The sequence below is a fragment of the Cupressus sempervirens genome, chromosome 10 (genome assembly GCF_028749045.1).
Source record: "Cupressus sempervirens isolate cs-2001-9-10 chromosome 10, ASM2874904v1, whole genome shotgun sequence".
NCBI lineage: Eukaryota > Viridiplantae > Streptophyta > Pinopsida > Cupressales > Cupressaceae > Cupressus > Cupressus sempervirens.
Genome location: NC_143127.1, coordinates 228,162,742 through 228,234,830, shown reverse-complemented (window position 1 = coordinate 228,234,830; position 72,089 = coordinate 228,162,742). Strand labels below are relative to the sequence as shown.

General features: G+C 33.3%; 1 protein-coding gene and 4 pseudogenes across 2 annotated transcripts; all 5 read left to right on the top strand.

The window, feature by feature from the left end:
- Positions 1-34,628: 34,628 nt before the first annotated feature.
- On the top strand, positions 34,629-35,622 carry LOC149533465 (dirigent protein 23 pseudogene; annotated as a pseudogene). The gene has a single exon (XR_016356799.1). The product of XR_016356799.1 is annotated as a dirigent protein 23 pseudogene (transcript).
- A 3,746-nt stretch (positions 35,623-39,368) lies between these two features.
- LOC149533464 (dirigent protein 23 pseudogene) lies at positions 39,369-39,962 on the top strand (annotated as a pseudogene).
- An 8,309-nt stretch (positions 39,963-48,271) lies between these two features.
- Positions 48,272-48,817, top strand: LOC149533463 (dirigent protein 23 pseudogene; annotated as a pseudogene).
- A 2,068-nt stretch (positions 48,818-50,885) lies between these two features.
- On the top strand, positions 50,886-51,429 carry LOC149533462 (dirigent protein 23-like). The gene has a single exon (XM_089804177.1). It carries the CDS (start codon positions 50,951-50,953, stop codon positions 51,419-51,421), a length of 471 nt encoding a protein of 156 aa, XP_089660303.1. The 5' UTR covers positions 50,886-50,950; the 3' UTR covers positions 51,422-51,429.
- A 16,648-nt stretch (positions 51,430-68,077) lies between these two features.
- LOC149533461 (dirigent protein 23 pseudogene) lies at positions 68,078-68,647 on the top strand (annotated as a pseudogene).
- The last annotated feature ends 3,442 nt before the right edge of the window (positions 68,648-72,089 follow it).

Here is a 72,089-nt window from a genome sequence, read left to right as displayed (position 1 = left end):
TTAATTTATGTCTATAGCTGACTTGTGACTCAACATATATTTAATGTAAGGGATTTAATTTAATTTGTAATGAACTAAGCTAACTTGTGGCTTAGTTGGGTATAAGTAGGGGGTTTGTGGATTCTTTTAGATAGAGTCATCCATCTTGGAGAAGAGGATGTGAACTTTGAAGGGCTAGTGGCCAAGGCTTGAAAACTAGTAGATTGCTTGCAAATGGGCTTGCAAGCACAAGTTAAGATTTCCTTGGGGTTTCCTTCCAGAATGTGCATCTAGACTAGATGAGATTGGGATTATAAGTTGGATCTTGTGGGATCTTGTAGAGCTATTCTTTTAATTGTTTTTAATTTGATCCTAACCCGGAAGGCCTTACAACCGGGCGTATTACATGTAATAAGTTATTTTATGAATCAAGAGTTGCAATTTGGTATCAAATCTTGCATTGTTGTAGCATTGTGGTTGTGTTTCCATTGTGTGTTTATTTTCTTGGGGCTTGGACATATCCTTTGAGAATTCTCCTACCTTGTATTGCATCATATGGTATTAAAGTAAAGGTGTTCCTGAGTGTGTAGACAAATCACCAAAGTTGAGGCAGTTTTCACCAAGACTTGAGTTGAGAGAAGTTTATCTGAGAAGATCTTGATCTGGTGGTGGCTTGTTCTTTTTGGAGTCATAGATTTCTTGGTTATGAGGTGGCATATTGTGGTTCTGACTTAAAATTGTAGAGGACTTGCAGATGGATCAATGGATGCAAAAATGGAAGGTTGATCTTGTTGGAGAAGATTGATCTATTGTTGATTTGTTGTAGAGGGTTAATGAAGATCTTGGGAGATGGATCCAAGAGGATTGGACCCTACCATGGTTGTGAATCTTCATGATGTGTTGGAGAGGAGATTTTCTAAGATATCTTCCTGGTTTGAAGCTAGCTTGGCTGATCGAGTTAAGGATAGGATGAGGAAGGCATTCCATAGGTTTTTGTGAAGATGGGGTCTACCAATCTAGAGGAGAGTTGTATGGCTAGTTAGAAGACTTATCCATGAGAGAATATGAAATAGCAATGTTGAGGTGGGAGAGGTTGGTTTTTGTGATTAGTTGGTGGAGTTTGGTATAGAACCTACAAAGAAACTTGAGGCTATTGCTAAGGATATTCCTAACCTTGTTGATGTTGGGATAGGGGTTGATTTTCATGATCAGTCAGTTGGTTTTTACATGGAGATTGTAGAGAACTTGGTCATGGATAATATGGTTGTTGTTGGTGGTGAGTTGTATGTTTGTAGAGCATCTTGTTCTGAGCAATAATATTCCTAGCGTTGAGAGTTTGTGAGGGCTTACATATTGCTACTGATGTGGAGATTTTTTCTATTTGTGTGGATTCAGTAGTTGTTTTTGTGGATGTGGATTTGCTGATGAAGCATTATGTTTAGTTTTTTCCTAGGAGTGAGCATGTTTATTGGATGGTTGAAACTCTGGTGTTTGACAGATGGATGTAGATGTGGATGATTTGCAGGTTGGTTTTCTTGTCCATGTTGGTGTGGAAACCTTTGGTGAAGATGAAGATGGTTTTGGATTCTTCATTGGGCATCAAAGTGTGGGACACACTTTTCTCTGTACCCCAAAAGTCTGATGCAGGGGCATCTGAGGTTCCTGAAGGTTCAAGCATTTTTATAGAAGGAGTGTTGCTCGGTCGCTACTGACTATGTTGTGGCTAAGGTTCTCAGTCGTTATTGGTTGCTCAACACCTATTATGCTTGGTAGGTGTTGGTTTCCCAAAATGCACTGGGTGCTCAGCATGCATTGGTGCTCGACATTCACTGGAAGATCAACATGCACTGGGAGCTTAGAGTTCTTGTGGTTTGGCTAATGCTTAGCATGGTTTTCTTGACACTCAGTCTATTCTTAGTTCTTGTAGGTGTTGAGTTGTCTATGGGATGAATTTTGGTATTTAATTTTAATTGTTGTCAACTTTGGGTATTTAATTTTTGTTGTAGCCAACTTTTGGCTCAACATATATTTAATTTAAGGGGTTTAATTTTTTTTTAATGAACTAGGCCGACTTGTGTCTTAGTTGGGTATAAGTAGGGGGTTTTTGGAGTCTTTTAGATATAGTGATCCTTATTGGAGAAGAGGATGTGAACTTTGAAGGGCCAATGGCTGAAGCTTGAAAACTAGGAGATTGCTTTGTGGGCTTCCAAGCACAAGTTAAGATGTCCTTGGGGTTTTCTTCTAGAATGTGGATTTGGTCTAGTTGAGATTGGGATTGTAAGTTGGATCTTGTGGGATCTTGAAAAATAGTTTTTGTAAACTTTTTTGTATTTGGACCTAACCGAAAAGGCCTTCCAACCAAGTATATTGCATGTAATCAGTTATTTTATGAATAAAGAGTTGTGATTTGGTATTAGGTCTTGTATTTTTGTTGTATAGTTGTTTTATTTTTGTTGTATGGCTATTTTCTAAGGGCTTGGACATCTCCTTTGGGGATTCTCCTTCCTTGTACTAAATCACCTAGGTATTAAGTTTAGTGTCTAGAATCTTCCCAAGTGGCATAAAATTGCCTATTTAAGAAATGCATGTACATTGTCTAAGATAGTTCTAGGTGATAGTTCATAGCTTTTTCTTGCATATTACTATAGTGAAGATGCCCATGTGGGTTAGTATATTGTAACTCTAAATTCTATAAATCCACATTTATGACAATAATAAGAACCTCATTTTTCCCCCACAAATTTTTGTTATTTTTTTTTTTTTTTGTGTTAAAGGTATTAAGTGGGGCACCCTTCATCACATAAAGGTATAATTTTATTTTTTACTTGTGCCTCTAGTTGCACTGATGGTACTAGTAAACTAGTATATGCAATGATTTTTTGATCACCTATTTTCCTTGGTTCATGTAGACTAGAGTCTGCACTCATTAAACTAGGCACTAAAAGTCTACAACATAAAAGAAATTTCTTTAGGTGTGTCAACAATTTGCTTAAGGCTTAACTTCTTCTCTTTCCAATATGTAGCATTGTCAATGACCAAATTGCCAACACTATAATCTAATTCATCCTTGAAGGGATCTTCTAATGTATTTAATTTGATCTATATTCCATAAATTGAAATGCTTTCATCTTGTTGTGTAATTGTATCATTAATAGGTAAGGTGATGTCTTCATCTTTCTTTTATTTTTTCTTGGACAGACATACATTTGGTTCACTAAGTACTTTTTGTACACTACTTCTATCTCTTTGATCACTTCCTCATATAGACCTCCCATAATTCGAATAGGTCTTCTCTTCTTCCTTAGGTGAAGCTCTAATCTTTTAAATATGTCATGTAACTAATCTTCATTATCTAATATACATAATTTTCTAAATGCATTTTCCCTTATCTTCTTCTCTTTCCATTAGTTCTTTTCTTTCTTGCTTCCAATCTTTCATAAAGTTCATTAGGGATGTTTCCATGAATGTGAATGATTTTTTTCTTGACATCAATCATATATCTAATAAATGCATTCTATAACTATCTCTTTTGACTTAGATCATAGATTTCATTATAAATTTTCAACTATCCCAAATTCCCAGAATGAATGATCATATTATTCATTCCTCCCAATTCAAGTTTCCATCTCTTCTTCTTATTTCCACTAATTATCTCTAGCTGATCTTCGGGCATAGACATATTCCATCTCATCTTAGGTATATCAATATATGGGTATCTTTATTCTCTTCTTGATTCCTCTTCTTACCTTTGTAAACAAATTCTACCTTTGGTTTCTTCTTAAGTATAGGTCTAGCTACCATTTTCTTCATCCTCTTAGATATTTTAGGTGATAGGTGTTTTAATTTCTTGATTTCTTTACTTAATACCACTGGTGGCTTCTCTACAAGAGAGTTCCTTGTAGACCTTCTTGTAGGTGTAGATGGTGCTAATTGTATATGTGTAATTTTCACTTTTACCTCTGATGGTGACTATTCTATTTTAACTATGGATGTTGCTAGTGTTGTAGGGGTACTAGGTGTAGCATTAAGAGAAAGTGGTTTAACAAAATAAGATCTGATTGACCACTAGTTCTCATCTTAAATGATTTCTTCTTAGCTTCTTCAAACTCCTCTCTTGTCATTCCAGAGTCTTTAAGCATCTGATCTACTTTCTTGTCCACTCTTTTCTTGACTTCTTTGCCATATAACTAGCTTATTACTTCTCTATAATTTTATTCATCTATTCCCCATCAAGGGACCTCTTCATCTCTATGTGATTCAAGTAGTAAATTTTCATATCCTTCACTATTTATTTATTAACCTAATAACCCATAGGATCAATATATTTTATTATGGGTTCCACTACCTCAATATATGTAAAATATGTCTCAACCATGAAACAAATATCATCCTTGTACTTTTCTAAAATTGATTCAGGAATCCTTACCATCTTCTTCATCTCTGGTTTAAAATATTTCATCATCTTGGTGATGTTTTATGTGATAGTTTATATAGGGAATTTCCTAAACTAGTGAGTAATTAATTCCATTATGCATTGGTTGGAATTCTATTCATAGGTAGGCATGTTTGGAAGTCTCTTCATAATACGAAAGAAAATTTAGATTACCAAATATTCAAATCTAAATCCAACATACTTATCCTTTTGTATCCTTGAAATATTGTCCAATAATTCTTTCTTTAGAATCTCACAAATGTTAGCTTTTACTTTATCTACTGTCATCTTGTATGCATCATGGATGAATCTAGCTGATATAGAGTTCTCCCTTGAACTATAATTAATCTTATATCCAATAATTTTGTCAATGAGTCTTATATTGGTTTTCTTAATTTTACTTAACATCATTCCTCTATCATCCTAAACTATTTCAATATTCTGATGTGCAAGCTTCTTTACTTTTTTCTCATCAACAAATATAATTCCTTCATTTCTTAAACTAGTCACTTGGTAAATTAGGTCATTGGTGATCATTACTAGCATATCTCTTACCCAAAACATGTTGTCATGAATTCTACTCAAAATAAACATAGTCTACTCAAGTTGTTCAATTTTTTCATAAAACATGCACTTAGTTATGTTCAACTAACAAAAATGTTCATATCCTTGTTTGAATGACAAATTATTGTTTTAAATGTTTCTCATAACATGTATGTCATTGTCTCCAATCTATTCAAATGTACAATGTTTTATATGGACAAACATCTTCTACATGCAAAACCCTATTTAGAATTTGAGAAAATACTCCTGTCGGATCGTCTCCCAAATACACAAAAGGATTTTTCTAAAACTTATATCTAGGTCTTTCTATGACATCACACACAGCTAAAGTTTTCATTGCTATAGTTCAACTCCAAATTTAAAGCAAATGGAAACCTCACAAAATGATTAAATACCTCTTTATTCACAATTAGGGATTCCACTATAAATCCTTTCAAATCACTTCCAAACACTCAAATTTTACTTTTCACTCACTCTTCTAATTCGTTGTGCTCTTCTATTGATCAAATGGTGATCAAATAACTCAATTTCAACCCTTAAATCCTCACACATTTGGATCTTTAGTAATTGTGCAAGTGTGTACTCTCAAAAAGATTATATCCAATCTAGTAAGTTTCAATTCATCTATGACCTCATATATGAACATAAATCTTTCTACAAACATAACCATAGCCTTAATTCATCCTTTCCAAGCTACCATTAACTATGTGTAATATAATTCCTCCATTAAGGGATCCTTTGATTATTTGGTGCAATATCCCATGTTTTAAGATTGTAAAATGATTTTTCAAGTTGATGTAGGGTGTTCTTTATGTGGTACTATTCCCATCTTATTCTCAGATTTCTCTTTTGTCTCTTCAACCCATACTTTAGTATTTGTAGGTGTTCATTCTCTAACAAATGTTTAATCAAGACTTTCTAGTTTCTTTCCTTCTTCTATTATTGTTCATGTTTCTTCTAGGATTATATGCTCTTATGTTTTTTTTATCTCATGTTAGGTGTTCTCATGTTTTTGAAATTGCTTAATCTAAAAACATTTGTTATATGACCCAATTTGTTTGAAATATGACATCTTATAGCTCTATTTACATATCTAGGTCCAAAATAATTAGTCTATAATTTGCAATCTCTAGCAATATGTCCAAAGCTATTTCAATTATAACACATGGCTCCATTTTTTATAATATTAGTTTCTCCCAATAATTTACTAGCTATAGGGTTAGTCCTTTCATGAATGACATTATCAAATCTAGAGGTTTCCTACATTCATTAGCTCCATGACCATAAATAAAGTAATTTTAACATTAACTATTAAAAGGTTTAGAATGCTTAACTATATATTCCTTCTTCATGTGTCCAAGTTTATTACATGCAAAACATCTTCCATTGAATTGTCTTCTTGTATCTTTAGGTTGTTCAAATTGATTAGGCCAAGGGAAAACTTTGATGGGGATAGTACCCACAAAATGACCCACTATTCAAAAATATCTTGTGAAAGATATTGACCCTATTAGGAGTCTATTACATCCATATAGTTTATTTTTCCTTTTTAGAAGACTTGACCATGTTAGGAGTTGTGATTAGAATATAAGGCACAAGATGAGTCCACTGCCCAACCTGTAGGCACCTAAAATTGTCCTAAGACACTATATTAATTAATTTAATATATTTTTTGACATTATGATTAATTATTAATTAATTAATTGTATTTTTTCATATTCTTCTACTTATTTAATTAATTTTACTTAATTAAATAAGTTCACTTCCCTAATGTATTTTGAATTTAATTCAAATACTCCCCTCTAATGTGTTAAATTCATTTAATGCATAGTGACATCATATGTTCCCTATTAAATAAATTCAATTTATTTAAATCTTCCACATGCTTAAGTTTCTTAAACCTAATTAAGATTAATCTAAATTAATCTTAACCCTAATCTTTCCTCCACCAAATTTAATAAATGATTTCTAAAAATTATTTATTCCCCCTTTATCCATCTAGCCCTCAAAATGAATTTTTAATTCATTTATCCTCCATGTCTCCCACTCATCTCATTCTTTAATCGCCCACTCCTCCATGTCTCCAACTCATCTCATTCTTTAATCCCCCACTCCTCCATGTCTCCCACTCACTCATTCTTTATTCCTCCACTATGACATGTCATCCACTCTCCTCATTTCTTTATTCCTCCACTATGACATGTTCCCTATTACCCCTCATTCTTTAATTGAGCCATTATCTCCCTTTCTTTATCATTTCCTTTTCCACCCTTGCATGGATTATGTGTCTCCTATGTGGCTCCTATGTAGATGCCACATAGGTACCACCTCCCCAAGGCCTCTCTCAAACCTATAAATAGAGCCCTCATCTCAAGAATTTTTTCAAAATCTCCTCTTTTGCATTGTTATGATGTCAGTATAGCATTAGATCAATCTCCCTCATTTTGCATTGTTATCATGTTAATTTCATTTCATTTCTAGAGCTCTTAGATATTTTCATTACATTGTTTCTAATCTTTGGTAGATGATGTAGATTCATTTGCTTTGCATTTCTTCACTCTTCTAGCATAGGCTCATTTATATTTTCATACTTTCATTATCATTGGGATTCAATTCATAGTTGTGTTTGGGAGAGCACATCCACATCTCACAATCTAGAGAGCTTATAGATATTTTTATGAATTGTACTAATCTTTGGTGGTTGATTTAGATTTCATTGTTTGCATTGGTGATTTAGCCTACATTCTTGCATTCCATTTTTCATCTCACATCCTCTTGGAATCCTCTTGAGGTTGGCTTACTCATAGCCATTTCCTAAAAGAATTCCTTCACTTATATAGCATAACATTCATATTTATTTCATACCATTATCATTGGGATTCAATCATAGTTGTGTTTGGGAGAGCACATCCACATCCTTGAATCTTGAGCACACCAACAAGGCCTCTTATGGGCACCCTTTGTTGAGTTGCTTTGAGGTTGCATGGGGATTCTATTTCTTGGTTGCATTGCTTTATGAAACTCAAGTATCTTAGTTGTATTTCGTTGTTTGAATCTTGATATGCATGTACAACTAACATTTTTCTTGTTTGAGTGTGTTCCCAACAGGTAGATTTTAACATATACACAACCATGCATATATAACTATATAAAGCTATCTATGGAGATAGATAAAATAACTTTTGATTGTTTGTTTATATCTTCAATATCTGTTAAGCCCTTGTAGTTTCTTTTCACATAAAATTCATACAATTGGTCTACTCTAATATTATCATCAAATTTGCATCTATACAAATCATATAAAGTGTGCATATAAACATTATATCATTACAATACAATGCCACACTTTGCTAAACAAAAAGATAACTCCTTAATACCAAAACATTTAATCAATTCAACCTTGTGTTGTCTTGCATGTTACCAAATCTTCAAGTTCAATTCTGCCACATGTGGGTTAACATCCAGGATCTCATCCCAACCTTGTTAAATAATTATTTTTCAAGACAAAATAATTCCTTAACCAAAATACCAATAATTTGTTGTTTACTTTGTTCTGTCCTATCAAGCCTATTTTTGGTAAACTCTTAATAACACATCCAAAACTTATCATTTCTTTTAGAGGTCTTGCACACATGTTTTCTAGTGCCCATACTACCTTCCTCTAAACTCGCATAATCCACTAGTAAATTTGGACACAATTTTTTACCAATTTTGACCTAGGTTCATTGCTATTTTTCTTATCAAAATTTTGACCAAATTGTAGGTTGGTCAAAATTTTGATGAATGTATTCTTTTGAAATTTCAACCAACCTACAATTTGGTCAAAATCTTGATGAGAAAAATAATGACAAGATGCACATAGAAAATTATACAAGATATATTAACTAGGGAAACCCTTAATCAAAGGGAAAACCCTGATGGGAATGATGACCACAAGATGATGTACTAATATAAATATTTCTTGTTAGAGGATGGATCCTGTTAGGAGACTATTATAACATTTAGTACATAAAGTCTTTGTTAGGAGACTTTGAATCTCTATTAGGAGATTCTAACCCTGTTAGGAGTTGTAGTGCAATGTATGCAAGAAGAGCCCACTGCCAAAATATGCAATTTCACTTACAAGAAGAGCTCACTGCCCAAACAAGTAATTTACTATTAAGTTCATCTTTCATCCATTCTGTCAACTAAACCAATCACTACAAGACCTTGTAGACTAGGTTACAAACCTCAAATCCAAATATCAAACTTCAGATCACTCAATAAAACCTTGGCAATGAAGTTTCCTTCACTTTGGCTCTACTCTGCTCAACTTTGCATTATGTTGTCTCTGCTACTTACAGTCACCTCACATCCCTACTCACGATAAAGGAAAATATCCTTCCTTTATATTGAATCGATAAAAAAACTCCCTAAGTTAGCTATAAGACCTCAATTAATTATTATAGGACCACATTAAGATTATTTTATTTTGCGAGAAAGTGACAGCATGACACGTGCCCTGGTGAGACTATTTAGGAGGTAAAAACAATAGTTGGCAATGGCAGTTAATTTTGTAGGGTCAAGGGCATCTTATGTTACATCATTTTCAAGTTGTGCCTATGCAAAGGAAGGTTAACATGCAAATAAGTATACCATGATCACTTGGCCATAGGGGGTTAAGCATAACTCGTGGTTTGTATAGCAAGTCCATGAAACACCTTGTTTGTTGGGTCACTATGAGTTAAAGATAACCCCAAGTTAGGGTGGTGATTGAACAATAACAAGTTAGTGCATGATTTGATCACATAGTTGCAAGCTTTTGATGATTAGTTGGGAATGAAGTTGTGGAGCTATGACCATGAGCAGGCTGGCATGGTGGTTAACACTTGAGGACTTTGCAAGATGGTGAAAGTAAATAATGTCATTGGTCCATGTGGCTCATCCTAGTTGCTTGACCTAGTGAACTGCTAATTCATGATGATTTGTTGAGCTAGGAATAGGAGAAGTAAGTGTTTTCTGCATGATCTGATCTCCATGATCAATCCCAACCACTACCAAGTTATGACCATGCTAGAAAGTCATGAAAGACATGCTACCTACCTCCTAGTTATCCATTTGAGGGGTTTTTTGTAATAATGGATCCATTTCTTTCATCTTTAGGGTTCCTTCCAATCAGGGGTTTTGATGATTTGCATGCCTCTAAAGCTGTACTAGATTAGATCTATTGTCCAGATTGCATCCGATCACCCTCTGATAGTCTTAAATGTATGATATGAGGTAGTGAAGAAAAATTTGAGTTATGCCTAAACTATAAAGGAAGATTTTGTAATCTTTGTTAGGGTTGATTCTTCTCTAATTCCTTGGCATGTTTTGGCATGCACATTGTAAATTCCCTTTGCCCTGAACTATTCATTGTATTTTTCCTTATTTCTTTCAGCGATTGACATATTGTACAAGATCTATTTGCCTTTCTTCAATGGATTATGGTTGTCTGTCATCTGCATAATTGTATCTCTTTTTGGTCTATGAATGATATAAAGTGAATCTCTTCTTCCTTGTGTGATTTTTCTCATTGTATGATCTGCATGTGATTGCTAGATTAAACAAGTATAAATCTATATATTTTGATGTCATGATAGTTTAATTGTGCATTTATGGGCAGCACCTGGGTTGAACACTCTATTTTGGTGCATCACCTCCCTAGATTAGATTAGGTAGTTTTCTTTTGTGCATTCCTTCTCCCTTTTCCTCTCCAAGTGTAGTTTAGGTGCACCCTAATATCAAAGGAAACTGGACTTCTCTAGAGACTCAACCTCATAGTTCAAGTCCCACAACTTGGAGGCCATTTCCATGTTTCACAAGGTTGCCTTTAGGTAAAAACTTTAGGCAAGGGTGCAAACTTTTGTGACAAATTTTTTTTGGCATGCCTGGTGGGACTCTCTTATTAGTAGATTTCAATTTCACTGGTGTCAAACAAGAATTTCAAGTTGATACTAAGAAGATAGTGCTTCTCTTAGTGTTTCAGGCCTTCAAGAGGCTTATTTTCAAAGTACTTGGTGACTCTACTCCACTTTTACATCCAATTTCAAACCATAGTGGCTATGATTCATGCCCAAAGCTGAAACAAGGGCATCTTCTAGAGGTGAGTTTCAACACATAGAACTTTCATTTTCAAATCCTAGAAGAAAGAAGACTAGAGTATCTTTATCACCAGTTAGGAATGCACCAGTAACACATACACCTATAATATCCATCTCTACTCCTCATGTTGGTAGATCTCAACCTAGAATACCATCTATTCATATCAATAAACCACTTGCTTATATGGCACAACCTAGAGCTCATGCTTTTTCCACCTTTAATGGTGGAAGTCCTCAATTGCTAGCTCAAAGACATGACATACCAGTATCAACTCTTAAGAGTATACTTGACTTTACCGGTTGAGACCTCTACTTTCCCTATTGAGCATATCCAAGAAGTCTCAAATGTTTGTAATATACATGGGATTACTAAAGATAATGTTGTAGTCAAGCTTCTAGCTTCATCCTTGAAAGGAAAAGCATTACTATGGTATAGAGGGTTTCCTAATAAATCTATAACTTATTGAGATGGGTTTAGAGCAGCCCTATGCAAGGATTTTAAGGATAAAAGTGATCACCTATCGCTTTTAGAGAAGCTAACAACTATAAAGAGAGCCCCCCATGAATGTATGACTGATTTTAATTATAGATTTCAAAATACATGGGATAGAAAACCCATTGTGGTAAAGCCTTCCCCTCGTAATGCATTCTTGTATTACATCAAAGCCTTCAACAATGATATTGCTACCACTCTAAAATCTTTGGGAGGGGATACTTTATCAAATTCTTATGAGATTTCTATAAAGGAAGAAAATATTTTGATACAAGGAGGGAAGTTAGGTCTCTGACTCGCTAGGCCTTGTCTGTACTGGCACAAGAATCCTCTCTATGCCATCTACTAGATCCTCCTCTATATCCATCATCACAGTATCCACACCTATGTTCCCCCTTCATCTAACTCCCTTTTATCCTTCTCATCATCCTCTCCCTTATCATCATCCCCATCTTCATCTGACTATCCCCTATCTTGCTCATCATCCTCTCCCCTATCATCATCCCCACCCCCACTATTTCCACCCTCCTTGTCATCATCTCCCTCCTCACTGTCTCTTCTCTCCTCATAATCCTCCCCATCCTCCTCCTCATCATCCCCATCCTCATCATCTCCTCCCTCCCCACATGTCTCCTCCTCACTATCACCCTCCTCATCCTCCTCATCTCTACCCTAATTTGCCTATGGTCTCAACTGTGGTACTAGAACTGCTAGATCTAATAATGGCCTTGGTCAATGCTGAGGAAACCATCAGCCATATGTTGTTGTCATGCCCACATCTATCACATTTGTTTCAGCTACCCACAACTTAGGTTATAGCTCCTCTAACTATGTGTAGGCTACATGTGTCTTGATAGGTTCCCCCCACTCATTAATCTCTACTCTAGATTGAGCAAACAAAGCAAGACCTATAGGAACATCCTTTCTCTCATCAAACTATTGATGCACTCACTCTAGAAAGTACACCTCGATAATTAGGTGCCCAATAATAGTATGTCCAATTAGATAATGCTCTTGTCTACAATAGGGAAGGTGGATCTCATCATCCTCCCACCCTAAGAAATCTTTGTAGGGACCTCCATATAAATTGTGTCATAGTGTCCAACTAATGCCTGAAGAACAAGGTATATCCTAGTGGTCCTTGTGCCAATGTCCCTCTATAGTTGTATGCATATGGCATACCCTCAACCAAATCTCTCTCCACAAGAGGTCTAAATATGACAATGTGCTCATAAGACCAAATCTATAGGAATGTACCTCTTGTGCTGAAAGACAACCTACTTCTATATGCAACCTAGTGAGGATAGTAGTACAACATCCCTAGCATATAGGCCCCCCATGCAAACATAGTCCCCAACATCACCATCCTCTCCAAAACTCTACCCCATCTGATGGGGAATCCATGCCCTCTTCTATCTAGTATCTATAAGCCACCATGACCCATCATATCACTTCTATTAGATGCTCATGTCGTGTCACTAACACCTCCCATCCTATCTTGTAATCTTTGATACCTAGCTTCTCATCTTTGCAACCAAACATCTGGTGTAATGTGGCCTATCACTGAATCATTAACTACTAGCTCACCATGAATTAGAATCTAGAGGATGTGCCATACATCCTCCAAGGTCACAATGGCCTTCCTAGTTAGTAGATGAAAGGAACTAGTTTTTGAATGCCACCTCTCTATCAAAGTTGTCAGCAACCCCCTATTACCTCTAATCTTTGATATGAAGGTAATATGGTAAAGCCCAAGCTCTACTAAGATCTCTCACTCACTGGCAGTCATCCTATGATGCAATGATAGGTTGTATGATCTATGTCCCCTCATCCACAATAGTAGAAGATCCTCTTCCATAATCATACACTATCTGTCAACCTTTTTGTGGTTTTCTAACAAGTCTAGCCTAAGTTTTATGTAAGTTTGATCAAGTTTGACTTAGTTTTTACAAATTTGAGTAGGTTGACCTATGTTTTGACATCTTACTAGGGTTTTGAACATGCATATAAAATTTTGGGTCATTTCAAGTTCATTTACATTATTTTCGACCCTCTACATCACTCCCTATCAACTTTCTAATAGGTTTGACCATGTTTGACTATATTTGACCATGTGTGACTAGGTTGACCTATATTTTGACTTCATATTAGGGTTTTGGGCGTGCACATAAAGTTTCAGGCCATTTCGAGTCCATTTATAATGTTTTCTAGCCTCCAGAGCATCTTAGGGCATAGTTGGGCTTCCCAACAACAATCAGTGAGCACTTGGTCATCCCAAGTACACTCATTGCACATTGGGTGCATTTTGAGTGCACATGAGGCAGTTGGACATCCTAAACTACCCCCAGGGCCCTAATTGGACCTTGTTTGACCCTACATAGCATAGAAATGCATGAAATGATTGAAATACATAGAGGAGCCTCACTGCTGGTCCTACATCTACTCGTTTTTAGTAGATATGCACTCATTCTCTATGATGTTTCTCGCTGGGTAGCATGTTTATATGCCTTTCTCTAAATCTCTTTTCTTCCAAATGAGAGGGTGAAAATGACTTTCAAACCCCTCTCCAAGCCCTTTTATAGCCCTAATGCTACCTAGTTGGACATGCAAGAGGCATTTTCTATGTTGATTGTGATGCTTTTTGTACTATATAACCCATAAATTTTGTGTTTAAGCTTCAAATTGCATCTCTCAGTTGCTATGGATTTTTCTTCTCATTGTCAAAAAATTGACCTATCACATGCATTCTTCGGTCAATTTATCAAGGGGGGGCCCATATATACCATCCCTACTGGGGTAGGCATTTATGGCTTTTTCATCACTTACTCTTTGACACAATGCTCTAAATCACATTGTATCAAAGAGGGGCAAAATGTAGACACTCAAACATGGTCTGTGTCTACCATTTAATCACATTTTCATACTAGCATGTCCAACTTTCTCAATTTACTAATTCTGATCTTTTGGCCAACTTGATTATCATTTGAGCATATTTTGAAAATATTCTTCGTCACACACATCCCCTTTCAAATCAATTGCAAATCATTTTGGAATCGATTTCCATTTTATGTAAACTTTTCCAAACCAATCTAAATCATTTCAACATCATCAAAATAACATCTAGTCAACCCTAAACCATTTCAATATCATCAAAATCCTTTTTAATCAAACCAAAATCATCCCAAATCAACCCAAAATCATCCTAAATCAACCCTAAATGATTTAAAACATGTCAAATATATCAAATCAATCATCACTTATCCAACCCTAGGCATTTTTGTGTCCCTCGGTGCCTTGGCAATTTGTAAAACCTATCAAACCTAATAAATATGACCTTAGCACTGCCATGTCCCTCAATGCTATGTCAAATCTATCATTTTTAACATCTGATCATTGACATTGTCAAGTCCCTTAATGTCAAATCATGGCATTATCAAATCAATTTAATAATATTTGACAATGTTTGTTGATGTTATTATGATCAATCTTATCAATCGATTTCAATCCTGTGGCCTTTAAAATGTCTGTTAAATGTCACATGTCCTTAATCCATGTCATGTGTCCTTGGTATGTTATCGATCCTAATCACTAAATAAAATTTATCATGGCTTTGATCTACCCACCATCATCCTAGTCGATCTGCATAATCATCACATGTCATCAAAAGGATAATATCGCATTTATCTAATCAAATTGGCCAATCATTTACTAATTTATTCTATAGGATTAGATAACCCATAAACTATTCTTATGTCATTTCAACCATTTTCATCTCGCATTACTAATTATTCTTACTAACCCACATTCTCAATTAATTAATATTTATTAATAAATTGATTCATCTTTGCAAATTATGGGAATTCTCAATTTCCTAAGTCCTATTTTCCCACTTCTATTTTCTATTTTACTAATTTCCATTCATGTGGAATTATGAATTTTTAATTCAAATATTCCACATACTCTTGACACATGGACATAATGCATCATAGATCCTCTCTCTAGACTTGGCTAATATGTGTCATATTTGACATATATTATTCCTTATGCATGGCTATAATAAGCCACATTCATCATAGATTCTTGTCTACAAGTGAGTTTAATGTTTCATATGCATGTCATAGATTATCTTCCACATTTAGCCATGTTGACCTTTATGTGTCATAGAATCCTATATGTGGCATATTGTGTCATGTTTTTCATAGATATTCTATGGAATATCATATTAAATTGCACACTTGAATTGCCAAATGTCCACCTCCTCATTCATGTCTCATCTCTTGAATTTTGGCTATAAATTGAGCCATCTTGCAGTCATTTTTGGTCTTCAACCCCTATCCTTATCATCACGCCTAAACCACACTTCTAGTACTCTCAATAGAATTCACTGCATCATTATGTCATTTGCTTTCAATTATGTGTTCACTATAGGCAATTGGAGCTACATCAAAATGGAGAAGAAAGGACATGAGAACTACAATTGAAGAGGGGGTTTCATTTGTTTTATTTCTTTTATTTTCATTGGTTTTCATGGTAGACTATAAGGGTTTAGTATAGGTTGATTGAGTTTTGTGGTTGCTCATAGTATGCTAGGTTGTAACCGATTTTCTAGTCCTACAAGTAGTAATAAAAGACATTTAATAAGTATTGGTCTTTACCCTCATAAGTAATTAGTTCATATAGGAATATTATCTATATCTAATATTAATTTTTTTGGCACTATCAAATCACCAACCACACTCATGCACTAAAAAGAGATCCTAAACATGAATTGGGAAAACAACCAAAATGGAGGGCACTACAACTTCTTTATCATCAATATTCAAATTTAAAAATCAACTATCACAAATTAATGCATTCACTTTCCATATTTGGATGAATTTATAATTTATAATTTTTGAGGTTATTTTCATATTAATTTTATAACTATTTTAAATGAGATAGCTATTGATGTGCATGCAATTATGTATGGATGTTTGATGGGAGAATGTTATGCTACCCCCTAATTTCCAAATATTTTGTAGGTGTAAGAGATGTATGGTAGGTGAACTACATCCTTTAGTCTACAATGATTCAATGTAATTATGTTTATCAATATATCAATTTTATTGGGAAATATGGAACTATAATTGTATTTATCCTATTTCTCAAATTTTGTTTTTGTAATATCTAATTTTAATAAAAATTAGATATATGATATTTTGAAATTTTGATTACATTTATTCATGAAACCTCTTTTGCCTCTTATTTTATCTCCACCTCTACCATTATCTTTAGCTTGTGTCATTTTTTAGTTAACTTGCACGAGGAAAATAAATTTACACTCAATAATTATTTAATGACAAATTGAAAAATAATAAACATTGTAAGGAAATGGAAGGCATTGAGAGAATCATTTCTTAATTCCATAAAAGTACATACAAGAAAGGAACCATGTTTGATGGACACAATGTTACCTAGAGGTTGTAGAATAGAGCCCAACCAGTTGTAGATAGGTAAAGTTTCAAAGTTACAAAGCTTAGTTGATGGAAAATGACAAGAGAAAGAAAATATTGCATAGAAGAGGGAAAACATTCTATTTTAGGGTTGGTCAATTGTGTATATGAACACTATATATATATAAAATAGACACACACATACATATAGATATATATGTATATGTATATGTATATTTATCTATGTATATGTATATGTACATGTAAATGTATATGTGTATGTGTATATGTATAGGTATATATGTTAACATATTTTTGTATATTTAAGTATATATATTATTAGTAAGAAAGTGCAATTTCAATATTGCAATGTACCTAATTGCAGGTGTTTATGCCTATGGACATGTTCACATGTTTTAATTTTATGTTGGGAAAGTGTGGACACTAGATCTCTCCTGTATTTATGAGGTATACATGGCTGCAATTATAGTTATGTATGTATGTAGTAAACATGGCTACATTTATAGTTATGTATTTATCTATGCAATATAGATAGCTATATTCATATGTGTGTGTGTGTGTGTGTACTTATGTATGTATGTATATGTATGTATGTATGTATATATGTATATATGTATGTATGAAGTACAAATGACTACATTTCCATCATTATGTAGTTTTGTGAAATGTACATATAGATATGTATGCATGCAACTATTTTAAGGAAATGGAATGCATTTGAACTATTAAAGTTGTAGCTTCAGTTGGATTGATTCGATATGATATATATTATTGTTATTGGTAATCATCATTTCTTATATATTTTTATCCATGTTAATAATATATATTATTGCATATGATACATATATATTAGTATATCTATTGTTATACATAATATTATTATTCATGTTAATATAATATTATTTAAATGATGATTACACTTGTAGAGACATTTCTCTTCATGAGACATGTCTCCTCCTCTCATATTTATATTAGATCCAAATTTGCATTTAGACATCATCAATAACAATGACTATGATTCTACATTTCCAGAAACAATCCTAGAAATTAACTTGGTATCAAAGTAAGCAAACCCAAGGCCTGTTTGTACTTATATGGAAGCATCAAATTGAAAGAATAAGGGAGACAAAACCTATCAACCAAAAAGATAGTACCACAGAAACATATATTGCACATATATTTCAAGCAATGTATTCAAGGCTCCTCATACACATTAATACGTATTCAACCATGGCATTTACGAAGATTACGAAATGATCAATCATTGGTCAAAATCCCTAAAATATATACAAAAGGAATTGGTGTTTCCATGATTAACAATATATGTCAAAATAAATATTATGGTCTCAAAGACAATCCATCATAAGTAAGTAGACATTAATTGTTTATCATAAAGCATGACTATCCATTCATTTGGGAGTTGGTTGAGTTCAGGTGGAATGTTACCACTGAGGTAATTGTAGGAGAGATCAAGGAATCAAACGGAGGACAGTTTCCCAAGCACATGAGAGATGGTGCCTTCCAAGGTCAAATTGATGGCATCGACAAAGGGAGAATCAGAATGACAGACGATTCCAGTCCAATTGCAGAAGTGGAGAAGGGGAGTCCAGTCGGGCAGAGAGGAGACATTCTTTCAAACAACAACTTTGAATTACAACATCGATTCTTATTGTTAATGATGTGAGATTTTTTTGAGATGATGAGGAAGAACATAAAAGATAAATTATATCTAAAGGCGACCATTCATTATAAGAGGGGTGTCGAACTTATATTAGCAATGAAAATATATAAAGGACAACCTGTCATTGACCCCAAATAAGTGAAAGTAAAGAATGTGACATTGCCATCAAAGACAATGAATGACGAATGTGAAACATATAGAACCATCTAAAAAACAATTACATTGGGACTCGTATAACCAGAGACACGTCGTAAAAATATATGAGATGATACATTGAATGGGGAATGAAATAGTAATCTACAAAGAACATCACAAATAGTACATGTCAACACAAGAATACGTTACTTATAATGCTAATTTCCACCTGCGATGCCATTGGTTGAGAATGAAAGAATGTGGAAAGACTATTTAATAAATTATCTATAGTCTTTCTATGCTACGTGTGAATGATGGGACCCCCTCAATGTAGGTAATTACATGGATACAATGCTTGACCCATTCTCCATCATTTCTCAAAAAAAAAAATTTAAACAAATACCACTTTAGAAATGTGACATTAGAATGGGCAACCTATCATATTAGAGGATTAGAAACATCGGTACAATGAAGAGTAAAATACCATAGATTTGTGATGTGTGCAAAAGGATAGAGGAGTAAACCCCACCTTCATCAATCACATACAACATGGCACATGATGGGGATAGAAATGATATATATTCTAAACATATATTCTTACGGAAGAGACTGATACATTGGATAGTACCTATCCACTTCACATTGAAGGTTACCCATGTGGGTGGAAGGTAGAGGTAAGTATTATGTTACTTAAAATTTAGTAGTTATATGGGAATAATATAAATTAGAATGCGTATATTATTCAAAGTAAAGGATTATTGTTTGGTATTATTTTAAGGTAATGTTATAAATTATGTATATATCATTGATATCTATTTAATTATGTTTTACTATCAAGTTGAATAAAAATATAAATGATTTTATTTATTGAAATAAAATGAACATATTTGTGATAATCAATTCTTTATATGAGAAATGTTAGAAATTGGATAATATCGTGTTAACCTATTGGGTTAGTACCATGAATATTGATGAGACTCAAAGTATGGAGCATGTGAGATATTGAGATCTCCATTGTCCGTCATGGCTGAGAATAAATGTACCATAAATATTGATGAGACTTGAAGCATGGAACATGTGAGATAATGAGATCTTCATTGCTCGCTATGGTCGAGAATCAATGTGCTAGAATATTATAATGTTGTCAACATATACATATGTGATTGGCTTTGGATAGAGGATGCATGTTCAAGAATAATCTGAAGGGGCATGCTCCTAAGAAGATGACGAGGTAGCTATGAGCTAGGAAGCCTGATCTGGAGATGTCCTTAAGATTGGGGATTAAGGTAGAGGGTAGAATAGTATAGTTAGATTTACTATTGTTTAAGTACTGACATTAATTTTGCAAGTATAATTGGTGCCTAACTAACCCTAATATGGGGACAATATAGTGGTCCCTAACTAACTTTGACATATTACATATGTTGGGCATAAAGGAAAAGAGAACTCAAGATTTAGAAATCGATCACTACTCCTATTCTTGCTCAACATATTCCTAAGACATGCAAATAAGGTTTGTATATTATATAAGGTATGGATTTTTATTGTTTCATATATAGAGTGAATGACTTTTTATTTAACATTTGATTATAGTATTATGAAAAATGTATGTAAATAAAGCTAGTCATTATGAATAATGACATCAATCATGAAAGTTATAAGGGTATATGAACAATACATACATCCTAAGTTGTAGCCAGGAAAATATTGTATTGATTCCATAGGAAAATAATAATATGTTGAAAATATCTGTTAAAGTATATATATAGAAAATGTAATATATGTATATATGGTTAATGTATATACTTAAATTAGATATTTATTATATTGAAATAATGGGGATCATTCTCAGATTAATGTCTAATGGAATGAAATATCAAATAAATGAATTATTGATGTACAAATGAGAATTTATTATCCTTGATTATTTTATTTATATAATCATTGTAATATCTTGCTTACTTCTATTTCTATTAGAGCATTTTCCTTGATCTTTTCATTCGATAATGTTATTGGAGGAAAAAGAGGGAGATTGGGACTCAGAGGGAGCTTGATATTTCAGGCAACCTTGAAATAGAGGGAGAAGACTGAGGATGTTATTTAGTTAACCTTCAGTGATCTCAACCTTAGGAGTAAGTAATGTTGAGATGGATTTCTCTAGTGATCAATAAATTGTTGTTGTTAAGAGGACCATGATTCATACATCGTGACCATGTGATTTTAATGGGCCTACCCACTATGTACATCGTAAGGAAGTGATGACTCCTAAATGACGTCACTTGTATTTACAAAAGTTACTGTAAGGAAATTTGAGTTATTGTGAGACATTAATGAAGTTTTTAAGAGTTCATTTGAACCATCTACAAGTCTCTCCTTGATGAATGAAACTTGAAATATGATTTGTAGAGTCATTCATGTGTCACAATCATACCTAATCAAGATACTGTCGTATTGTGGATGAGTTTGATAAAATGGAAGGACATGTTCACTTCTACTATTAAACAAAATGAATGTTTGGACCTTCAATGGATGAAAAGCAAAAGTTGGAACTTAGAAAGGAGTTGTCATATTTGATACAAAATTGTTCAACAATATAAGAATGAGTGGAAATTTTACATTGTGGGGGGACTAATAGTCAATGTTCCATTCCCACTTGAACCTTATTTAGAGGAGATATGTTCCATTCTCAAATAATCTAGAAAGACAAATTTTGAATCTTCATGTGCAGATAAGTATTTTTATCTTTTATATTTATCTACTCTTTGTAGTCTCTCTCCTATTTGTAATTCCATACATACTATAAGGGTTATTTGTCTTGATCTTTTCCTTTATATTTGAGGATATTCTTATAGGAAAAGAAGGTTGGCACTTTACATATGCTACCAAATATTGTGTAGACTCAATCTAATGATAGTAGCTCCAAAGACCCTAATGATCAAGATGGATAAAGTGAGGCTCTTGAAGAAAACATCCTTGATGATCGAGATTATGAGATTCTTCTACATTAAGAGGGAGTATGACACTTCTTTTAAGGCAACATAGTCTCTTAGAAGATTGATACACAGAGGGAGTCTAGAAACACATGAGTGCAACTACATGATTTTAATGGGCCCACTCATATGTATATCATGAGGAAGTGATGACTTATCACCAAAAAATTAGATATTAGATTTAGAGTGAGTTTGACAAGAATCCTTGGTGAAGAGAGTCTCTAAGGGAGTAACTACTGGACCTAACTTCCTAGGATCATTGTTTAGAGAGAGAATTTTTTAGGTGCAATCCTTCATGAATGATATCTTCTCGATGAGGAGAATTTTGAAGTGAAACTCCTTGTAATGCTTTCTTCTCTGTGAGAGAAAATTAAGGTGAAAGACTTTGTAACACCCTCTGAGTGGGTTCATAGTGGTTACTATTTCACATATAATATGTAATGAAAGGTGACAATATTTTATTGACATATATAAACAAAAGGTAATCATTGTAAGATGAAAATCTTATAAATGGTAGACCTATTATCTTGACATACATCATTAAATTGTTGTCCTAGAGTGTTCGAAGTCATGATAACAAACAAACATAAGGTAACCATTGTAAGGTGGTGACCTTATAAATGGTAAACCTGTTATCATGGTTCTTTGGGCTAGATTTCACTGGACACTATGATAACCAACTCATCATGGTTCTTTGGGCCAAATTTTTCCTAACACCATGATAAACAACTTGTTATGGTTCTTTGGGCCAGATCTTGTTAAACACTATGACATAGCTACTACCATAGACCACACTTAAGGTGGTGTTTAATCTTATATTAAAGTTATGAAATTTAGTTCAATTGTGTGTTATAAAAGGTGAGATGGTATCTCTTCATATTCTTGAGAGCATAATATGTTCTATATCAATCCTCCCTAACTAAGAGGGAGTGTTAAAGTTATAGCTTTAGTCGGATTGATTTGATATGATATACATTATTGTTACTGGTAATCATCATTTCCTATATATGGGTAAGTACACCAAGTTGTGGTGCCAAAAGGGGGGTATAAGTGGACACCTTTTTCCTGAAATCAGCAATTTTTGGACTTCAACAAGAATTTGAAGATAGTTACACTCAAAATTTTAAGATATGACAAAAATAAAAGTCATAGTCCTCTGAATCTAGTTTCTAAACTACTAATTTTTTTTCAAAATGGTTTAGTTTTAGGTCCTCAAAAAAGTGGGCCACAAAAAGTGGTACTGTTTATTCTAGAAAAACATAACATAGTACAAAGTGTGGCCCCCCTAAAATTTTAACTTTTTTTTTTGAAAATCTTTAATCGCTCTAGTCAAAAGTTACCTAACACTATGTAGTTTATCTAAAAAAAATTTGGGTAATTTTATAATGTGTATTTTTTTTTATGAATTTTTTAATCAGACACATCTCAAAAACGTGAAATATCTGTGTGCTCCCCCTAGAAATGATTGAAAACTAATCTAAAACCAAAAATTATTTTTTTCAAAGTGTGTAGAATGGAGTCTAGTTTCTAAAAAACTAAGTTGTTGCAAAATTCGATGAACAAGCTAAAATCTACAGCCCAATTAGTACATGTTGGTTTTTGACAAAAAATGGACATACATTCAAAAGAAATTATAGATAAAAGGCTTGAAATAGTTCAAATAAAAAATAAATTATATGGTTGTGTAGCTAACACAGAGACCTAAAATATCATGTAACCTGATTTTATTGATGCTCAACCACAAGGAAACTAGAAGGAGAGCACACAAGAAAAATCAATCATTTTTTGTATGTTTGCAGAAAAACACGTCTCAGACTAGTTTATAGAGTCCAAAGCTTTGGGTTGGATCCCCAAGGCAAAGCCAAACATTAGGCTTGGTAGAATGTAAAGCTTTAAATAGCACGTGTGCCCTATAGTGCGTGCGCACTATAGCGCGCGTGCACTATTTAAAGCCTTTTAAATTTACTTTTAAATAGCGCATACGCGCTTTGTAAAAAAAAAAATTTTGAAAAGTGCGCACGCGCTTTAATGCATACACACTATAGCACGTACCTGCTATGGATTGGCACATCCAAGCCATAGTGCATGCGCACTATAGTGCGTATGCACTATAGCACGTGCGCGCTTTGCAAAACTAGAATGAGAAAAAGAGGTGTCATCTTTTTGGCACCACAACTTAGTGCACTTACCCATATACTTATCCATGTTAATAATATATATATATATATATAGATAGATATATATTGTTATACATATTATTATTATTCATGTTAATGTATTATTAAAATGATGATTACGGAATAGAGATTCAAATCTACATTTGGACATCATTAAAGCTTGTCTCCAAAGTATCCCTAATTATGCTTTGAGTCTTTTTAGAATACCTGTGAAATTTATAGATACTATTGATAAAATTCAAAAAAAAAATTCTATGAACTAGAACTAAGGAAAAGAAGAGAATGACTCTGATTGCATGGGATCAAATTTGTAAGTCTATCAGGGGTGGTGGATTGGGAATTAGGTCTATACAAAGTATGAATAGAGCTCTTCTAGCAAAACAAGGATGGAGAGTTTATCATGATGATAAGGAATGTAGTACTACATGGAAACATAAGTATCTCTCTAATGCCAACTCTTTATCTGATTTCCTATCATCTCCTGATGTTCTTTCCCCTTCTACTATTTGGGGAGCTATTCAAGGAACTAAGAATACCTTAGCCAAAGGTTGTTCATGAAAAATTGGAAATAGGAAAAAGGTTAGATTTTGGGAAGATTCTTGGTTAATGGATCATCCTCTGATTGAGAACTTTGAGGATATAACTCAAGTTGACAGATGCAAGCTATTGTATGAGACTTTTGTGGGACATTATTGGCATAATAACACTTGTGTTAACCTGCTTGATGTTGACCAATTTTTTTATAACATCCAGATAATTTTGAATGCCTTTTATTTGTAACCCCATCATGAGGATAAGATGATATGGAATGCTGATCCTAATGGTCAGTTCAAAGTTTCTTCTAGTTTTAAATCTAAGGAGAAAGGTAATCAACCTTTATGGTCTCAAGCTTGGATAAAGGGTCTCATACCAAAAATAAATATCTTTTATTGGATTTTGTTTCAAAACAAATTCTCACTCAGGATAACTTGTAAAAAAGAGGCATTAATGTGGTAAATAGGTGTACTCTATGTAAAGGAGGTTTTGAAGACAGAGATCATTTATTTTTGAACTATTCTTACAGTCAACAAGTTTGGACCTCTATTCTCAATTATTGGAACATAATTTGGGCTCATCAAAATATTGTTGAACTTTGTTTTAAAAATTGGAGATGTCCTTCTAAGGATACTGATGTTGATTTTCTATGGAAAATTACTCTTCCACATCTCTGGTGGGGTATTTGGAAAGAAAGAAATAATAGAATCTTTAGAAATAAAGAAATGCCAGGGTGGGTTCTTGGACAAAATATTGTCAGGGCAATAAAGGAAAATTTTAAGTCTCAGAGAAGATGTGATCAAGACTTTCAAATTGATTCTCCAATGTTATCCAAAGGTTATAATATAAAAGAAGATGACCCAAGATTGATGACTAGATGGAAGGCTCCTCGTATTAGATGAGGGAACTTTGATGGTGTTGCTAAGGGAAATATGGGCAAAGAAGGTTGTGGAAGAGTTTTGAGAGATCATATAGGTAATATAATAGATGCCACTACAATACCTATTGGTATCTCTAGTAGTCACAAAGTTGAGGCAACTGTTGCTCTATATACTATGAGGCTAGCAATTGAAACTGGTTTTCCAAACTTCTGGATGGAAGGAGACTCTTTAAACATTGTTAATATGCTTAATGATAAAAATTCTATTACTTGATCGATTTGAGGCAAGTGTTATGAAAATTAAAACTTTAATGAATAAATTTGAAAAAGTGATTATATCTCACTCTATCTGTGAAGGTAATGCGATGGCAAATTGGATTGCCAACCATGCTATCCAAATGGGATATAAGATGACATGGAATGGTGACTTAAGTAGGAACGTGGATTTGAAAGCCCTTATTAATTATGATACAACTCATGCGACGGTGGGAAAGAATTGCCAAGATTAGCAATTTAATGATATTTGGGAGTGGGGTTACAGATGTCAGTGTTCTCTCCCCGAGGAAGTACATTTATGTGATTTTGATCCTGGCTTCACACATATCTATTTTGATGCGTGCCTTAGTTGTATCAATGAATGTATTATCTTTGATTAATTCATCTGTTCTTCGTCTCCATTTGATTCTGGCCTATTGCAGCAATTTGAAGTCTTGGAAATGGGTGGAGAACCATGAAAATAGGAGCCAAAAAATTGCAAGGCTTGGAAGGCCAAAGCTTTTGTATGGAATATTTTGTAGAAGGGTAATGTCACCACTTATTTGGAACGTCTCAATGGGTTTCAACCTCATGTTATTAAGGTGTTCTTCAAAAAATAGATTGAAGATAGGGTTTCTTTGCATGGAGTAACAGTGCATTTGATTGAAGAGTTCATAGCTAAGGTGACGGGTTTGCCTAAGGAAGGCATTAAGTTCAGCCAAGAAATGAGTATTTCAAATGTTGCGTCTAAGAAATTTCCCAAAACGAATGAAGAGGAGAAAAACCTAGAGAAGAATGGTGATTTTTATGAATTGGGTCAGATTAAGGTCATCTAGCAGGATGTGCTCTCGTGTATTCGTGAGTATTTTATTTTAGATGGAAGAGCTAAGCATGTTCATAAATTTCATTTTGTGTTCCTTAATCACTTTAGGCACAAGGATAGGTTCTCATTTTCTTTTTATTTGCGATTTTCTTTACTCCAAAGTTTGCAAGCTCATAGGGAAAAAGAGTCGCATCCTATTTTGCATGAAGGGTTAATTTTACTTATTGAGGGTTACTGTAAAAGTAAGGCCATTGTGTCTTCTCCTCCTTCTAAAAAAAAGAAGGGCTCTGTTAGCAAAACTTACTCTAGGAAGAGTAAGAGTGATGGTGTTATTAAGGGTAAAATGAGGAGTTTGAAGGAAGACACCTAGCAAACCCCTCAGAAAAATGTGGAAGAGATTACTGAGTTTGATAACTAAAAAAATAAGGAGGAGAAAAATTTGGAGGAGGAGAACATGGATGTGGGATAATTTAGCTCCAATTTGGAAGGCTACCCAGGAAGCAAGGGTGAGATTGGTAAGGATGATGAGGAAGAGAGTAGTGAGAAAAATACAGGGTCGGGTAATGTTGGTGAAGAGGAAAATCAGAGTGAGCATTCCAAGGGAGTGAGGGATGGAAAAGAAGAAATGGCAAAGAAAAAGGAGGACCCTTCTGATGTCAACGTGAGGGAAGAGGTAAGGACAAACAAGGATGAGTCTTTTGGTAGAGAAGAAATGGGGAAGGAGAAGAACACGTTTATTCAAAGGGATACTATGCTTTCTTTCCTGCATACTACAAAGCTTAAGGCCGATACCTCTCTGCAAGCTAACTCATGGATGTATAATGAATTAATGAGTCTCAAAAGGAAAATGGAAAAGGTGCAACGAAACTAGTAAATTGACCCTGCAAAGATTAGTAAGATGGAAGTGCAGGTGGGTAATATACTAGAGAAACTAAAGGAGTAGGAACAAAAACTTTGTTTGCTGATCAAAGAAAGTGGCAATAAGATGGAGCAGATTACTTCTAGTATTTGTGCTACTGCTGCAAGTTTAGGGAAGCGCACCAATGAAGAAATTATGTTTCCAGGGGGACCAAGTAAAAGAACTAGACAGAGCTCTAGGAAAAGGGCAATTGAGGCTACTGGAGGTTCGACTACTGATACTATCCAACACACTATGAAGATCGATAAAGAGGTGGTCAAAATCATAAAAGAGTTGCAATAGTAGCTAGTAGTGTCTCTAGTTTTTGGTCTCTATTTTTTGTAGTGGTCCTGGTATTTGGTCGTTGAAATTGGTTATTTTATCTGGTTTTTGTTTGTTGTTAAAACTAGGTTCCAAGTCCTTGTATAACCTAGGTTCGTTTTATGGTCCTTTTATGTGGTTTTAGGTCCTTGTAAAACTTGATTTTTCTACAGTTTAAACTGTAGGTTTGAGGTCCTTGTAAAACTTGGTAGTGCTTCATGGTTTTTCTTTTTCTTTTTTGTTAAGGGTTTCGGGGCCCCTTCAAAACCTGTTTTTACCTTAATCTAAAACAATGGCTATGATTCTACATTTGCAAAAAAGATCCTAGAAATTAACATGAACAAATGATGATAAAAGATACAAATATGGATGAACATGGAAGCATAACACATCATTTTATTACAACCCTTTATGCGTACAGATAATCATTTAACAACAAAATGAAAAAAAAGATGACAGAAGAAAGGAAGATGCATGAGATAAAATAGAATCACACATGACTACAACCATTTAATGTTACCCTTGATACAAAACGTTGTATACACACACATAAATACGTATATGATTATGCACACGCACGCACATGCGCGCGCACACACACACACACACACACACACACACACACACACACACACACACACACACACAAATTTAGGTATGCATACATTATATTTTTAGTCCTAGAAAAATAATTCATCATTTTAGTGTAACTCTTTATTCTTACCAATTATTGAAGTTAACAAAAAAATGAAACCCTTTATGTATACATATATATTTTAAAACCTAAGATTACATAAACTTGATATATAATAGTACATTTTTAAAATAATAATGTCCTCCATCCAAATGAAAAAAAATCAAAGTAGGGTACTAGCTTGGACAATAACTCTTTGAAGTTGATGGTGCATAAAAGTTCCCCTTAGCCTTGGAATTGTGCGAAGAGTATTCATACAAAGTAGGTGAGAATTCTGGTAATGAAAAATGAAGTTAACAATTCTTTTTATAAATACATTTAAATGGCAAGGTAATTGCATTCATTTGTGATAGTTTATTTTCAAATTCAAATATTGGTGGGAAACATTTATTCATTTCATTCTTAATTAGGAAATGTGCATCACAAGCTAAAATCTTATTGCTTGGAGATGTTTGGTCATTTCATACTTGCATATCCAATTAAATCCAATCATTTCATTATTGCATATCCAATTTAATTTTGATTCTATTTGGGAGCCTTACATTAGCTCTTGAATGCAAGCATTATTTGCACACAAAGTTATTGTACTTTCAAGTGCAAAGAAGTTTGGGAGAAAGTGCTTATGATATCCCAAAAAATTATTTTATGTATTATATATTATCAAATGAAAGACACAACTCATTTGTATTTGTACTTTGAATTCATTTTTACTTTAACGCCACTTGCATAAAGTGGTTTTTTTATTAACATATATATTTTAAAATAATAATAAAGTGATTCTAATTATTATAAGTTAATCACATGAAAACTAATATTTAATTTATTTATTTTTGCTCAACTATTTAGTCATGATTAAAAATGTATTAGAAATTAAATAAGTATTTTTTAAAATTAATTAAATGTGTGTATTGATTTAAATTTTCAAGAGATTGCTATAACTAACAAGAGCTCTAGAGATCTTTAGTCTTTCCTTCTTAAAAAAAGATTAAATACAAGATTTTAAAGATGTTAAAGTAAATATGTTTCAAATTTAATAAAAAAACATATATTAAAATTGAATAGAAGTTAGAATGCTACAATAACATAAAGCCTACTTGAAATATTACTCTAAGCAGTGTTATTTTAACTTGCTCTTATGACTTAAAAAATATGTTCAATATAAACTATAAAAATATTGAATATAGAGAGTTACCTAATTAAAAATAATATACTATTAACTTTTAAAGTAATAATCAAAATTCAAGTAATGGAATTAAAATAAACTAATTATATAAATAACTTGTCTTCAAATCCAGAAGACAAGTTAATTACAAATGGATTGTGGAAATTTGCTAATGTTAACTAATTATATATTAATACACTAAAAATATCTATGAGAACAGAACAATTCTACTACATTTTTTTTCGACACTAACTCTTTTCTATAGAAATTCTAAAGCACCTGTATATTTAATAGAAATTGAATGTTTTGAGAATGTAGTGACATACAATATTAATATTAAAAAACATTTTAGTTGTATCTCAACAATATAGCTCCATGATTAATTTGCAATAATTCTCTATAATGTTCCTTTTTGTCAATTTTAAAACTAGGTATTGAACACTATATTTCCTATCAATTTGGCTACTTTTCTTATCATAACAAAAAAGAGAGCTACATGTTTAACACTTGTCACTTAATATGGTACACATAAGTCAGTGAAGCCTGTTAATCTAAATTACACTCAAGCCTACAACAAATCATTCATTTATTAGTTTGAAACCTTCTTTTACAACTTGCAAGAGATTGAAAATTATAGTTGATTTCATATGTTGCAGCTCTTAGATTTGTTCCTATGATTAAAAAATTCACTTCATTTCTATCATATAATATTTTACTGTATATTGCGTAAAGCTAGTTATTTCAATTGGTGCAAGTTTTGGAACAACATTTCAAACATAATATATTGTTGGGGAGTCAACAACAATAACAAACCAATTAATTGCCTCATGTTTGGTAATTTTTGTTTTTCACATTTAAGAAGTGTAGATAACTGAGCTATTTGATGTGTCTAGTTGCATTTTTCAAGTTGATTTGCTATCTAGCTATTTTTGAAATTATTTATTTGGAAACTATACTATTTTTCCCTTTTGAAATTTCATATAGTTATGGTATTCTAGAATATGTAGGTTGAAAGACTAATGTGACTCTGAGATATTAGCAATGTATTTTAGGTGTAAATGTTTTCCCAGACATGTATATATTTATTGCATAAGCCTTCTTTTATAGTTTGAAGAAGACATTTAGCCAAAATTATTGGTCCATTGAGGAAATTAGGCATTTATATTGTTTAGTGTTGCTTAGAATTTCTTAAGTGGTCTGAGGTGTTTCGGTTGTAAATATTTCTAACTAGTTCAAAAAATGAAAATAGTGGAGGGTGTATATCAAAATAGGGGTGCATTCAAGTCTACAGAAGTAGGCCTTGCAATATCACTAGGAGACATTACATTCAAGGTCAATATCAATACAATTGTGTATTTATGTACCATTTACATGATGGTATTTTGTTGCTTGATTCACAATTCTTAATTGTACTTGATGAATTTTTGTAGTGTTTATCCTCTATGTTCAATTCTTTAGATGCAGAAATGCAAAATTTGAACCTTAGGATGCTAAAATATTCTAATATTTCTCTGAGATTTTGTCTAGCAATTGAGACCAAATTTGGCAATAGTGACAATGGGAAGGGATGTTGGTGTGATAATTCTAACATCAAGTGTGAGTAGTTGCATAGATGCCTTATTTTTTCTTAGATTTTTGAAAGACCAATGTCTTCCATGTATGCCTTAGTTTTTAAAATAATATAATTGTTCAAGCTACAGATCTAATTAGGAAACTTCTACTATTTGTCAAAAATGGTGCAATATAGTCTAAAAGGAATTTCAAAATAAATGCAATAACTTTGCTTTCCCATAACCACTGCATCAATCATAGTCTTGCGTTCACAACCATAATATAAACATAACAATGTCAACTAAGATTTCTTTTTGGCTCAACAAATTTTAGTGGTAGATATTCAAATTTCTCCATTTTTGGAATTTTTCCAAATAATTTTCCATATTATGATACTTTGATGATTAGTTTTCTAAAATGTGAAGCAAAATCTCTGAAATTATGTACCCATGATGTTGTTATAATCTAGTAATAGTAACTAAAGGTGGTACCATAGAGTTGATAGACATAGATACTAATAATCCTGTCAACTAAAAATTGCATTTGAATTAAAAAAAAACATATATACAATGCTTAGTAGATAAATTTATAAATATATGCCTTGCAATCATCAAAGAGTATGTTTGAATGCTGTTACTAGATTTTATCACATCAGGCCATCTATTCATTCCCTAGATATGGACCCTATTCCAACATGTCATGCCCAAATTACATGAGGTCAATGTTTTCTTTAGACATATCCAAAATTAAAGTACAAAGTTAATACGAACAATACCCTTGATCAAAATTGTTAATGCCCTAAACTTCATGAGCTTGGTATGCTACAAAATCATTTCAATTGCAATAAATCATAATTTCTTTACAAAGTGCAATGCAATTGGGATGTGGATATTGATAAATATTAATACTTAATCGGATCCATCTTTGCAGTGAAGGATTTGAGGGAAAAGAGAAGTCCAAACATAAGCTTGATGTCTTGCAAAGGGATGAGAGTTGTGTCGGGGTGCATCTAATCCTTGTAATAAAGGCATACTCCATTCCTATTGAAAACATACATGTACCTCATTTTATTGATGTTGGGTGGTGTTGCACTTGGCATCTCTAATCCTCCAAAGAACTGCATTGTGGCAGCCTCAAATGCATACATAGAGAATTATTATTTTGTTGTAGTATTCTAGCAGACATTAGATTCTACCAAGCTTCATGAAACTACAACATATATTGTATATAGTTGTGTAATCCAAATATTCCAAGGATTTTGAAATGAAGTTGTGCATAACACAAATCTATTCAAGGATTCATATCAATATTGAACAGCTAATTATTCTTAGCTATTTTAATCCATATTGGCTTTAGCTATGGTTTTGCAAATGCCCATTACTCCAAAATAATTAAATTGAAATTGAAACTTCAATAGATCATGACATATTCATATATCTGCCCAAAATGAGCAGAAATAAGTGTTCAATGAATCATGTAATAGTTTGTTACAAAATTTCTATTTTGAACAAAAAATGGTTGAAATAACAATTTAATTTTGTAAAATTTAATAATTGTCTAGTTATGAAATACAAAACAAATAGTAATACTTTAGTGGACAAACAATACAAAGATTTCAGAGAATTTGCACAGTGCATTCTAAGCACATATGCTATTGGTTTTGCTAAATGTGTTTCTATAAAGCCTTACATTGGCTTAATGCATAGACAGTTCTTTCCACGAAGTGGGTTTTGATATGTGGTTGCTACAATGGTTGGAGCTTTGGATGTCTTTGCTATGGGTGCACCAAATAAACTTGGACACTGTATGTTCTATTATTTTTTTATCTCCAGTATTATAGAAGCATGATTATCAACTTGTAGAACTTGTATGACATGCACAGTGCAAATAAAATATCTATTTGATCTAGAAGTTTGTTTAAATCTAGAAGTTTCATTGAATTGACAATTTTATTGAATTTCTGAATGAAGAAAATAATAAAAACCCTGGGAAAATTAGAATGAACCAATGAGAAAAAAAAAATCTTATAGAATTGAAAATAAAAATAAAAGACGAGTGAAACAATGGTAATCACATGGAAAGAAAAATTGTGAACGACATACTAATGCAGAAGGTGTACAAGGTAAGTTAAATAGTATCTCCAAATGACACATCGTGAAGTAAGATGATGATGAAGAGGAAAATGGGTGTAGTTTGCAAGTAAAAATTACAAAACTCAACCACAGTAATGAAAACATTTGATCTTGCATATTTCTCTTAGCAAAAAGGGGGAAATCATGAGGGGAGGAGGAGAATGTTTACTAAATACCAGAATTAGAATAAGTATGCAGATGAAATATGGCAACACATTTCCTTGAGAGAGGGGTTAGGGTAGATGATGACTTCTAGGTACTGCAGAGAGAGAGGAAAGGAAATGAAATCAAGTTGTGTTAAAGATAACAAGTTAGTAGGCCATACCTGTTGATCTAAAGCCGAAAATTGAACTACTGGAAGTGGAGAGCCTACTAGATTTTGTCACAAGTTTGAATAGCATAAGCTTCAGATCAAACCTGCACAATATTTCCTTGTGTCTGGTAACATCCCATTGCGATCTCTACTTTAGGCAGCATCATTGAAGTGTCAATTTACATGTACTACAAGTGTCTTGCATGCAGAATGACAAATGTTACTAGAAAGATCGCCTTTGTAATTACCATAATATTTGAAAGAGGAAAATAATAAAATTGCCTGAAAAATCCCAAACAATCAATTAGGGAAAAGATATAAATGTGGAAAAATAAAATTTAATAGAAAAAATTTCATTAAGCATAGAATAAAAGACTTACAGGGAAATTTCAAGAAGTGAATAAATTGAAAAAAGTTAATCGAAAACTATAGTCTCTAGGGGAGAGGACCCAATAGTTGAACGGATTCCAATTGTTGTGATAGTAATTGTTCACTTAATGTCCAATTTTTTTGAAAAAATTGTACCAATACTTGTGACTTTAAAGTTGTTAGTACAATGATGATTACCCAAAATTGAATGAAAATGTACCCTTTGTTTTAAAAAGTAACCAATGATGTGATGCCACATGAGCTGTTCAACTATGGGTACTCTTTATGTGCTATTATTGGTCTCACTTTTTTTTTGGCCTGTTTTGGACAACTTGGCAAAAAGCATGCTGATGTGGCATTATAACAGGTGACGTGGACTTGAAACCTTAGTTATAAGTAGGCGACTCGCCAAGTAAGCTACTGTAAAAAATTGAGAGCGATTTGAAATTTTTACGTAAGATTTTGATAAGCGTGAAGTTAGGGTGTTCAACTACTTGGTCCTCTCCCCTACCTATGCTAGGTGGGACTAAAAACGAATAAGAGCCTGATTGCCTATTGATCCCTTAATTGCCTCACAAAACTTTTGTGGCAAGTCAGAACTCCTCGTGGAGTGCGTGATCCTCAAAAGCAAATACAGTTGTTCGAAAAATCAACGAAAGATCCCACGAGAAGAAACAAAAAGCCATTACCTAACACACAGATGGCTATTTTTTTTCAAATTCAATCATACAACTAATTTTAAACTCCAAGCTCCGCTGTACGTCAGATATTTGATGCTTTTGGGACAAAACAAATGATTAAAGTCATGTTTTTTTCCACTGCCTTGTTGAAGAAGTATCAGCCTCCACATCATTTGGTCTCCCATTGTTTGCATAGATTAATCGTTGCTTTTATATTTGGGTTTGTTCAGACCCAAATATAAAAGCAACGTTTGACGCCTCTGTTCATACGGTACCCAATTGTTCACATCTCTGGCATTTGGAGAAGATGGGTTTGCATTCAAAGTTTTGGGCATTTTCATTGCTGCTCACAATCATCGTTTTTGCCTCTCAAACGACCGAGACGGCTGCGAAATTGAGAGTAGGAAAGGAAAAAGTAAGCAACTTGCATTTCTATTTCCATGACAAAGTATCAGGAGAGAATGTGACGGCCGTGGAGGTCGCCCACGCCCCATCCACCAAGTCTTCGCCCTCTTTCTTCGGATCAGTAGTTGTCATTGACGATCTCCTGACGGAGGGTCCCGAACCCACCTCCAAATTGGTGGGCAGAGCCCAGGGTCTCTATACTCTGGCCAGTCAAGAGGATTTTCAGCTGTTAATGGCGGTCACTTACGTCTTACAGAGTGGAGAATTTAATGGAAGCACACTGTCCGTTGTGGGTCATAATGCTGTCTTGGATGAGGTAAGGGAGATGCCGATTGTGGGAGGAAGTGGGAAATTCAGGATGGCTAGAGGATATGCTCTCGCTCAAACACATTCCATTGACCTTACCTCTAAGAATGCAATTGTCCATTACAATGTCACTGTTCTTCATTATTAGTACATCAATATCCTCCATGGATGTTGTATTCATCATTGGGGAACATGAAAATTGTAAGCGTCATGTCTCTTTATTTGCATCAATTTGTGTGTTAAAGGAAATATCAAGAGATTAACTTTGTCTTAGGTGATGGTAATGGGTACTTTTTGTGTCTTGCATTCGTTCTTCAAAGGACAGGAAATAGTATGCTCGTTAGGGATTGTGTGGCCCGTAATGCAGATCTTCTTCCAAGATGCTTTTGTCCATAAGCAAGTTATAGATCAGGGGAAGTTAAAAGGGTAGACTTATAATGAATGGTTTAGAATGTGTTATTTTGTTTGTAGATTGGGTGAAGTTAAAAGGGTAAACGTATTATGAATGGTTTAGAATGTGTTATTTTGTTTGTAGATTAGGGGAAGTTAAAAGGGTAAACGTATTATGAATGGTTTAGAATGTATTATTTTGTTTGTAGATTTAAGAGGTCTTGATAACTTTTTGTTTTGGAGATTCAATTCGTTGAATATTGTGTGCACTATTGTTATTAGGATGGTTAGTAAAGAGCATAAGAAGACAGAGAAAGAGATTTGATATAGTGTGATATTGTTATCAGGATTTAACTATGTGATTTTGAGTCAAACTCATTGACCTATGTTTTATGGGTAGTGATTCAACATGAATCCACCTCTCATGAGAATAAATGGAACACTTAGCACTCATTGGATTTAGGTGATGCTATTAGGATTTAACTATGTGATTTTGAGTAAAACTCATTGACCCATGTTTCACCCTTGTGAGCATCACCTAGATCCAATGAGTGCTAAGTGTTCCATTTATTCTCATGAGAGATGGATTCATGTTGAATCACTACTCATTAAACATGGGTCAATGAGTTTGACTCAAAATCACACAGTTAAATCCTAATAGCAATATCACAATAAGATTTGATGTCGTTAAAAAGTATAGAGTTGAGCATCTTAATTTTATGTTTCTTAAGATAATTCATGGTAATTTTAATTTTTTCAATTTCATATAGTAATTTATTTGACATGTTTGTTGGTTATAGTTAAGATATCAGATCTACGTTATCAAACATGATATTTCATTAGCATGTTTTTTTATTCTTGTGTCTAAGATGTCTTCCTAGAAAGTTATACTCTATGCCATGTTTTATTAGTTTGTTGATGTGCAACACATGTTTTGTTGATCTTCAAATCAAATGAATAAATTTTGTTCAATTTTCACTACTTATCATCAACACTAACAAGTCATCACAATTACTAATGCTTTAATATTAAATATATTAGGAATAGTCATCTCCTCTTTATGAAGATTGTGAGAGTGATAATTGATAATTAAATTCTACTAACAAGGAACTTGAATGTGGATGGATGAGAACACTAACTTTTTAAGATGATGAAGGACTAATTTTGATATCACCAAATTTCAACATTTTTAGGACTATAAATATGTTCATCTATTGTAACTTTAGTAATGATGGGTTATTCTGTCTCTTTTTGTGTAGTTTAATTTGAGAGAATTTTAATCATTCAAAAATATTTTTCTATCTTTGTGTTTTTTATTAGTTTGTATAAAGTGCATGATTTGATCAAGAAAGAAGTCCATTTTTCTTTAATAGAGAAGACAATGTGTTGCATATGAGAGATTGTACATGTATATTTGAGGTAGATAAATTTGTTTAGTGCCAAGACAATCATATTAATTGTTGTTCATGCTTGGATATGAGTTATTGCATCTAATGGTGAGTTTGCTCACATAGCCCTAGGTGAAAATATCTTACATGCATATTGTTGTGTTACTAGAACTATCTGTGTACCTATTGAATTGCATTTAGATGGATGTAGTGGCAATATATAATAGTTAGAGACTAGTCAAACGTCGAATATTAAGATACATGAATAATTGGCCTAATTTAGTTTTTGTTCACCTAACCTCGTAAAAGGGCATGCTACATTTGGTGACTTAGCCACATCTAGAGACTTGGAGACTACTAATGGTGATATACAATTCTAAATGAATCATTTGATATTTTTATGTTGATAAGTAGGAGTTATTTTCCACAAGTCAAATTGTGATATTGATATCAATATTTCATTGTGTAGTTTTAGAGTCGAACTCATTGAACCATGTAACATGAGTAGTGATTGACACATGAATCCATTTCTCATGAGAATAAATGAAACACTTAGCATTCATTGGATCTAGGTGATGCTTGCAGAGGTGAAGCATCGAGACTTCCTGGGAGGTCACCCATCCTAGTACTAGTCCATCTTCAGTGCGCTTAACTATGAAGTTTCCTTCATGGTTAAACCCACTTTACTTGAAACCTCATTTGCAAAACCTTCACCAAGTGTTGTGCCTTATGAACCATTCATTAGAAAGCCCCTTAAGCTCATCAATTGATGAGAAGGAAGTATTTTCCACAACAAGTCAATTTGTGATATTGCTATCAGGATTTAACTGTGTAGTTTTTTAGTAAAACACATTAACCCATGTATCATGAGTAGTGATTCACAAATGAATCTATCTCTTGTAAGAATAAATGGAACACTTAGCACTCATTAGATCTTAGGCTAAGTGTTCCATTTATTCTCATGAGAGATGGATTCATGTGTCAATCACTATGCATGATACACGAGTCAACAAATTTGACTAAAAAACTACACAGTTAAATCCTAATAGCAATATAACAATATTTATGTTGAGCTGTGATTTATAGAAGGTGTCATCTATGATTTCTTTTCTATATGTCGATCCTTCCTCTTTTTAAAACTTTTAGACCCTCTAAATATATTGGTCTTTTTGTAGACCACAGATTTTTGCAAGAAGTATGTGATAGTGTAGAGTCAATGGCGCCTTCTCGTTCTCATTAATTGTGTCTTCTTTGCATCTGTCATCATGTTTTTTCCCCTTGTTGGTCATGTTTTCCCCTTTTTTGATTGAATCCCCCTTATACACTACATTCCTCTAAGATTTTCATTCATGTAATGAGACTCTGTGATCTGCTTGATTTGACTTGTTTGTTTGATCTCTTAACTAATGGAAACATCCAAGACAATAAAAATATGAACAAATTGACATGTATGTTCAGTTTAACTCTACATTTTTACATCATTTTGAAGTACATTTGATTTCTAGAATGATCATTTTACCTTTACATATTAAGCACTCAAAAAATTAATATCAAATAAACTCCCTTTTTTAATCCCAAAAAAATTTTAAAAATTGTATAAACTATAAATGTCTTATTTCTAAATGTTGAAACCATTACAGTAACTTAAAATTAATGTGTGTTCTTTATACATATCCAATGTAAATTCAAATGTCAGTCTTAACTATTAAACATCACTATAAATATATAAGTCTTTACTATCAACATTACTTATAGTAATGGTGGTGGTTAGCTCAATGCCTTTGCTAACACCCAATCTACTCATGTCACATGTCCTCTCTAATATGCATAATACTCCCCATAATGGAAGTCGCGATCTTTAACTAGATGATTCAATCTGCATCATCACTATTGAGAGCATAATGTCCTTTAACTACAATTTGCATACATTTCTACTAGTAGAGAAAATTCTTCTTTCCTTAATGCAGCTTGAGTAGATCTATATCATGTTCCAAATCTCCTAATTGGTACAGGCTGGGGGGAGTCGGCAAAGGATGTACAGTCTGGTTTTACGCTTGCCAATTGCATTTGGTTGGAAGATTTTACAACCTTTTCAATAAATTTATTTTCGTTCAACCAGCAATAATGGGATCCTGTCAAAAAAAAATTAAAAAAAGTTCACGTGCCCTGTCAATGCTTTTGAATACGCTGTCAGAGATTTGGTAGCCTGGCTTTCCACCTGCCCATCCCATGTGACTGAAATTAGGAAAGTTAAAAAGAAGCAATTTGCAATTCTATTTCCTCGACACGGTTTCGAGACAAAACGTCATGGTCGTTGAGAGGTGCTATCTTTAAAATCATATAAGGGAGGAAAAAATTAAGTTTGGAACAAATAGCTCAATTTTGATTATTTAACATTTTTGGTTTAGAATTCAAATCTTAGTGTGTGATGTTTCAGTCATTCGATTGAGGTGGAGTCTACTCCATCGACCAAATCTTCGTCCACTTTTTTTGGAACAGTAATGGTGATTGAAGACCTCTTGATGAAAGGATCTAAGCCCACCTCCAAACTGTTGGGGGAGAGCTCAGGTTTTATACGCTTTTGCTAGCCAAGTAGAAACTAAACTGTTAATATCGATCACGTATGTTTTTCAAAGTGTGGAATTTAAGGGAAGCAAACTCGTCATTGTGGGTCACAACAATGTTTCTAAAGATGTGAGGGAGATGCCAATTGTGGGAAGGAGTGGGAATTTCAAGATGGCTAGAGGATATGCCCTCGCCCACACATTTTCCCTCGATCCCAACACTGACAATGCAATCATCCACTGCAATGTCATTGTCCTTCATTATTATTAGTATTACTTGTGTTGATTGACACTCTAGCATCTGTTAGGTAGCATGCATTTGCATCTATTTGTGTGTTGAAGGAAACTTATCAGCGTTTTAGTTGATGATAATGGGTTTCTTTTGTCTATTGTATTTGTTTTTGACAACCACTTTTAAATATTACATATTAATGGAAAAATTAAGTTTAGAAAATAAGTCAAATTTAATGACTATTTATCAACTCAAGGATCAAGTCTTAGTGTGTGATGTTTAAGTTATTTGTGTTTTGAGGGGAAAATTAAAGAATAGGGTTCACTTTTAGAGGTTATGTGGCCCATAACACAAATCTTCTCACATCTACATGAAAGATGTACTTCAAGGTGTATATTGTATAATGATTTTGTCATCAAATCAAATAACTTTATGTTAAGAAATGTTAAATATAATGAATGGTTTAGAATATATATTACTTTTATTGTAAGTTTTGTAAAAGTATTCATAGTTAGGGAGATGATTTAGTAGTTGAGCATCTTAATTTTATGATTTTCTAATTTTGAAATGGCAAGTTCAAATCATTTATGTTTTTGTATCACTTTACTTGGTGATCCTTTACTTATGATTAAGGTTTCAAATCTATATCATCAAATATGATGTCACGTCAACATTTTTTTTTTGTTGAGGTGTTCAAATTGGCCAAAAATGTTAGATACATGATACTTGTGCACTAACTCATGCTTTATAGGTGTGCTCATTTAATTAAATGTGTGTTAGTGTAAGAATTTAATTAATATACCTGGGCTTTTAATCTTAATTAGTCATTCCTACATGTGTGACACTTGTTTGTACAACTAGTCATCATTTAGGAGTTGCTTATTGGATTTGTTGATTTCATTTAGACAACATACCCTGGCTTCATGAGAGAAAACTTGCCACCACTCATTAAGTATTGGGTTCACTTTCTCATTCGATCCAATCGCTCTTGCTATATGTATTGTTGTTTGTCTTTTCTTTTTTAATATCTATGGAAGGTTGATTTTGGTACTCTTATTCGTTATTTTGGTCAAATAATTTATCTCTTTAGATCTTGTTAATTATTTCATGGTGTCAAAGCACAGGTCATCAATTCAAGTCCCTCAAGCCTTATACCCTTCATCCCCATAAGCTCAACTTTTTGACATAGTAATATAGTGGGTGGGAATCCCACATGGTATGTGGTTGTATTTGGCTCTATCATGGGGGTGGGTGTGAGGGTGGGAAGGGGGGTGTTGTTGGTGTAGAAACTATATCCCCAATGAGATCCCTCTCCACCACCAATACATGCTTTTGGTGTGATGACAAAATCTACAATGTTCAACCATGAAAAAAATTATCTTATTGATTCATAAAATATACTAGTAAATAGGCATTATGAATAAAAATGAAATATTTTACATGAGAACAGTTATAAAACTACATTATATAAACGGACTATCACTAGTTTAATGAATTAAAGAAAATCTAAAACTACTAAAACATGTAATACAACAACATCCTCCCTATTACATTAGTTCAAACAAGAGTGGAACAATGCAAGAATTTTGAACCCAATCCTTTTTAAGACATTGATGGACCATTGGGCATTAAGTCATATTTTCATGGCTCATTTATCCAAAGTTGTTACAATTGCAATATGATTGGGTAATACACCCATTTGACCACTATTGGTAGTCAATATTATTTCTTAAACATGTGAATCCAAAACAACTTGATTGGGAGTGAGTACACAAAGATTTAGGTTTCTTTTTTTTTTTTTTTTTTTTTTCCTGAATCAAAGTCATAGTGGACCACTGGTCATTGAGTCATATTTTCATGAGTTATATCCAAAGTTGTTACAATTACAATATGGTTAGGTAATACACCCGTTTGACCACTATTGGTAGTCAGTATAATTTCTTGAACTTATGAATCCCAAAAAACTCTATTAGGAGTGAGTACACAAAAAATTTAGGATCATTTTTTTTCTTTAAATTTCTTTAAGTTCATATCCTTTGTGGTAGCTTCACCTACCAAATAAAAGACTTTTTGGGTGGACCATCTAATTCTCTAAAAGGATCATTTAAAAATCTCTAATCATCTCTATTAGCCTCACATTTTTACCAAGGAAGTTGGTGAATACCTCTGCTACAAAATGTTTGTGACAAAAACCATTCAATTTCTCTTGATCTTACCATGATTAAACAATCGTCTTCTAATAATTTGTCTAATTCGAAAATAGATATAATATCTTGAATTTCCTTCTAACATTGCAAAGTTTGTTTAATTCCTTCTATAGTTTCATAATTTTCTTAACCTACGCTTGAAGGTTGGAGCATAGTTGATGTGGAATCTAGTCAATCTACCTCTAGATAGATGCCCTTAGCAACTAATCCACTTGATAATATTGCAGTAGCATCTAAATGTGCAAATATTGTAGCATTGGGATTAGTCAAGTCATCTGTAGGTACATAAAGAACTTTAATGGAGGTTATAGATATTTCTTTTGTAGAAGTTATTCTCTCTTGTAAAGAACCCTTTTTCATACTAAGAGTTTGCTCACAACCCACTAAGGAAGGAATTCTTCCTAATAACGTGGATACCTCTGATCCTGCTTGGAGAAAATGGAAGATATTATCACTAAATTGAAGTACATATTGTTTATTGACATCTTAAAAATATTTAGCCATCGTTAAAGCAGTTAAACCTACTCTCATATGAGCTCATGGTGGTTCATTCATCTGACCATAAACTAGAGACAATCTGGATTTAGATATATTTCGCTTCTAATTAATGACTACTTATTCTTCCATTTACTTATAAAGATCATTTCCTTCACAAGTACGTTCTCCTACTACACCAAACACATAAACCCCTCCATGAGCCTTAGCAATTTTATTGATTAATTCCACAATAAACATTGTTTTACCCACTTTAACTCCTCCAAATGACCCAATTTTCCCCCCATGGTGATAAGAAGCCAAAAGATCGACCACGATAATGCTTGTTTCAAATATTAAAATTTTGGTATCCAACAGTGTAAAGGTAGGAGCAGATCTATGGATAGGACATGTTGTGAGAGCATCTACAAGACCTAAGTTATCAATGGGTTCCCCAAGAATATTAAAAATTCTTCCAAGAGTAGTTTCACCAATTGGAACACTAAGTGACCCTCCAATATCAATTACTTTCATTCTTCTCAACAAGCAGTGTATAACACTCATAGAGAAATCTTTAGCTTTATTATTTCCTAATAATGGTTGTACCTCAAAAGTCACACTTTTTGGTTCACCAATTGTATCATTATCTTTTACTATCAAAGAATTGTAAATTTTATGCTTATTACCTGGAGGGAAAGATACATCTAGTACTGGGTCAATTATCTGAGCAATATGCCCTACCTTCTTTTTAACAATTGTGGAAACCCCAAAAATAAAAGGATTGTTTCTCATAAATAATAAATATGATATTGATTCTAATTTCTAATGCTAGCAAAAAAAACCTAAAAAAACACAAATGCTCTATAATGAGTTGATCAGTCAATAATCATTTTAGTGTTCTAACTTCACTTTACTTAATAATCTCTTTCGTTGTAAAGTTCAACTTCGATAATGATCTCAAAATGGTTTCATTATCATTATTTATAGAAATGAATATCTTTTATTCAAAATAGAGTAAAATTTATTTGTTGCGATTTATTACTCAATCATATAAAACATGTTTCACCTACTATTGTATTTGAACCAATGACTTGTCGTATGAAAGTGATACTCTAACCATTGTGTTAAGTAGGTTCTATAATGATTCATACCTAAATTATAGGCATAATTAGACATATAAAAAATATGGCCTTAAGAATGATAAAATCAAATATCATCTTGACAAAAAGTGATATATTTTATTAGTATATCTTTAAGACTAAACTATGAAGAGCTATAGCTCAACTAGGTAAGTCGACCTACTTATATTAATTGATATTGTTACCATGATCTAATGGCTCCTTCTTTAGTGAGATTATATGAAGAAATGTCAAAACCAACATATGTAATTTCTATTGGAGCTTGTCCTACTATAGGAGGAATGCTTAGTACAAATTTTTATAGTATCATCCATGGAGTGGATAAGTTAATTCATGCGGATCTCTATTTGTCAAGTTGTCCTCCTAAATGAGAAGCTATTAGAGATGCTATAGTAAAACATTGTGCAAAATAGCTCAAGAAATATATGAAGATAGAAATGAGCTTCAACAAAGAAAGAGGTATTTTAGTAGAAAGCATAGGTTTCATATTGGGTCTAGTTTTCTTATTGAAAATAAGGATTATAAGTACTTTACTCTTGGGGGATTAGTATGCTTTCTTTGGTTATCCTCAACTCTATGCATTGTTACTTCATCATCATTTATATCAATCTTTATGCACTAGGGTTTAGATCTTGGCATTGTACATTCAAAGATTATACACAAGCATCACACAAATCACTATTGATTCAATGACTATCTATGAAGATGGAAATCACCCAAATGGGTGGTTGAATAAGTAAAACCCTTACATAACCACCCAAAAAAACCTCATTTTTAAGATATCAATAGATCTTAGAAGATGGAATAGAGTACAAATTTAGATATCCCTTTTGGCATAACTTTGGAGGCTTAGAAACTATTTTGCGATCGGACACAATTGACCAGGAACACAATGTTACCCTAATTCTAACTCTAGGTCAATCCTACCATAGAGGCAAAATATTTTTGGGATTCACATGTATTTGATAGTTTTAGGTTCAAAAACTAAATTTGTTTTATGATTGGTGTAGTATAGTGGGCAGAAATATAGAACCCTTGATTCTTCACCTCTTAGTGCAAGTACCTTATTTTCATTTTCCAATCAACAATTTACATTCCAGATTTATTATTTCATACTTTTTCTTAGATTTATAAGTGATTCAATTTTATACCTATTAGGATCTCAAGGATTTGGACATTATTTCATCTATCTCCATAACCATTAGATCTTGGCTCATGTGAGTGCTTTTCTGTCGTTAGATTACATTGGCCTGCTAAGATATCTAATAACCTTGGGGGTTGATTAGAACTAATCCTTCTCCTTGACCCCCTCCTCTTGAGGTGTTGGGATATGTGATGAATTTATCTCTATTCCCTTGCTTCATATTCCACCCTACACAGTTTTGTAAACAAAATAAACGAAATATGGATAGTAGGATGACTCTTAAAGTGGGTCTCACCAAGTGTGCCAAAATGTAAACAACAAAAAGTAGTGTTTAAAAGACTTGAATGAGTAAAAAAAGACTCAAAATAATATATTTGAGCTAAAAATGTGAAAATACAGATAAATACAACCAAATAACTAAAGAAATGATGCAAAGCTTACTCCTTTAATGACTCAAAGTGTAGATTATTCATCTGAGATAGAGGTATGTGTCATGCTTGAATGGATGAAGTTTCGTTAAGGATGGAGGATGAGTGATTTCAAGCGATGGAGTTGTGGATGGATTTTGGTTTAGTGAGGATCTTTGGCTATTTCTTGGATGCAAAAGGGCATGATAATAATGCATAAAAACTAGGATGAATTGTGAAAGGGAGAGGGTTTAATTTATAAGAATGAAGAGGACGAAATGAATAGTCAAGAATCAAACTTGGAATATTCTTAAGAGTAGCCAAGATGTGAGGAAAATTTTGCACATGGATACAAGTGTTTTCTCAAATGCATAGTCTTATGATAAGTGTCACAAGAAGAATGCATGTGAGAGAATCATGGCTTTTTTGGGGAGAGTTGTGGTTGTGGGGGGGGGGGGGGGTGGTGTGATAATTTTGGGGGATGTGAATGGGAAAAGTGTGTAAGATGTGGATAGAGTGTGTAAGAAGGTTTTAAGAGAATTTAAGGTTGACATAAATGCATTTTGTTGAGGAGTGTGAGGATGTGAAAGAGGTGACTTGGCTTTGTGTTAGGATTTCTTAATCCTCATATCTAAAGTTGTGCAAATGAGCAGGTTTGAATTATAGAGTGATTAAGATGCAAGTGGAAAAGTTAGGAGAATGCAAGTGGGTCAGTTAACTAACAATATTTAATTATTTAAATAAATGGGCTTAGCATGGGTGAATGAGATGGATTGAGTTTGAACCAGGAGGTAAAGATTGGGTTGAGGGTTAGGCTAGGATTAGAGGATTGGTTAAAGGGTATTCTTTAATCAAAAGGGAATTTTGGGAATTAAATTAAATAGGTTTTGTATAATTATTTAATTTAATAGAGGAAGGGGGATTTAGTTAATAATTATACTATTGGTCAAGTTATATTGATTTATTAATTAGAATATAGTTAATTAATTAGGTTAATTAACTAGGGAATGACATAAACTAATTCAATATTAAATATTTAATCAATAATGCATTAGGAGAGAACTAAATAAGATTATTTAGTTGTGTAATAAGATTTAGGTGTCTAAACTTTCATTCTTGGAATTTTTTATAGTATTATCTCTATTTATTTAATTTTACATTTGATTGATGGAAATTCAAGAGAGTTTCTCCACATGTTATGGTCATTAGAGAGTTATAAGATCTATATATTATTTACAAAATATGGATCATGGTTCCTATATGTACAAATTTTTTAGAACCCTCATTCAAATAATATATTTGTGACCATTTTATAAATAATATAGAATACACCATCAATAATCAGTTCACTACACCTTCTACTATAATGAAAAATCATTGAGAAAAAAAAAAAACAATTATTATAGATCATAAACAACTACAAGTTAAGAATTTTAGTACTACACAATTAATATTTTTGAATGTGGAGGAAATAATTGTTTACAAGAACAAAAATTTCAAGATTTTAATATGCAAATTTTTATCTTATATTAGTTAGAGTTCCTTCCATAGACCTTGTTGCACTGTTGCCTAAAATATTTTTGATTTGAAACTTAAGTCATTTTTGTCAATTGCAGTGGAGGAAAGATGAGGAAAGATGATACCATTTTTTTGGACCATTAAAATAGAAAGGCTTAATAAGTAGTCTAGAAGTGTTTTGAGCCAACCTTGTTCTTTGACAATTTACATGACAAGTGGATGTATGAAAACTATTCATTTGGTTCTATGGTTGACTTTTGAGTCGTTTCAATTACGAGATTTTTTATTTCTCACTTCATGCTATTTATGTACCAAGTCAAATACAATTCAACCACTTTTTAATTTATCCCTTTTTGGAATTGAAATGAATTGCAACTTAAGAATATGATGTGATATACAAGGTTTTATAAAGAAAATACCTTGAAAATCTTGAACGTCTATGCTTAAGTACACCAATACTATTAATGGTTATTTAAGGAGGGAAATGTATAATGAGATGTTATCACGAATTTTACTTGCATATTTCAACACACATGCACATGTAGATACATATATAAATAGTCGCACATAAATACATATACATGGATATAAATATCTGCAATAGTATAATTGTTAACTGTAATAATAAATAAGTTTTTAAATTTTAAATATCTAAAAAATGTTAAGTTACCTAATAATGTATGTACAAAAGATACAATTTTATGATTTTTTTAAATATTTAAAATAAAATATATCTTATAAACTAATAACACCGTAAAAATACTATTAATAATTCAAATCTAAATATTCTAATTTTTTAATAAATGTTATGAATTATAAAAAGATAAAGTTGCAGAGTTCTTCAATAAGAAAAGGATCAAGAAACGGTTCATAAGAGAAACAGAAACAAGGAGGAGGAGCAAGATCTCGTTGCTGGAATAGGAATAGGAAATTAGAAATGTGTTTTCTATTTTTCATTTGGTGCGTCAATTGGAATAGGGAATAAGAATACATATTCCCATTTTACCCCTAAAACGAGCTCATATCCATTACAAAAAAAACTGTTATTGAAACAGCGATTCACATTCCCAATATACACTCCTATTCTCATTTTATATGCTGCAACCAAACGGACCCTTGATATATAAAATATGATCATTGATGATTGGCAATGAGGTTATAAGTGTAGAGGGCGGCTACGAAGCAAAACAAAACTGTCCGTCTGGAAAGCATCCGAGCTCCGCCTTCAAAACTCCAAATTTATACAAGTTGGCAGAAAAGTTGACACCTTTGAAATAAAAATGCCTGAAGACGGACACAATTATTTAATACAAACATTTAATCTCTAATATCTAGTGGTGAGTGGTCATAGAGAGCAAGAATAGTGCGAATCAGCATTAAAAAGCAAAAACAAAAAACAAAAGGGAACTAATAATGCAGATTTATAATGCATGTTTGGCCTATCTTTGAATACCACAAAATGGAGCTTCATCGACGTTGTCTGGCATTTGCAGTGCTAATCATCTTTGCCTCACAACCCACTGAGACGGCAGCAGCGAAGTTGAAAATAGGGAAAGAAAAGGTAAGCAAGTTGCATTTCTATTTCCATGAGAGAGTTTCAGGAAAGAACGTGACGGCCGTTCAGGTGGCGTCTGCTCCGTCAACGAATACTTCGCGCACTTACTTCGGATCAGTAGTTGTGATTGACGACCACTTGACGGAAGGCCCCGAGCCCACCTCCAAATCGTTGGGCAGAGCTCAGGGTCTGTACGCCCTGTCCAGTCAAGAGGATCTTGAGCTGTTAATGGCGGTCACATACGTTTTTCAGCGTGGGGAATTTAAGGGAAGCACACTGGCCGTGGTGGGCCACAGCGCTGTGTTTGATGAGGTAAGGGAGATGCCAATTGTAGGAGGGAGTGGGAGATTCAGGCTGGCTAGAGGGTTTGTCATCGCTCGCACACTCTCCTTCGACCCCCACACTGGCAATGCACTCGCCCATTACAATGTCACCGTGCTTCATCACTAGCATTATATAGTTGTATCAAGAGTTTTGTATGTCATTGTACGAACGGTTTTAACATTTCATATTAAGGTTTGATTCTTAGGTTAAAAGTGTTAAATAGTCATAATTGAATTACATGTCTACATCTAGATTCTAGGGTGCATTTCCTCTCGCTTGCACTAGAGATATGTTCATCCATTGTAACTTTAGTAATGATGGGTTATTCTGTTTCTCTTTTTGCATAGTTTGATTTGAAAGAATTGTAAGCATTCGAAGGTATTTTTATATCTTTGTGTTTTGTATACAATGTATGGTTTGATCAAGAAAGAAGCCCATTTGCTTTTAAATAGAGAAGACAATGGGTTGAATCTGAGAGATCGTACATGTCTATTTGAGGTCAATAATTTTGTTTAATGTCGAGGCAACTATATTAATTATTAAAATAGTATTAGATTTCCACAATGCATTTGATGTGAGCTAGTTTATTTCTGGATTCGATTGTGTGTATTTTTTTATCATCAACGTTTTGGATTACACTCTGTGATCCATCATCGGGATGAGAGAGTGCAAGACTGAAAAATAAAAAATATACAGATTAAGCTACAATGAGTAGGGACAATACTTAATTGTTGATGCTTGGATGTGATCTCTTGTTGATTACAAATTTAAAAAGAAAAGTGAAAATAAAAATAACAAGAAAAATTACAAGAAACATTCGCATAAAACACAGAGACACAAAAGACAATAAATTTTATAGTGGCTCACATGTAAACGGGATACATCTACTCTTCAACCTAGGATTCTTGGTTTTATTAATCTCTCATAGTACAATACAATTGCAATGTCCATCAATATATAAATAGTGTACAGTTTATGGAATATGGAAGACCAAGAGTTTTACTATTACAACTAAAAGGATTGATTATGTCAATTATAAACATAATCATGATTGGACTTCATACATCTAACACTTGCATCCAGCGGTGAGTTTGTTCACGTAGCCCTAGCTGAAAATGTCTTACATGCAATTGTTGTGGTACTAGAACTATATGTCTACTTATTGAATTTCATTTAGATGAATGCAGTTGGAAGATATAGTAGTTAGAGACTCATCAAAGGGTTATGTGTAGGATCATGGTGCGCCAAATTATGGCCTTAAGTGGCAATGAAATATCAAGGCATCAATGTTAGTCAATTTGATGTGAAATCTTAAACTAGTTATGAAACTTATATCAAAAAATTGTTGGAATAGAATCTGTAGTAAATTAATGTAGTTCCAGAAATATTTTGTGATCGAAAACAACAAAAATTTCGAGAAAATTTCGCTATATTTTCATGAATCTAAAAAAGAATCATGTTTGACTTTTTTTTCTATCTTTGATACATTTTGTCTGGACAGCACCCATAGTCTTCATAATAGAAATCACGATTACTCAAAGCATAGCTGTTATGCTTCTTTAACTAGATGATTCAATCTCTATCATCGCTGTTGTATGCATACTGTCCTTTAACTACATTTTGCATACATTTCTACTAGTAGAGAAAGTTCCTCTTTCCTTTTCAATAAATTTATTTTGTTTCAAAAGCAATCATGGGATTCTCTCAAAAAAAGAAAGTTCATGTGCCTTGTCAATGCTTTTGAATACACGTCTTAAAATTATTCTATCTTCCATCCCGCAATGGTATCCTAAGCTGCCATTTTAGCTTTTCCTACGAGGACGCTTTCACAGATTTGGTAGCCTGCCTTTCCACCATGTGACTGAAAAAGTTCCTAATCAACAAACATATTCTCTTTGTATTTGAGTCGCACCTACAAATACACAAGTATCATTTAAAGATATTAAATGCTTACCCTAACTAGTGTCGGCAAGTTTGGCGAGAAAAACCATTTTACAAGACGACAATAAAAGAAGTAAAAAACTGACAATACAACTCACAGAAAGTTCGATGCAGCGGTTGTTATGTTAAAAAACACCAACAAAGAACGCAAGGCAAGTTACATGACGGGATATATTATATGTGGAGGTTGGTAGTCTTGGCCTATATTTTAGCAGTAAGACTGGCGGGCATTTGGAGATGATAATGGAGTTAATAAGCTCATTGGCAGTGGTGCTCAGCATTATCACATTTGCCTCACAACCCACTGAGGCGGCAGCAATGTTGAAATTAGGAAAGTTGAAAAGAAGCAATCTGCAATTTTATTTCCACGACACGGTTTCGGGACAGAACGTGACGGCCGTTGAGGCGGCGTCTGCTCCATCGACCAAATCTTCTCCCACTTTCTTCGGAACGGTAATGGTGATTGACGACCCTTTGACGGAAGGGCCTGAGCCAGCCTCCGAACTGTTGGGGAGAGCTCAGGGTTTATACGCGTTTGCAGGCCAAACGGAAACTCGACTGTTAATGGCGGTCACTTACGTTTTTCAGAGTGGAGAGTTCAATGGAAGCACACTCGTCATGGTGGGTCACAACGATGTTTTTCAAGAGGTAAGGGAAATGCCAATTGTGGGAGGGAGTGGACAATTGCGGTTGGCTAGAGGATATGCCCTCGCCCACACACTATCCTTCGAGCCCAAAACTGGCAATGCAATTGTCCAATACAATGTCACTGTGCTTCATTATTATTAGTGTTACTTCTGCTGATTCATGCTTTAGCCTCTCTTGGGGAGCATCAACATTGTAACTGCCATGTCCCTTTATTTGCATCAATTTGTGTCTTGCTGGAAACTTTCTCCGTTTGAACAGTTTAGGTCATGGTAATGGGTTCCTTTTGGCTATTGTATTTGTTTATGATGGTCATCTTTAAACATTATATATTAATGGAAAAATAAAGTTTAGAAGAATAAGTCAATTTTAACTATTCAATGCTTTGGACGCGGCTATCCTCCCTACAAATTGCACCAATGACTAAATTTTAAAAAAATGAAAACACAATAATTTTTTTTGAAATTTTCATCATTTGATTTTCATGATCTATATATTTTGTGATAAAAAACAACAAAAATTTTGAAAAAATTTCACTATGTTTTTGTGAATCTGAAAAAGAATCATATTTGACTCTATTTTTTGTCTTTGGTGCATTTTGTCTAGATATTAGCCAGTGCTCAATACTTTTAGTTTAGAAATCAAGTCTTTGTGTAAGATGTTTAAGCTGTCTAACTTTTGAAGAAGAAAAGAAGGAACAAGTTTCATTTTAAGGAATTATGTGATATGTAATGCAAATCTTTTCACATCTTGATGAAATATGTAATTCAAGATCCATAAAATATATATATCATGGATCTTGAATTACATATTTCATCAAGATGTGAAAAGATTTGCATTACATATCATATATATATATATTCTCTCATCAAAGCAAGTGACTTTTTTGTTGAGAAATAGTAAATATGATAAATGGTTTAGAATATATATTATTTTATCAATAAATTTATAAGTATTTTTAGTCAAGGAGATGATTTTGTAGTTGAGCATCTTAATTTTATGCTTCTCTAATTTTAAAGTGGTAAGCTTAAATTGTTTATGTTTTTGAGCACTTTACTTGGTGGTCCTCTACTTATAATTAAGCTTTCAAATTTATATCATCAAATATGATGTCACATCAACAAGTATTTTTGTTGAGGCGTCTAAATTGGCCAAAAAAGTCAAATCCACAATTGTGCACTAACTCATATTTTATAGGTGTATTGATGTAATTAAATGTGTGTTAGTGTAACTGTTTATTTAATTTCAATTAGGCTTTTAATTATAATTAGTCATTGATACAAGTATGACGCATCTTCCTACGACTAGTCATCATTTAGGTGTTGTTTATTATATGTGTCAATTTCATTTAGACATCATACCCTAGCTTCATGTGAGGAAAATTTTCATCACTCATTGAGTGTTGGGTTCGCCTTCTCATTTGACCAAATTACTCTTACTATATGTATTACTCTTCTTCTTTTCTTTTTTTCATATCGATGGAGGTCAAATTTGTCCTCTTACTTATTATTGTTCTTCTAATTTATCTCTTTGCATCTTGTTAATGATTCCATGGTGTCAAAGCTTAGGTCATTGATTCAAGTCCCTCAAGCTCTATACCCTCTGTCCACATTAGCCTAACTTATTGATGTAGTACATAGTAGGTGAAAATCCCACATTGTACATTGTTATATCTAGCTCTCATGTAGGGGTTGTTGTAGTGATTATATCCTCAATGAGATCCCTCTCCATCACCAGTACTAGCATTTGGTTTGATGAAAAAATCTACAAGGTTCCACTATTAAAACATAATGTCATTGACTTATAAGATCTACTATTAAATAGACAATATAAATAAAAACTAATTTTTTTACATGACTATAGTTATATAGCTGTGCTGTATAAACTGGCAGTCACTAGTTTATTGAATTAAAGTAAATCTAAAACTACTAAAACATGTAATACATCAACATCCTCCCTATTACATTAGTTCAAACAAGAGTGGCACAAAGCAAGGATTTTGAACCCAACCCTTTTGGAGACATTGATGAAGCATCTTCACTAATCCTGCTTTCTCACCTAAGAAACATCAAAGTGACTCCATTATTGTATCTCTTAACTATATTAACCAAAATCATCTGTACAAGATAAGAGGATATAAAAAGCATTTCCATCCTCCATTCACAATGAGATACATTTCCTCCAAAAATTTAAATCTCTTCTAGGTGTGTCTTTAATGATTCTCAAGTTTTGTAAAATGAGAAATATATTTTCTTCTAAAGGTCTATAACTCCTTTGACTATGTCTAATGCATCTCAAGTGTTGTGAAAATGCACAAATCACTAACTGAGTGTCTACTCATGAGATGCCTTTCCTCTCAAAGTCTACATATCATCCCAAAAAACCTAGCATCTAATAAAAAAAAAGAAACAAATAATCAAACTCTTGTCCTATATTCCTTAAGTATCTACAAACATAGTTTAAAGCCCCATGTTTTCTTTAAGGACACAAAGAAAGTACCTATAACACAATCATTCATCCCTTAGCTATCTAAATTAGCTTGAGATGATAAATAGCTTCCTACCTCTAGTATTTGGTGTATTGTCTTTAATACTCTTCAAAGAAAAATATTTCATCTTTTTTACATGACAAGGTAAGTTATCATTTGTAGATGTCATTTATATGTATGGAAAAATCACAAAATTGTGCTTGACATTTAATTTAAATGAAATTTTAAATTTTTTTTAATGTTCTCATCAATGATTCTATTGGCTCATTAAATACAATTCATCCAATATGTCTAATTTTATAATAATAATGCTATGTAAATTATTTTCTTGTTGAATTTTAGAATTATTCATAGCAAGAAAATTTATTTCTTCAACTGTCATGTAACATGTTGGAAGTCTATTGGGAAAGAAAGATACCGAGAGGGATGGGGGTGGAGGGCTGAATTAGGGTCTCTTAAACTTTTGTCATTTGAAACAATTAACAAACTGATATCTTTTACCACTAACTCTTATTGAGAAACAATATCATAAATCATATAAGCATATAATGTAATAATATATTAGATCTAATCTCACTTATCACAACCATAAACATGAAAGTAAATGATCAACACATAACACAAAGATTTGGAAACCCAGAAACCCTCCAAGGTGAAGATAAAACTAGGGTGGGGATGACACCCACAAATCTTCATTGCTGCAACAATAAAGTTTTCTATTACAACTACAATTTTGATCACTTATGACTATCTACCCTATGAGGAGTCTACCCTGTTAAGAGCTATAAGAATTATGCAGTCTACGTTGATCAAAGGTTTTAAAACTTACAACAAAGTAAGAACTCGGTTAAGATATTTACATAGGCATGTTTGGACCACTCTATTAAGAGATTTAGACTAGACTAATTATTTATGCTAAAAGATGTATCAGTACCTGATCCTTTAGTTAGTACTATAATGCTTGATTATAGATCTCCTCTTTCCATTGTCTGATCCTTCTCTAATTTGATATAACTTTTTTCTTCACTTCACTACTCTTCTCAGTCACTTTGCCTTGTTTCACCTTTAGGCTTTTCTTTGGCATCCAAACCTTGCACAGTCACATATACACTCACCATACTAAAAATAGGGTTTAGATCCTCTTTATATAACCAATTGGAGAAGGTTCTAGATCAAGATAAATGATCCAAATTTCTTCCTTTTGTCACTTAAACCTTCCATTTTTTTGATTAGTTAAACACCTTTCATAGGGATTAATAATACATTCTAGAATATGTAATCTACTCCTTAAATTACTCCTTGATCATTAAAACATGCAATAAGTCGGCCAAAAATCATTTACATCAGTGTTTGTGCAATTCCAAACAAATATATCAATACTAGTTCACTTGGCACATGAACACTCAAATGCTCAGTCATGACTAATCTTCTGTTGTCCCCTAGCTTTTGAATACTCAACACTTAGTTCATAACTCGGCATGAGCTAACTCTATGTTGCTTGCGCAAACTAACTTCTATCTTACTTAGCATGTATAGGAGCACTCAGTGACTATAGACTAGCTCGACAATGATAATTGCTTGGTCTTAACTAAAATATGAACAAGTCTAAATACATTACTTAGCTGTAGTAATGGCCAACCAAATCTATCATGTAATTGATTAAGTGTTTGGCATTAATAAACAACAAGTTGTAGGGATCAACAATCTCCCCCTTTGACATTAGTGGCAAATACACTTTGTCATGATTTCACATTACATCCAAACTGAAAAGAGTACTCCCCCTTAGACTATGACTCAGTCTTCATAAAGACTTCAATATATAAAAATTATATATACATGACTTATATACTCTGACTCTAGATTACATGTTTTTTAATGAATCTTATGTTTGATATACATCTTCATATGTTTTCCCTTTAAGTTATGATATATTTCCCCAATACATATATACATCCCCCCTCATTTTTGTCACTTATGACTACTGGGGTGTAGGGGTCAAACCATACTTATCCAAAAATGGTTTCTAAACCTATGGTATCATGGTTAGGGCATGATCCCAACTATTTTTGACTGATTCTAGTAGTTGAGTCTTTATTTCTAGAATGGAAGCCAGATCAACTAAACTGTCAATCATGGAGAGATTTGGATTTCATTGTGCTACCTCCTTCGCTAATATAAGCTGTCTCTGCCTAACTTCTAAATGAGGTAACAGCATTGTCCAAATGGAGAGGAACTTAGCCCTTACTCTTCCATCATTAGCCACCAACTCAATTAATCTTCCTTGAACAAAAGCTAATTTATTGAAATAATTGGCACTAGAACTTGCACCCATTTTCAAATAATGTGTTCACGCTTTCAAATCTAATTGTTTCATTTCAATCAAATCTTGATTCTCCTTTGTAAATAATTTGACATGACACAAATTTTTGTGCAAAGAAATAATATTCTTTAGAACATCTTCTACAGTATTTATTAGATTTGACAAGTGTCCAAGTTTCTTATTATAGTTTGAGTAGAGACCTTTTCAATGAATTTTTTCTCAAATTTTTTGGAACTCCACTCCATCAACTTTTCATTAGCATCTATATCATCATTATTTATCTTCTCAACAATATGAACCAATTGAGCCACTTTTCATTTATCCCTTTTCATAATTGTAATGAATGAGAACTTTAGAATTATGATGTGATGTACAAGGTTTTATAAAGAAATTAACTTGATAATCTTGAATGGCTATATTTAAGTAGAACAATACTATTAATGGTTATATTTTTTGATAAGAGGGAAATGCATTATGAGATGTTATCATGAATTTTACCTATATATTTCTTTGCACACAAAATTACATGTACATGTAGATATGTGCGCACGCGCGCGCGCACGCACACACACACACACACACACACACACACACACACACACACACACACACACTTGCATATTTCTTTGTACACAAAATTACATGTACATGTAGATATGTACACACACGCACACGCACGTGCATGCACACGAACATGCACATGCACGCGCACACACACACACACATCTGTAATAGAATTTCTACTATAATGACATTATAAAATTTAATTTGTATAATTGTTAAGTGGAATAATATTTATTTATTTATTCTAGATATCTAAAAGATATTAGTTTATCTAATAATATATGTAATGTATAGTACAAAAGATACGATAAATAAACTAATAAAAACATAAAAATAATATTAATAATTCAAATCTAAATATTCTAATTTTTTAATAAATAAGAAAGACCATAGAAACAGTTAAGAAGAGAAACAAAAACAAGGGTTGCTTGTAGCTGGAGTCCCTGCCTAGCGTGGGTAAGTAGCAGAAAGTGAATGTGATGTGTTGATAATTTGATTGGCTAAGTTTTTTTTTTTAAATACAATATATTGGCAGGCACTACACTTTTGACATTATGTACATTTCTAGAATACATATGATCATAGAACAAATTATGGGTTTGGATTTGAACCCCTTAAATCAACTCTAACAAAAGGGAGATAACATTATCCAAAATGCAAGTCTTGATATTATGGGTTATGTGATGCAGTAGTATCCTAGGGAAGTTAGCAATCTTGTATGCAAGGGCTTTGTGCTTGAGTTTGTGGAGTTATGATTTGCATGATTGGGGACCTATTCAAGGCATATTAGGGAACCTTTCCTTAAGTATGCATGATGCTTGGAGTCATCGTCTTGGAGTTAGAGCCATTTTAGTGGTTGCTAGTAATGTGTTCCTATTTATTGGCAAAGATTTGGAGATTTCATTTGTGAACTTTGATCCGAGGGATTTGGTGTGTGACTCTTGAATTTGGATAGTTGGTTGGCACGTGGACCTATGTCTAATTGCATGTATGCTTATGTGGTCTTATGAGTTAGTTATGCATTGTAAACTTTAGGTCTGTCCTAAGTATTTAATTTTATGTCTTGTATTTAATATCTGCACAATTTGACTTGTGGTTTGATGGATATATTTAATGTGGGTGTATTTAATAAATATAACAAAAATAGGGAAACTTGTGGTCATGCAATATTTAAGAAGGGCTTGGGTAACTTTGTAGGCATAATCTTGGGGGAGATCAAGTGGAAGAAGAGGAGTAGGGGAGATAGCGAAGTTTGAGAAGAGCTAGAAGCTAAGTGTGGCTTGGGAAATAAGAAGGTTGATTACTAGCTTGTGATCATGAGTTTAGATTCTTCTTGGATCTCTCTACTAGGTTGTGGATCTAGGCTAGCTAGAGGTTTGGATCTTGTGAGATATTGTTGAACTTTTATTGTATTTGTTGATGTATTTGGTCGTAACCAAGCATGTTGGATGAAAATATTATTAAGATAATTGACATTGTGTGGATCTAAGTCTCTATGTTATTATTTATATTCCATCGTGTGGTTGTTTTTTAGGGGCTAGGACACCTCCTTTGGGAACTCTCCTGCCTTGCACTGTGTCAGGTGGTATGAAAGTGAAGGTTGGATTTGGTTGATTTGTTGCAGAAGGTTTATGAAGATCTAGGAAGATTCCTTCAAGACAATTGGACCCTGGAGAAATTGAATATCTCTATGATGTTGTATAAATGAGGATCTCAAAGAAGAATAAAGAATAATTTAGATATGAGATGATGCTAATGAAGAGTTATATGATCGCTAAGGTCATAAGTGTTATAGGTTGTGTACCTCAGAAAATGGGTACCAAAGATCATTATGAGGAAGCTACTGAAGAATTTGAGGTTGTTATATCAAGTGGTGTAGGTAGAACTAATCAAGTTGAGAGACCTAAGGGAAATAGCACTAGTCTATTTGATAGATTTGGATCTCAGTTGAAGCTGAAGCATAAGATGGAGGTTTCTAATTTTTCAAGTTCTTTCAATCCTAAAGACCTAATTGATTGGATTAGTGAATTGGAAAATTACTTCGAGTTAGAGGATATTGAAGATCTTCTAAAGTGAGGTTGGCACAAACTAAGTTGAAAAGACATGTTGCTTTATGGTGGAAATAATTTCAATGAGATAGAGAAGAGGAAGGTGAAATGAAGATCACTAAATGGAGATTCATGATGACTAAATTGAAGGCTAAGCTTATTCATGTTGATTATGAACTTGAGTTGTTTAAGAAGTTGCAGAATCTAAAGTTTAAGAAGTCTGGACATAGAGAACTATCTAAGGAGAAGGTGGATAGATATATTAATGGATTGAGATTATTATTCAGGATGAGGTTGGTACCCTAAATATTGATTTGGTTGAGGATTATTATCAATATGATTTGAGTGAAGAAGATAAGTTGAAGAGAAGACATCAAGGTAATCCTTAAGGGAAGGAGAAGCAGGATCGCTTGGTGAAAAAAAAAAATTATTGAAGATGAACCAAAACTTGTTGAACACAAGAAAAGGAAAAAAAAAGGCAGATTTAAGGGTCCTTGCTACAAATGTGGTGAAGAAGGTCATGAATCTTTTGAATGTACTAAAGTTGGTGATAGAAGAACTACTATAGTATAAAAGGATAAAGACTCAGTAAATGAACCTAAAACAAATGGAGATAGTTTGTTGATTCGTAGAGTGTAACAACCGCTTTTTCCTAGGTCTTAATTAACAACTAACATATCAAAGAAATATAGTTATTACTTCATTTTCATAGGAAGACAATTATATCGGTTATGTTCATGTGAATGAGATTAATAGTTACAATTACTTAAATAGAAAATTTATAACTAACATCTGAAAATACCATCAATGAATTTATTATGGAATCTAAAATCTACATACCATGGAATTCAAACCGAAAATTAATGTAGGGATGCTTCTGCAATCACCCAGATTAGTCCACAAATATCACTTAGGATCAATTGACAATTACCATCAAATACCACTATATCATTTAGGGCATCACATACCACTGTATCAATTAGGGCATCAATTACCATTAGATCATTTAGGGCATCAGATACTACTGTATCATTTAAGGCTTCAGATACCACTATATCATTTAGGGCATTAGATACCACTGTATCATTTAGGGCATCAATACCACTATATCATTCCTTTATTTTTGATGGCTTAACTATAGAAATAACATAAGATTAGAAGATAGCCATTATTCTTATAAATGAAAGATTGAAATAACAATCCATTAGATAAATCAATCTCTCGAAAATAAATATATTCCACATTCAATTAGAATATCAACTAATCTAACTAATTACCAATTATATTGACAATAAGAGTTGCTTTCATTTAAAAAAAAATTGTAACATTGATACAACTCAATTAGTCTTACCTTCTACTTGAATTTATATCTTAAAAGTAAAAATACCTATTTCTAACAAATTTTTGAATGCATAGCTTATCTTTATCTTATGCATGTCTGACATCTTGTGGAGAGGGGAAATATTTTCAAGGGCTTAAAAACCCAATCTCTGACCATAACTTACCCCCCACATAATCTCAAATGAGAAAGACCCTCCCTACCTAGAATAGACATGGAACACCTTGCCAGCCACTGAGCGTCTTGGTATCTAATAACACCACTCAAATTAACTATAGGAGTAAATAATAAACATGATCATGCATGAGCTACTAAATGATTCCTTTAAAACAAATAAACATTGTTAAATCACATCTAATTCTATTTCTTGTTATTGCAGACTCCTTTCTCTCACGTCTTCACCCTTTTCCTTGGTTGTACAGTTGAGTGAGTCCCAATTGTTTGAATCTTAGAGCAATCAGTTCTTTTTGTTGATTCTCAACTGTTTCATGATTAATATATGTTCCATCTTATCACAACCTATGATTTGATGAAAATGTTCTTTAAGACTTGCAGAAAATATCATTTGAATTTTCATCTCCAATGGAATAATAAATCATGATATCATAACATGGTTACTTGGCATTTATTTTCCATAAACAACTCTAATTAGAGAAGGTCTAACCTATGATATCAAGCAAGATATTTTGCATCATGAGATAAGTTGTAGCTTACTGCTATGTAATTTAGGTTTGTTGTAACAAATGAATAAGAAAATCATATTGTGATGTTTAGATTTTGGATCTCCAAATAGTCTAGAATAATTTGAAAAGGAAAAGGGGTCTTGGTGGAATCTCAACAACCTACCTCACTTTCGACTATGAAGTTATTGAATGCTAAACCTAGTATGAAAATAGCTCACAATTTCGGCAGAATAATAGTATAAAGAAATCATGGAAAGGAACAATGCAATGATTACAATTGATAACAACAGAGTTATCGTGCTATGAAACATGTGGTCCGTAATATGGAAGAAGACAGCTGATGAATACAAAAGTTGGATGTTATATCAAGGAAGTGTTTTCCTAGCTAGCCACTATGATTTAGCCTCCCATAAATGTTCTTTAGGCACCAATATCCAATGTAAAAATGTATCACATATTCTACAATCAATATTATAAAATAAAACTATTATGCAATCAAGATTATAAAATAAAACTTGGATTTCTATGGGTGGCAGTGATCTTCCATTTGAGATTTGCATGTTATCAACTTATGAAAGAAAGTCAAAAATGTGTGTGTGTGTGTGTGTGTGTGTGTGTGTGTGTGTGTGTGTGTGTGTGTGTGTGAGAGAGAGAGAGAGAGAGAGAGAGAGAGAGAGAGAGAGAGAGAGAGAGAGAGAATTGGGTGCTTGAAAAAGATACATCCACCTCTCACTTACAACTTCTTATAAAAGGAATAATGTAACTTCTTAGTTTCCAAGAAGTTGTAACATAAAGGAAATGTATTGGCTCTTGGACGTCAAATAAATGAGCCAAGTGTTCAATCAATTTTAAGCAAGAAAGAGAATAAAAGGATGGAAGAAGATTTGAAGGTTATAAATCAAAAATATTATGGTTTATATTTATCTACGTACAGATAGATATATTGGCGAGGTGACATAATTATATTATAAAGAAAATAATATTATGGTGTCAATTTATATTTATATCTATGTGTATGTACATAGGTATATATTATTGTCCGTGAACATATATTAAAATAATATGGTGAAAGATGATTCAAAACCTTTGAGGTATGCATTATATTTTAATAAAGTTAATTTATGTTTTAAATTGTTTATTTAATAGCTCATGCAGTTCCATCAATTGTATCATGATGTTCAAGTTGCTAGGTCCTCAACCATGTGATTCACAATTCATACCCATTTCCCCAATGATGGTGATGCTCATGTGCCCAATTCTTTTTTGGTAATGCTTCCACCCCTTCAATGTGCTTTCTACAAGGAAATTCTCCGCAGTTAAATGATATTACCATAACAAGTTATTTAATCATAAATAATCATAACAGCTAACTGCCTTTTCAATTCCATGAATTCATGATAAATAATCAACTAGCATGTTATCTTTACATGAAATTATAATAACTAACCATCTTACCATTTCACAGGATTAGAACAAATTTAACTACTAACTGACTTCATGTGAACCTCAATGGCTATAATAACATTTAAATTAGGTCAAAAATTGGGATGTAACATACCATTCCCCTTGTGTTTCATCATCCTCAATGAACTTGAAATTGTAAAGAACATTATAAAGGAGCATTTAAAATTGGAATATAATGTACCATTCCCCTTTGTGTTTCATCATCTTCGATGATCTCTGCAATTTTAGACACTAAAAGAATATTTCAAATACAAGATTTATATAGTGTCATGATATCATTTCTTTTCAAAATTGGATCAAAATCTAAATCATGATAAGAATTCAAGGTCTTTGTTTACTCCAATGTTTCCACAAAGATGCTTGCATGATATCATAAAATTAAACACATACTCACCTGAGTTCATTTTACTGTAAGTCGTGGTCACCTCAGCATCACTTGAGTTGATTATGTTGTAGGATATTCTATTTCATATTCCTATCATACTCATGTTGACACTCGGCATATCATTAGTTTGATTCCCATATTGATATCTTCATTTATAAGAGAATTTTCAAGGTTTAATAACTAAGAGTAAGATAAGAATTCAAAATTGGAATTCTTCAACTAGCAAATTCTAGATCATAACTTGATCACATAATTTAAGTCACTTATATATACCATCTAACATATGGCACTCATTAATGAGTAGATCATCCCTACAAACTTATAGATCACCTGAAAAAGGTTAACAAATCCATGTTTTCCATTTATGTAACCTTGGCCTTCATGCCCATCTTATCACCATAAAATTTCATCAAGATATTCATCCCATGATAGAAATATACTTCATCTCTAAAGAATATAAATAGCTTAGTATGTCAAGTCAACATCACATGTGTATTATACATGTATAGCAGTATATCAAAAGGTAGAAACATGATATATTATGAAAGATCATTAATCAAAATCATAGAGGTTATGTTTAACAAGGTACCACAATATAGGTGTCCCAATCTCTTAGCACTTGGACAACATGCCCACATGCAATTCCTAAGACAGTGTGCAATTTTGTCTATATATATTCTCCACCCATCCTTGGGTTGTGAATTGATCATAAGCATCAGAAAAAAATTTGCATAGGGTTCATATCGAGTAGCTCATCATTCATATGTAAATATTTGGAAGTTTATCTTTTCCATTTGTGTGACCTAGGCTTTCACGCCTATCTTGTTAGTGTAATTGTTTCAAGGAAAAGTTTACATCTATAAATAAGCATTGATAGTTTCAATTATGCAAGTGTATTTACTACATATTGGAGTACAAAATGACCTTGTCATTTAATCAACATTAGAAAGGATTATTATTCAAAATCATGGTTCACGATTTTGTTTTTCCTTCAGTTCAAGTTAAAAATAGATAACAAAATATTACTACCATTTCATAAGAATAGGAATATAATTGCCTAAAGTAAATGCTAGGAAAAATGAACTAAAAAGAAATATTTAGCCATCATTAGGGTTTAGATAACATCTCATCAAGGTTATAATAGTTGGTTTGTATTGTGCAAGCCTTGACATTTGGACCCATTTTAATCTTCTCATTCTCTACTGAGAATGACCCTCCCTCCTAGGATAACGCACATGTACCATTTTGATGGAAGTATCATTGGAGAATGGAAATCAATTTTCATTCCATTTGGAACTAGAACCTCTTCAAAGTTGCATGCTACTATAGATAGATCCACAGTCAAATGGAAACCACTTATGCCTGGCTTTGTCAAACTCAACTTTGATGGAGCTTCTAGAAGTAATCCAGGAAAATCATGCTTGGGAGCTTGCATTAGAGACTGCATTGGTAATTTCTTGGCAATTGCAATGGCATCCCTACCTATATGAACTAACAATATGGCTGTGTCTCAGTCGTTGCTCTCAGGACTAATTCTAGCAAAGACAGGGAACTTCCATTAGGTGCAAATTGAAGGTGACTCTCAAGTTATAATCTTAGCTTGTATCAAGAGACAATCATCATCTTGGAAACTCAAATATATGCTCCAACAAATTTGGAATATCATTGATCAGTTTCAAGAGGTCAAAATTTCACATACATACAGAGAGGGTAATAGAATGGAAGATTATCTCTCCAACTTAGGTTGTAATGAGATTACAACTTTTACATTAAATTCTTCTGCATTCATGGAGCATTATAAGGACTTGCAGGAGCTAATGGCTAATGCCCTATAGAAGCCAAGTACAATGCATGCGCCAAGCTAGAATTTCTTAATGGTGCCGAGTGACTTTAGGTGCCAAGCTAGAATTTCTTATAGGTGTCAAGCCAAAGTTTCTTATATGTGTTGAGTGACTTTAGGTTCCAGGCATGATACATGTGTCGACTAATTTATATGTACCGAGTCACAGTTGATGCTGAGTAAACTTGTGACTCCAGGTGTCGAGTGTGTTACATGTGCCGAGTGATCTATACATGTCGAGTCACAGTTGAGGACTTCAGGTGTCGAGTGTGTTATATGTGCCAAGTGATCTTTATACTGAGTAAGCCAGTGATTTCAGGCACCAAGTGTGTTACATGTGCTGAGTGATATATAGATGTCAAGTCACAGTTCATGATGTGCAAGCCAGAATTCCTTATGTGCCGAGTAATGTCAAGCTAGCCACTGACTACAGGTGTTGAATGTGTTTCATGTTCTAAGTGGTCTACATATGCCAAGTAATATGGAGCTAGCCACTAACTACAGGTGCTGAATGTGTTTCATGTGCCAAGTGGTCTACATATGCCAAGCCATTGACTATAGGTGTCGAGTGTGTTTCATGTCTGGAGTGGTCTACATGTACCAAGTGGCCTACATATACCGAGTTTGTTTCATGTGCTGAGTGGTCTACATATGTCGAGTGGTCTACATATACCATGCTACTTGACCATAGCTATAACCGAGCACTCATGGGTAGTCTAACATCACTCAATGGTCACCAAGCATTATCCAAATTGGGTACCAAATAGTAAATGGTGTCTTTATAAATCAGACTACCATGTGCAAGATTATGGTAAAATCATACTAAATCTTCCTCATTGAGAAGAATCTTCTTGGCTGACATCATCTGAAGTACAATTTTTCTTTAATTTGGGCATGTGGTACTTTGTACATGACAAGATTAAACTCAAATACTTACGGCAATAGATCAACTTGCTTATTCATAAATTTTGGGGGCATCAACTTTGTACTTTTCCCAACACAAATTGCAACTGGATTTTGATTTTATAAATGGACCTCTTCGCCTTCATCTTTTTGGTTTTCTATTCTTGCCATCTAAATTGCCTTCAAAATGTCGCTTTCACAAGAATCATGCATGAAATGTGATTCTTGTCACCAATTTCACAACTGAATTCTTCCTAAAAACTTTAGAATCAAACTTCAACTGGCGTTGGAGGAAGATGCAATCTCTCACCCTCTAGACGATGTGGTCTTGGACACTATGTTCATTGTGCACTCCTACAACATTCACTAAGTGATTCAAACCATAATTGGAGAGGATCACTTTTTTGTATCCGTAAGAAATGTGTTATTTCCTTCAACTTTGGTTTCCATATTCCTGTCTAATGCCATGGATCTCCTATAGTCAACATCAAGATTGGAAATTATTGCTATCAAGGTGGTCTGACAGGAATACTGGACTAAAAACAAGTTGAAAAGGGTGATGTAGAGCTATGATCTATGGTTCAAAAATGCCTTGGTAGGTGGAATATTCTCAAGAACCATGCTTATGAAGAATCATAAGGCTATGATTACATTTGAAGCGCTACAGAAATCCTTTGGCATAATCCTCGGTTCCTGACTAATACCCTACAATTCATAGCACGTGCTCTAGGTTATCAACTGATAGAGGACATTAAGAAAGTAGGATTTTCTCTGATTGACATTTTGGGCATTCTAGTTTTTGAAGCACGAGAAAAATTTGTGAAGACACCTTTGGCTCCCCCAACTTAGTCAGTTAGTGAACTAGGAGGCTAGTCGATTTTAGCTCTTAATGCTCCTGGTTTTGTCCACCATGTCTCACAAGAAACTACTTGGCTACCTCACTTAGTTGTCACCAAAGAAAATGTTTGGGGTGCGTCATCTTCCATTGGTGTTTCAGATGCTGCTACGGAGGGCCTGAGCTTGGGATGGGAGGTTGCTCCTTTAACATGTTCAAATCTTGGATGGGGCCTCTCTGTAAATTCTAGCCTGGCAACCACTCCTGTTATGGGCACCTCAGGGGAGGATATGGTAGAAAGATAGCATAAAATTTTCTTTCTATTTTCTTTTGGACTACTTTCCATACTTTAGGCATGTCATATAAATTGTTGAAAATCTTGACAGAATTCGAGGCCTCCATGCCTGTTGTGTGATGAAAATGTTAAATTCGACAAAATTTGAATTTTTGATGATATGAGTTTTGTTCATCGATAATTAGTTTTGTTCATCAATATAATAAGGTTGTATATATTGATGTTAGTTATTTGTACATATTGCAACGATGCTCGGTTTTCTTTTTGGTTCTTTCCTAGTTGAGCTCTTGAACCAATTTATTTAAAATATATATCTAGTGGCTCATCCACTTTTGCAAAAAAAAAAATTAACTTCAAAATGCATTTACAAAATGTTGACACACCTAATCACAATATTATTTTTTATTCTTATTTTTCCTTTGATTATTTATATTTTATTTTGAATGTGGGATTTCATAACTTTAATGATATGAGAAATATATTATGAAATATTGTCATAAAGTTTACTTTCATATATACATAGATACACACATGTGTAAAACATAATTCAGTTTGTAATAGTAAAATTTAACTTCAAAATGCATTTAAGAAATGTTAACATGCCTAAACATGTATATGTTACATTGCTAAATTGAAAAAGAAAGAAAAAAAACACATATTAAAAATATACAGTTTGATAATTTATTTTAATTGTTCATTATAATATATTTTAAAAACTAACAAGGACATTAAGTTTATTAAATGATTAATATGTAAATATTCTGATAAGTAGAATATTTCTACATCAAGTCAAATTGTGATATTGCTATCAATTTAACTATGTCATTGACTCATGTTTCATGAGTAGTAATTCACACATGAATACATCTCTCATGAGAATAAATGGAACACTTAGCATTCATTGGATCTAGGTGAAGCACATGGACTTACCGGGAGGTCACCCATCCCAGTACTACTCCAACTTGAACGCGCTTAACTACGGAGTTTCCACCATAGTTAAACTCACACTGCTTGTAAATATTCTATTTTTTAATAAAACATTATAATATATACAATTTATTTTTATATTATTATTATATATTTTTTGAAATGTTATAAATATTTTAAAAACCAAAAGTAAATAGAACAAGACAATTACAATGAACAACTAGAAAAGAAGAAAATGTAAACATTTTAGTAATATCTTCCAATGCTGCTGTCATATAATATAATCATCAAAGAGGATATTGCAAGTCAAGAGAACAGCTACGAAGAAAACCAAAAGAGTCCGTCGAAGCATCAAGGCCGTGCCATTCTAACTCCAAATGCATATAAGATGCCCCCGACAAATTCACAACATTTAAAAGAGTTAGAATTGTTACAGGGATCTGCGGTCGGCAAGTTCAGTGTGAACAACCATTAAACATGCAACAATTAGAAAAAACCAAAATGTTAATAATCCAACAAACGGTAAAGTTGATGCTTTGCAGCAGATGGCAGAGGTTAGAACAAATCCAAACATTAGAGGTAATCAGGGATGTTGAAGGACAAGTAGAGTGAAAACAAAAGGGGAATAACAGAATAGGCATTAGGGTTAGATGCTTGGTATCTGTCGGTCTATTTAGTCGTTCAAAGAAAGAGTAGTCAACAGTTGGGGATGATGGAGGTTTATACACATTCTGTGGCATTTGCAGTGCTGGTCATGAGTATTCTCATATTCTTTGCCTCACAATCAACTGAGACTGAGACGACGGCAGCAAAGTTCAAAGTGGGGGAGGAAAAACTAAGCAACTTGCATTTCTATTTCCATGACAAAGTATCGGGAGAGAATGTGACGGCCGTGGAGGTGGCTCACGCTCCATCCAGCAATACTTCTTCCACTTTATTCGGAACGGTGATGGTGATTGATGACCTCTTGACGGAAGGTCCCGAACCCACCTCCAAATTATTGGGAAGAGCTCAGGGTGTGTATGTGATTGCCAGTCAGGAGGATTTTCAGCTGTTAATGGCGGTCACTTACGTTTTTCAGAGTGGAGAATACAATGGAAGCACGCTGTCCGTGGTGGGTCATAATGCTGTGTTGAACGAGGTGAGGGAGATGCCAATTGTGGGAGGGAGTGGGAAATTCAGGATGGCTAGAGGATATGCCCTCGCCCACACACATTCCTTGGACCTTACCTCTGGGAATGCAATTATCCAATATAATGTCACCGTTCTTCATTACTAGTACATCAATATCCTCCGTTTGGGAGCATGAATGGATTATGTATTGGGTCTCTTTAGGTAATGGATTTGTGTGTTGGAGAAAGATCCATAATTTTGATCTTGCTTTATTTGAGGATGTCTTTTGATTCTTATTTGATATTAAGAAAGAAAAGATAAAAAGAAAGATAGTCCATGCAAGATTATGTGAAATTTGGATGAAGGTGCAAGTTGAAGAGTGGAGTTTTGAAGTATAGTTTGACCCTAGATGAACTGAAATGTTACATTTTCTTAATGTAATATAGTGCATGAGGATAATAGATATGTAATAAGACAAAAAATATATATTAAAAATAAGATGATATAATTGAACAAAATATTATTCATCATAAGAATTGGGGCTTAACTTTGGCGTCGGTGGGACAATCTATATATAATGATCAATAAGAGACTTTTTTTTCCTCTCAATAAAAAATAGTCTAAGAAGAGTCATCATGCTATTCATAGAACATTCTAGTGTATTGGCGGAAGCATCTTCTAGAGTAGACATATGAGCTTCCTAGATAAGCACCATGTTGTCGAATGGAGTCCAATGTTCAAATCTAGAGATAATGAGTCAGGATCATCAAAGGAATGTGATAAAAACAAAAGTCTCCAATAGCTAGGAAAACAACTTCAGCAACTAATCTAAGAAAAAAAACAAGTGAAGGATGCAATGAATCCACGAAGAAAAAAGTGGATCCAACCCATGTGGACAAGAGGAGGCTAAAAGGAATCCTCTTATAGGATGAGTAGATATTACAATATAATACTTTCTTTTTCTTCTTACAACAATCTTGATAATAGCTTTCACTTATACATTATAGAAAAATATATAGTCATATACACATAGCATAATTTATAATAGAATAAAAGAAAAACATTGAATTCATATAATCAGAGACATATCTATGTGTTAAAGTGCAATTCAAAATAAAATTGAAGAAGACATTGAGTTCTAATTAGATAAAGAGAGAAGATAGCCTAAACTCTATAATAAGAGTAACATCAAGTCAAAATGATGGGAGGAAAGGAACTCACCAAAGATGAATTCAAGGATCTTTTCAATAAAGCTACAATCATAGGGACCCAGACCCAACATCTACAAAAAATAAATTTTGAAAACATAAGGTTTAGGTGGGAACCCCAAACCAGAAACTTGAGACAACCCTTTGCTCCAGAGTAAGGAAGGAGAAAGAAGAAGAAGAAGAAAGGATAAGAAGAATAGGAGAAAGAGTAAGGAAACCTATAGAAGGAACCCAAACTCTAGCTAACACAATTCAAGAAAGACTACATAGTGCTACCAAAAACCTCTTCCCAGAAGAAAATAACCACCTCCATTGGATAATTGACTAGAAAAGAGTAGACTAGAAGAAAAATGACACCAATAAGGAGCATAACTAGAAGTAGAGAATCCACCTTGATAGGGTGAGACTCCACCTCAAGAAAAGATAAAAGAAGAGAAAACCAGAAGAAGAAGAAAAATGCCCACAATAGAAGAGTCCAAAGAAGACACCAAATCAAAGTAGAAGACCAAAGAAAACCCTCTAAATTGTATGATAAATAAAATATCCACACAATAGAGAGGAAGGAGCATAAAGATCTCCTAGAAAACAATGGGTTGGGAGCTCTACACCTATAGGAAAATGAAAGAAGGATGGGCAAAAGCTTTCCCAAAAAAAACTTAGATCCAATCCTAGGATCTGGAAGATACTCCCAAAATTTAGAGAGAAGTAAGAGAAGGCCCCAACAAAACTCAAAGCACAAAAAAAAATCCATAAATTCCTTAGATGTCTTAAAAAACTAGTTACTGCTATCACTCGGTAGCCACATAGGAAAATAATGTAACTCAGTAGATGTACTATAAGTTATTACTGATCTTTAAGCATTCACAAAGATTTAGCATGCATGCATAAAAGAAATAACATGAACACAAGAGACACTAAATTTAACGTGGAAACTCAATATGGAAAAAACCACCAAGTAACTAGCTACCAATTTTCACTCTTCTAAAGTGAGCCCTATTAGGATCCAACCCTGTTAAAGGTTACAAAATACACTGTGAGGTGTAACCTTGTTAAAGGATTTAATCACCCTGGTAGGAGTGGCCTTGCTAGAGGACTTTAGAACAATTCAATAGAACTATCCACCTTGTTAGATGATTTACAAAATGGTTGTTAAACCAACTCTGTTAAGAGATTTGAAAATCACTGCTACAGTAATGAGAAAGTAACAATGAAGTGACCTGAATGAGATGCAACTAAACTTTGTTGATACAGATCTCTATTTTTCTTCACTAGATCCTCTTTGATCGAATACAGCTTTGTTGCTTCTCAAGGATATCTAATCCTTCTTCAAACTTTGCTCACACGTTCCTCTTCACACTGGCATGCTCACTCATTCATCCATCCATTCATCCCCATATTTTGAATTCACAACTTGACCTTTTATTCATACCTTACAAATTATCCCGTCGGCTCATTTACAAGTTACAATTACCAATAATCATTACATTAGTCGGCTACATTCACTACATAAAATAATTAAGCTTTATTTCCCAAAATAATGAAATTCTTCATTGGTCAACTCTGCTAGGTAAACACTGCTCCATAAATGATTTCCAGTGTTAACCAACTGAAGCTCGATAAACACTGCGAACTCTGCAAAATCCTTTCGAGACTGAGTGAACTCGATAAACACTAACTTTCCTTCGCTAACCTTGTGAGCTCGGTAGAATCTGACTTCTGCCACAGAAACCTTTGATGCACGAGTGAGCTCTGTAGAAATTGTTTCATAGAGTAACTTCTAGGAATGCTCAGTAGACTCTATAATTTTCTTTGCTGACCAACTAAGCTCGGTAGACTCTGTCTAATAGCTAATATGACATTTGTGTAACATCAAAGACAACACACAATTGAACAATTGTATCCAACAATCTCCCTCTTAGGCATTGATGGCAACACAACATGTCATAGCAAATAAAATTTTAGAACAAGCCTTTATCTGATAGAACATTTCTCCCTCTTAGATTTTAAGGCACAAACTTCTCAAATATAGTAATCTCCCTCTGTGAACGAATTACATAGCTTCTTTTCAAACAACAAACTCGCCACAAACAAATTCAAATTTTAGAAAGATATGACAGTATACTCTCCCTATTTGACAACACATGCCAAAGACAACAAAAAAAAAACCAAATGAGTAATAATGTACCTTAAGTATTGATTCATATGCAATGTTTCCATGACTATGCTGCATCAACTAAAAGATCTTCAACTTGGTCCCTGTTGATGCATCACTAAAAACTTCATTTTAGTGAACTTCAGATAGGGGAATGACCCCTAGCTTACCTCTTAAATACAAGAATGCATCCTTAGGTAATGGCTTGGTGAATATGTCAACAATTTTTTCCTTTGTATGGACATATT

Excerpts from the sequence above, each read along its gene's own strand:
- LOC149533462 (XM_089804177.1), top strand. The coding sequence starts at position 50,951 with ATGTTGAAATTAGGAAAGTTGAAAAGAAGCAATCTGCAATTTTATTTC.